The sequence below is a fragment of the Bactrocera dorsalis genome, chromosome 3 (assembly GCF_023373825.1).
Source record: "Bactrocera dorsalis isolate Fly_Bdor chromosome 3, ASM2337382v1, whole genome shotgun sequence".
NCBI lineage: Eukaryota > Metazoa > Arthropoda > Insecta > Diptera > Tephritidae > Bactrocera > Bactrocera dorsalis.
The window spans coordinates 52,000,190-52,072,278 of NC_064305.1; the positions used below are offsets into that span (position 1 = coordinate 52,000,190).

General features: G+C 35.6%; 2 protein-coding genes across 10 annotated transcripts; both read left to right on the plus strand.

The window, feature by feature from the left end:
• The first annotated feature begins 4,679 nt into the window (after positions 1-4,679).
• Positions 4,680-42,955, plus strand: LOC105225351 (rho GTPase-activating protein conundrum). Of its 8 annotated transcripts, none has more exons than XM_029549807.2 (11): positions 4,688-4,948; positions 8,543-8,694; positions 36,547-36,883; positions 36,941-37,008; positions 40,174-40,344; positions 40,406-40,494; positions 40,617-40,889; positions 40,949-41,183; positions 41,267-41,611; positions 41,671-42,189; positions 42,244-42,955. In XM_029549807.2, exons 3-11 carry the CDS (start codon positions 36,730-36,732, stop codon positions 42,466-42,468), a joined length of 2,079 nt encoding a protein of 692 aa, XP_029405667.1. In that variant the 5' UTR covers positions 4,688-4,948; positions 8,543-8,694; positions 36,547-36,729; the 3' UTR covers positions 42,469-42,955. The 8 variants fall into 8 exon arrangements, with proteins under 8 accessions (XP_049308834.1, XP_029405667.1, XP_049308830.1 ...); XM_049452873.1 differs by having other exon boundaries at positions 36,550-36,883; XM_049452877.1 differs by lacking the exon at positions 8,543-8,694 and having other exon boundaries at positions 4,680-4,948; positions 36,550-36,883.
• A 19,853-nt stretch (positions 42,956-62,808) lies between these two features.
• Positions 62,809-63,924, plus strand: LOC105225352 (dnaJ-like protein 60). Of its 2 annotated transcripts, none has more exons than XM_011203758.4 (5): positions 62,809-62,969; positions 63,034-63,145; positions 63,211-63,413; positions 63,467-63,613; positions 63,672-63,924. In XM_011203758.4, the coding sequence occupies exons 1-5, from the start codon at positions 62,917-62,919 to the stop codon at positions 63,838-63,840; spliced, it is 684 nt and encodes a 227-aa protein (XP_011202060.1). In that variant the 5' UTR covers positions 62,809-62,916; the 3' UTR covers positions 63,841-63,924. The 2 variants fall into 2 exon arrangements, with proteins under 2 accessions (XP_011202060.1, XP_011202061.1); XM_011203759.4 differs by having other exon boundaries at positions 63,690-63,924.
• Positions 63,925-72,089: the final 8,165 nt, after the last annotated feature.

Below are 72,089 nucleotides of genomic sequence, written 5' to 3' on the forward strand. Positions count from 1 at the left end.
GATTTTCTGTATAGTCATTGACCATTTTGTCTGTCCTCAATCCATAGGATAAATAGTTTCTACTTTTTTTCTATAATCCAGCTTCCTTGACGTATTAATTTCAAGGCATTTAAAGGCTCAGCAGATTGCGAACACTGCAGAGGGAATCACTGGTTCATATTCTTCAAAACTGATGCCAGCCATACTATTATAGACAACGGGGAACGCTATAGAGACGTGATTAATAACTTTTTCGTGCCTGAATTGGAGGATGTTGACGTGGACAACATATGTACATCCAACGGACGATTGACATACGGCCCCTGATTGCTGTAAAAAGTGGCCAATTGGAATTGGGCTGGAATTTATTCATCCCAGCCGCGGCGGTCGCTTGCCCGAAATAATTTTTAAACATAATGACAAACCCTTATATTTATAGTAAAGCGTTTTATTTCTTATTGAAAGCCACATGTCTGAAATAACACTCCTTAGTATAGCAAACGTTTATTAAAATATACTCGTATATGCAATTTCCTTCCATTTACTTGTACTAATTACTCAAATATATCTTTAAGATGTTCGTTTTCTTGGTGAGGTTACGTCACAACTCCTTCACTACCCAGCAAACAGTTTTTTTGCTTTTGTATGTACATAGGTATATTATTTCACACACTGTTGACTTTTCGGCCATCTGAGCATGTTTTCAGTTGCCTTTGGGTCGGAAGCGACCCTAACCTTCACGCTCTGCCGAATTTTTCCCATGACTAATTGCTTGAATTTTCACCATAGAATACGTTTACATTAGACTTAGGAATATTTGAACAAAGCAATATACCAATGTACATAACCCATGTGATTACTTCACGTACATATACATATATAGGTAGACAAGTTCTGACAAGACAATGACTATACGTATATATTGCTTCTTAGTGGATGGTGAATAAATGACCATCACCGGAAAAGCACTTCAAATACCACGCCAACAATTGATACAAGTACATTCAGAACTACAAGGTTCGCGAACTGACATTAGTAGAATTGACTTCACTGAGGATCGGTTTTGACAACTAAGAAGGCAAACAAAATAAATGAACTAACTAAACTATATTTTACAACGTATTACACAACCCCATGTACATATGTACCATATGTTACTACAAGTATTTATTTTTCTAATATGTTAAATGCATATATTCAATGAAGTCACATTCTTTAAACTAGCTTAGGGAAGTTGAGTTTCTTTTTTACCTGGCCAATCGGCTTGTTCATCCGTCCAATACCTGATCATACAGATAATAAATAAAATGTTGATCAGACTGGATCTAATTGGAAATTATTAACACTCAGTTTAATCAGCCTTTCTCTCAAAGGGAAACATTCGTCATATAGGAATTTGTCAAATACGATATCGTGTACTTTTGCCACATTATCCCCAGAGTACGAGACATTAAAAATAAACTTAGGGGCGGTAAAACTCATTTACCAATTGTTGTCGGTCGCCATTAAATAGGAAGGGTCACCGCATTCACCATCCAACCAACCAACCGGTTTCCATTCCAAATATAAGAAACTTTCGAAAAATCGATTTTTTTGTCTTATCTTATGGTTTAGCATTTCAAGAATATGTCCTTAAAATTTTAAGTCGATAAAAGTAATATTCTTAGAGTTATCGTCTTATTAGTCTCCTGGCCTTTAACGCTCTAACTCTAACAAGGGCGGTCGGGATAGAAGTGCAGCTGCTTTTTCAAAGTCCGTGTTCACTGTTATTTCAAAACTACTTGATCGATTCATTTAAAACTTTGAACACATTTTAATATATAACATACCGCCCCAACGTTTATTAAATACTTTTTTTTCACCCACAAAATGGCGGAATTTTTAGTGGAAAATAACAGTTTACACTTTAGATGGCCGCCAAAAATTTTGAATGCAAAAAAAATTATCAGAGAATGTTGGGAGGAAGATTTGATTATATTTAACTAATTTTTCTTGGTTTTTTATTTTTGGATAATTTCTAGCCGAGTTCTGGTGAACACCGCAAAGTGTGTTTTCCCAAGACGTTCTGGGGAAAGCACTGTTACCGGCTTATGCCTCAACATTTCTGCATGAAAATATTACCTTACATTGCCAAAAGTGTGCTCTATAATGTACAAAAGGTCCGAATAAAATTACTCAATCCAGATTTGAGAAATAAATTCACAAAAAAAGTATTTTTTTTTACCTTGAAAAACCCTACCCCACCCCCCTTAATCGAAAACCATTTCAGAAAAATTTTATTAATATTGAGATCTACATATATCTAAAGGGTGATTTTTTAAGAGCTTGATAACTTTAAAAAAAAAAAAAACGCATAAAATTTGCAAAATCTCATCGGTTCTTTATTTGAAACGTTAGATTGGTTCATGACATTTACTTTTTGAAGATAATTTCATTTAAATGTTGACCGCGGCTGCGTCTTAGGTGGTCCATTCGGAAAGTCCAATTTTGGGCAACTTTTTCGAGCATTTCGGCCGGAATAGCCCGAATTTCTTCGGAAATGTTGTCTTCCAAAGCTGGAATAGTTGCTGGCTTATTTCTGTAGACTTTAGACTTGACGTAGCCCCACAAAAATAAGTCTAAAGGCGTTAAATCGCATGATCTTGGTGGCCAACTTACGGGTCCATTTCTTGAGATGAATTGTTGTCCGAAGTTTTCCCTCAAAATGGCCATAGAATCGCGAGCTGTGTGGCATGTAGCGCCATCTTGTTGAAACCACATGTCAACCAAGTTCAGTTCTTCCATTTTTGGCAACAAAAAGTTTGTTAGCATCGAACGATAGCGATCGCCATTCACCGTAACGTTGCGTCCAACAGCATCTTTGAAAAAATACGGTCCAATGATTCCACCAGCGTACAAACCACACCAAACAGTGCATTTTTCGGGATGCATGGGCAGTTCTTGAACGGCTTCTGGTTGCTCTTCACCCCAAATGCGGCAATTTTGCTTATTTACGTAGCCATTCAACCAGAAATGAGCCTCATCGCTGAACAAAATTTGTCGATAAACACATTTCGAACCGAACACTGATTTTGGTAATAAAATTCAATGATTTGCAAGCGTTGCTCGTTAGTAAGTCTATTCATGATGAAATGTCAAAGCATACTGAGCATCTTTCTCTTTGACACCATGTCTGAAATCCCACGTGATCTGTCAAATACTAATGCATGAAAATCCTAACCTCAAAAAAATCACCCGTTATAAAGTACTACAGATTAAACATGTAACAGCAGTTCTATCTTCTAAGAAGTTCCTTCCTAGCAAAGCCTTGGTGCTCGCAACTCCTGAAACTAATCAATGTAGGCTTATATGATATACATACATAAGTATGTATACCATAATGATCACTAAGCGACAATCGAGGTAAAATGAAGATTTTTATACTTGGTTCACGGTTAATATTCGCTGCATTCAATATGTGCATATGTGCACAGTTTTAAACACAGTCAAACAATGATTCATAACTTCTCCTAGCTTGAAGAAACGAAGGAAGAGGATAATACTCCTCGAAAAAAGTCATTAGTGCAGTTTATAACCGTTTTTCTATAGGTTAGAAATCAAGATATCGCACGGAAACTAATTAGGCATATTAACTACAGTAACTATAACTAACCATCAGACATGTCGAAGTATTTTAATTGCATTTATGTGTTGTATGTTTAGTATTAAGATATGCCCGAACAGAGTTTTGCTTTAATTTGTTTCTTTTTTTACAGTTGCTACTCAAATGTTTTTTTTTTACCGTCCTCGTCTAATTCAATTGCCAAATAGGTAGACCGAAAGCGAAATATTATTATGTTTGGCAGCGGTGTCATTGATTATCTTCACTTGTGAGTCAGATTCGAGCATGGATCACAACGAAATACATAATACTCAATTCTTTCAGTAACTGCTATCCTTTTGCTATCTTTTCTACAGCTTTAAAGTAGTGACCTTGATCGTAACGTGCGGCCACATAGGGAGTCGGTGGGCAGAATTATATGTATGTAAGTACGAATTCCGAATTTTAAGTGCTTCTAATTCTTACATGACCGGATTTGGGTCTTGTTTTTTGCACGATATTTCATATACATACATATGTATATGTACAAGTTTAGTAAAAATATATTGAAACGGTGGTACAAGTGCTCGTATAAACACAACTATTAAATATAAACACATGGAACATTAGCGTGAAGAGAATCTGAGAGAGGAGCAATTGAACAAAGCGGCCAAACTTCTTTTTGCTGGCGCATGGCTGTGAGTATAAGTGCAGCGATCACTTCATCGAATGAACGTTTCGTTTTACTAGTTGGAAAGATAACCGAATAAATGAGCGAGCCGAGGCCAAGACGGGCGAAGTAAAGTCTCAAAACACCTGAGCGACTAGTCACTAGTGAAAACATATTGGTTTTACACTCATGCATTCGCTATTACTTATTCAATAAACGTATCACTTGCATGCCTTTCAAAATGTGGGAGTAACAAAACCATATTCCTAAGAGAAGAAACGAAGTATCTCATTCATGCTCTTAATTACCGAACGGGTTATTCCAAACGATCGAAGGAATTCCAGTTTGAGTACTCCAATCAACATAGAAACGCCTCTCTCCGAACACAAGCTCGAACTGCAGCACTCCACTAATCTCACATTAGCGCAGAGCGCTCCGTAGAGGCACTCATTTGGAAGCAAATCAGAGTTTAGTCATCTTGGAAGCGTCGATCGTTTTGGTTGTGTGCAATTTGTAGCGCGTTAAGTGTTTCTTTTGTAAATTTTATTTTATTTTGCGCCGCCGGGGGCACAGTCGACTACCTTTCTTCGGTAAATGGTATAACCAAAGGCAAATAACAACAACAACTTGATTTGCTTATTCGCTTTTTCAATGCAACAATAAACGAGTTGGAAATAAACGACGGAGAGCGATTGCAATTGCAACAAGTGCAAAGTGAGGTGCGTGTCAACTGGCAAAGCCAAAGTGTTAATGCACATACGTACATACAAATATTTCGGTGTTATAATTGTGTGTTGTATATGCATATGTGTGAATGCACACACACATACTAAGTAGCTGAACATGAGCGCATACGGGTTTTACTTCGAAGCAAAGAGTTGTGGAGCAAGTCTACGATTGCTTGCTAGAGATACATACAATTAAGCATGCCAACTCATACATACAAACATGTACAAACACATGCAGGGGCATTTGCGCGGTCGTGTGTTAATACTTGAGTGTGTTTGTGGCTATATTGAGTGTCTAAATTGCGATTTTGATATATCTTATATCGCTTTTGGTATTACTTGCGTTGGTTTTCTCCATTCTTTATCCCGTTCTTAGCGCTAAGAAATACTTAAAGACGAAGTGAATCAAACAATACTTATCAACAGATTTTTAAGTGATGCGCCTTAAATGGTTACGCTTAATTGCATAAAAAGTTGAGCAGCATACAATTCAATAAATGTATATTCATACATACATACATATATACATATGTATGTACTTTGTGTTGAAGTTGATCTATTCTTAGAGCATTTGAAAATTTTTGCTTTATCAAAATATAGTTAAAGTTTTACAAAGTGATAATAAACACATTTTCCGAAGCCAAACTCTATATACATATGTACATACATGTGTGTGTGCATATCCATATGTAAAGAAGTGTGTGCGCGGTGAATGCGTGTGTTTAAGAAATTATACATACATATGTACATATGTATGTATGTACCTCGAACTTGTGTTAATCTATTGTACGTGTTTCTTCTTTCCTCCGTTACGAGTATATCTCCGTCCGTCCGTCCGCCGTGAAGCCAGTCGTATGTACATACTTATGTATATAGTTTTGTGAAAGTGTTTTTGTAACAGTCGCTCGGTATTAAGGTGTAACTTTTGTTGTTAAAATTGACGTTGCAGCAAAAAGGGAAAACGTTAACTAAAAATTAAAATGCGTTGAAAATGAAGAACAACAACAAAAACACATCAGCACATACTTGTCAACTTACTGCTACTTAGCCAAAGTGTTTTCACTTTTCGTAGCAAGCCGTTTTGAAACATCAAACAATCAACAAAAACCAAAAGAAAATGAAAAACATTGAACGGTACAAATGAAAAATGAAAAAGCAAAATTAAAGCATTGTTGAAAACCTTGGCGTCGCTTTAAACTAGAAACTTGGCAAACAATGAAAATATTATTAGAGTTTTAATTACCTATGTACTAACAACCAGACATATTGTACATATATGTATGTACATATACATACATATGTATACTATAAACATGTATGTATGTGTAAATGTTCATTCTATAAATTGTGCTTATTAAACTTTATATGTATATGTACATACATACATATGTAAACATTTTCAGCAACAGAAATTAAACTGCACTAACTTCTTTATTACAATCAAAATAGCATATTATGAAATCATTTATCATAATGCGTTATTACGCAATAATACGCCATAAATTGAGTTCGATGAGGAGAAATAACGTTTTATGGTTACCCGCTGGTAGAACGTTTTAAAAAGCTATGTACATAAGCTTTGTAAATCAAATAAATGTTTCAAGCCATTTTGTCCGCCTTGATATTCCAAAAGCTTTTGTCCCCTTTCTTCCTTTAATATGTAGAACGATTATCGAGTTCGCGGGGTTATAAATTGACCATACAACTCACATAATCAAATAGAGTTAGAATAGAAATGAGGTTTTCGGTTTATACTTTTGTTATTGCTTTCATAAGAAAGCAAAGCTGCAATGGAGTGAACAGAGACCCAACTGTTATTTTGTAACAGTTAAACTATACAGTGCAATTTTTGACATTGCTATTTTTGACATCAATGAAGACTTGCGTTTTCTTGAGTTTAAACGTCCTTGAGTGTGAGAGCAATTCCGAAAACTCTTCAAATCTACATTTTTCAAATCACTTATTAAGTTGCTACTTTATGGTTGCAATTCTAGCGCGAGAAAATCCATTTCGCCATCTGTATATATACATACATACATATGCCTAACATATGTGTATATATGTATGTATAGTATTATAATAAAAATTGCAACTCGTTTTTGCTGAATGCATAAATTTGATCATTTTATTTATTTACCATACATAAGTATGCATATCCGATCATAATATGGTGACATACTATAGGTAGGCATAAAAGTTTGTATACTTGTATGTAAACATATTGCTTGGAACTGTACCAATGTGCCTCCAGTTGGCTGTTTGCTCAGCAATGCGGGGTCTTGACTTGGGCTAAGCTGTCACTTCATACTGAATATTGGCGACGACGCTGTCAAGCATGTGTTTTGAATATAAATATGAAATTGTTTACAGGACTTTGAAACTTGAAACTGCTATTTACATGTATGTATGTATATATGTATATACGTACGTATACTCGAATATGTGCATATAAAAGTGAAATATGAATACCAATCACATGCTTATTTACTTCTATTCCCTTAGCCATAATAGGCTCTAACTCAACTTCAGTATTTAATATAAATAGATAAATGTAAGATAGACTTGCCAATCAATCAGCGAGTTTTATCTAAATATGTACATATGTGTTCTCATTGCTTCATTTTTCAAAAACGAAATCAGATTTTTGAATCTATCTTGTGATGAACTTATAGCCGACCAATTATAAACTCATTTGCTGTTACATCAGACATGCAGTTGGCTATAGATATCATTCATTATTTTAAGTAAAAAGAACATTTTCACAATATCTCATTGGACTGTCTTTGTTGAGATCGATAATTTGGGCACGCGATATTTCAAACCAGCTTCGCGGCTACGGCGTCACGGCTGTTGGTTCCTATTAGAGTGGTTTATGACTAGTTGATTTCTGTACTCAAATATAAACACATCCATGTGTGTATGTATGTAATACGTATGTGCTTGTATGTATATGACTGAATATGTGTTCACATATACATATAAATGTACATATACATATTAGTATGTATGCATGTTTGCATTTACCTGTGCTATGTTTTCTATATTGTTTATTTTGTTTTCATTGTATTAAAGTGGAAACAATTTCATTCCTCGCAGTTCATTACTTCGCGTGATATGTGCATACTAATCCAAATACAAATGCAATCCCATTCAAATTCGCCATTATTTTAAGAACATAGAAAGCAAATAAGAAGCACTAACCAACTATAAGGGTGCCCACAGAGTGGTTACTCAAAATCGAGCCGAGCGAAAAGCTGATTTCGATAGGCGCTGGTTTTCGTGCGTATGTTTCTATTAAACTCTTACGTTCTTTTTAAATCTAGTTATATTTGCATCCAACTCTGTGCGATAAGTAAAACAAAACATCCATAAATACCAAACGAAATTATTTTGGCGAATTTCACCATTTCTATTAAGATTTAAGACACCATCCGCAATTTGTTTTTTAAATACAATATAAAATTTATAATATATTAGCCGTTTCAACGGGAGTCTCGTAAGATCAGGTTCGGCTCCGTCAGCTTTCACTCTGCGGGCACCCTAAGGCAAGTGCAAATAACAATCAACCGTGTCTTGTATTCTTAGCTGCAATTTCTTAGAAAGACGAATCGTGAACAAATCGATTACAAATCTACTACGGCGGAGTTTAAGCGACTTCTGTCGTAAGAGTTTTGTCTGCAGAATTCTTAAATTCCTGAACTGCTTGCTTTAGAATAGCAGAAAGAGCAGCGATATCGGTATGTTAATTCGATTTGATTATTTAAAAAAAAACGTATATAGTATATATTCATACACATGTACATATGTAGTCCAATAAACTTACTTGAATACCTGTGATATTGAAAATTTTATTTTTTAGTTTTTTAACGTTAGTACTATATTAAATTCATATTTTTTCCATTAAAAGAATATTCAGACTTTTTCTTTGAAACCCAAAACAATAAAATGAATTTATTTATTGAAAAAATTAAGTTAATAACGTAATGTCGACTAACAATTAAAAAAAGAGCTTAGACATAATAGTCTTATCTACTTAATTATAACAATGTTTATTCTGATTCTTAATTATAGCAATATATGTATAGTATAATTAGAGCGCAAAATTAAGTAATTTGAAGAAAAAAGAAATAACAATATATACGTACATATACTTATAAAGCTTACTAAGGTCATCAAACAGGTTCAATTTATATTGTGTTGATAAACCTTTGGAGTTATAATTTTCAGTTAGTTTATAAAGTCACTAGCTCTATATTAGCCAGAAGGTACAGCTTCACAGTAATATGGTGGCCATTGGATTCAGTATAATTTTGATTGTCATTTTCTTAAGTGACAATTTGCAATGTTGGCTCAGACTGGCGCTCCATAAAAAAATATAGGTTGAATAATATATTTAAAAATGATCGTTTTGTTAATTATATAAGAAACGTGTTGTGTGCAAATTAATTTTATATCAATAATAATGCGGAGATATTTTACTTTTTCATTCCAAGGAACAGTAATATAACAAAGCGCAACACAGCTCTAGAGCAAGTCACAAGTTTTACATGAATTTTCGATTTAGAAAAATAATTATACAAAACGTTAGGAGCCGATTATACTTCGGTCCCTATAACTACAGAAAGTTTCTCAGAATTATCATCTGTAAACATTATTTTAAAAAATAAAATATAAATTAAATAATTTGTAATCTCAAATATCTGTTATCCAAATACTGAATGATTTCATTTGAAACGAGGTTTGATTTAAAATTATTTGATTTGTAGAGTTAAAGCGAAAGAGGAAGCTGTTTTTCGAATTTACGACTTGACGAAAAGTATTTACATGAAATTTAATGGAATTATTACTGTCCTTAAAATAAATAAAAAAAATTTTTATACAAAAAATATTGTTCACTATCGAAAAGAGGTTCGCAATATAACGTACGGATATAGAAGTTGGCTGTTGTAGAGGTAGATTTTTTACATTTTAATTTTTCATATATTGATTAAATATAGTTTCCTCGAGTCACATCTTAAGGACCAATAGCAAATGTCGATGATATTTCATAAAATGCCTCGAAAGGGCTTTAAACATTAGTACTTCACCGATTTAATTCGGAGCGTGTTTGGTGAATCACCCTTTCTCTAGCTACGCCCGTGTAAAGAACTACAGATTTTTTAGTAAAAATTGATTTTTAATCATTGTGTTTGGTTTCTATACGAGTATGAATGCACACATAAGTACGCAAATATGTGCACATTGATATCTTTATGCTTATTATTACTATTCTATACTTATCTTACTTAAATTATACTCTTATCTCAGTGAAGTAACTTTTTAACTGTGAATGGACGTTGATAAACAATTGATAATTTTAAAGCAAATATTGGCATGTACCAAATGAGAATATTATTGCTATAATATCAAATGGAATACGTGAGTAATGTCAAGGGGCTAAACGAGCACATCTTGAAACATTTTATCATATGTACATATGTATGTGTACGTATATGTAAATACGTAAGCACATGCTGCGAAAAGTAGTGACTTGAACTCAAAAACAATATCTAAAACTATTGAATCGGTCTTTCTATTGTGGATGTTAAGAATATTGCGGTTAATATTTTGGGACACAGGAGAGTTTGCTGTAGCAAAACATAATTCCTTGCAATTCCGCATATTATTCTTAAAAATACCAAGTAATTTTGCTTTTTACTTGCTAGTAAGGAGTAATTCCTACAAGTTGGCCAGCATATTATTAGATATAAATATTATCTTTTTTTATAATTTGAATCTTTACACTTTAATATTTACCCACTTAGGAAAATGGCACAGATAACTGTCTGGACGCTCATTTCAGTGTGTTAAAAGGTTTTAATTGCCCCACATTCAGTGGAGAGCGATCACGTCGCTATTCCGTGCCGATTTTCACCGTAAATTGTGCTGATCGAGATTTCTTCTTATCGTAGTCCCACCAACGGTCGCCCTTTTTCATTTCAAAAAACTTCGAAACACTCTCCAATCAAATTAAGTTTTTTTCGTAAACACATGGGCGAGACGTGAGCGCATTTCGAAATTAGCGAAGTAAACAAATAATGAACAAATAAGGGGAGATTAGTTCCGATGTATCCGAACATTGTATACTCTCGCCATTTTAAGAATCAAAGCCGAGGAACACTTTTAGGTGTTGGCAAAATTTATATTGAATAAACATTTATTATTTGACGAAAAGATACCAATCATGTTTGGTATCTTAATATTTATATGGTTTTGTATTGTTTCTTCGTTGTTAGTTTTTTTATTTCTATGCTTTTCATTATGTTAAATGGTTTTTGAAAAATGTTAGTTATTTCTCTACGTATTTTGTAATTCTAGAAATTGAAAATCAATTTCCGTTTGTGAAGTATATTTCTAAATTAAGCCATCGTCTCTGTGTGACCCTCCGAAAAATCACTGATTTTCGCAATTTTTTTTTAATGTTGAAATTAACTAATCGGTCCGATTTTTGTTTATAAATAAAAACATTTATGACGAGTACAAAATGATTTTTTATGTTAATTTATCGGGTGTATAATAGTTAAATAAATTGTGGAAATGGCACTTAAAAAAGGGCCTGTACTATGTATTTCAAAAGATTATTAATTGAAAAGAAAAAACTTCTATAGCGCTCTCCCCACTCTGTTCCCTTCCGATAAAAAATCGATTTCTCGAAAATTTCACACTGAGACGATCCGTTAAAAAATGTATTTCGGTAGATATAACTGTTTGTCGATAAATTTCGAAATCTGAAAATCAAAAATGTATCAAAAGCGGTAATCAAACAAATTTTTTAATACCATCTCCACGAAGATGATCATCATATAGTATTCATCTACATACTATGTGTTATTTATTTGGCATTGATAATCTTTAATATTTATTCAAGGGATTCAATGGGAGCGAAGCCGCAAGAAAAGCTAGTAATAAATATAATTTACTGAAAATATGGCTGATCAATGTTCGGAAACGGGTCAATGAACGTTTCCGTTCTTATCAAAGTAAACAACGACGGCAGCTAGTTTGTTGCAAACAATGCGTGTTAATCGAGAATCATGCTACTTGCAATCAGCGATTTTTGTACACACTCATATTTCCATTGTGCAAAGGTTTCAGCACAATCTGTTTAGCTCGCTGAAGAGAGCTCAACGACAGCCAGATGTACATATTTCATTTACGAACAGCCAGCGAACCCAAGGCCCCATGCGATTAGCTATGCGTTGATGCCCACTTATCTGCATCTCAATGCCGCTGAAGAGACTGTTGCCGATGCCACATCCGCTGTACCGCCCACTGCACTAACCCTTCCAACGCCTTGCTTGTGAATCACGCATCCTGCCGTTGTCTGATAAATATGTCCATTGCCCAGAGGATTGAAAAGCTACAACATAATTATAATTACGCTCAATCGATAGTTACTTGAGAATTATGTACGTATGTATATATGTACATACTATATGTGAGTTAGTTGTCGGTAGCTACCAGGATTGCAGGAACTTGGCGAATATCGGAGGTAGTTGCCAGTAGTAGTTCGTCTTGGAGATGTCATGTCGATACATGAGACAGAGCCGACAGCGAAATAATCTTAAGAAAACACGTAGGAGCTTAAACGCTTGTTTAACATAGATTAAGTTAAGCGCTGATAGTGACATACATATACTAGTGCATAACTGGTTCGTATTTCGAGTCAAGCGGTTGTTGGTCAAGACTCTGTTAGCCAGTATGTACTCGATTGCAAAGCTTCAATTAATCCAACAGAATGTTGAACCGTGAAAATTATGATAACTAGTAATAAAACTCGTGTCAGTTGTCCAGTTGATTGTCCCATAATTGAAATGGCTTTTTAACATAGTTAAAGTTGAATATTAAAAGTAGGAATAAAAATATTAGTGCGATCAATGAATTGAACCTCATCGTATTCAGGTGGCTGAATGTAGGAATCTTTCGATATATAGAATGCCAATAGAATGGAAAAATTCTAAAATGTGACCAGAATATTGAAGGTGTAAGATTGCAACTCTCTGGACTCAACCGTTAGATTCTGTGCGACAACAAGATAAAATCGTATACTGAATTATGGCTTAATCAAACCTAGATTTTACAGAACTACATCCAGCTAAGGAAGGTTTTCCTACCATAACTAAACTAAAAAGGATTGTATCATTCGAAAATGATATCGAAAATTATTCGACAGATATTCAATCGTTTCCGTCTCAGAGTAAGAAGAATCAAGAGTTGGTGGATCCATCTGTTGGCTCTAGTTGTATACTAGGAAAAAATACCTTTATTGAACAAGCGCAGGAGTAGCAATTGATTCGAATTTAATAGAAATGCAATGCCAACAAATGCTTAAGTAGTAGCTATCTTTTGTGAAACAAGTGAAAACAAACAAAACCAATTAAAACTCAATTGTTACATACATACATACATTCATACTGTGAATGTGTACAAATAGCGAAAAACGTCAAGTCTGAACGGCGGCAAAACAGAAAATAGCAATAACAATTGAGATATTTCAGAAAGGACCTTGACAAGTACGGGAGACGGGTATTATTGTGGCTTGACGTTTATTTGATGTTTACTTTTAATGTTATAACAACACACGATTCGCAGTTGAACAAAATGTCAACGTAAATTAGAGTAAATATTGATTGTACATATGTACATACTTAAAGGTGTGTACACTTGCGGCAGTGAATATTTAATTGTCATGATTCCCGCTGTTGCCACTTTCGTGTTCCCGTGAGATCTTCTGATGGTTATAAAATGATCGGTGAACTGAGTTTAGTCCCACTTGTGTCCATTTTCAGTTATGTTTAATGCAATTTGAATGACATGCTGCTTTATAATTAATTAATTGTTACTTGGGGAGTGTTTGATTACAATTGTTTATTGATAGTAGTACATGGGCTTCTTAGGTTCTCGTCGTCTACGATTTCGATTCGCCCATTTTTTTCTTTCTTTACTTGAGCTCTACTCTCTTCTCGTGAAAAAGGTTTTTATAGTAAAAAAATAACTTGTGTTCTTAAATATGGATTGAGTAATTCTATTCGGACCTTTTGTGCATTATTGAGCATACTTTTGACAATGTGAGTAATTTTTTCGTTCCGAATATATGTATAAGCCGATAACATAGCTTCTCCCAGAATGTCTTGAGAAAAACACTTTGCGGTTTTCACCATAACTTGGCTGAAAATTATCCGAAAATAAAAAACCAAGAAAATTAGTCAATTTATAATCAAATCCTCTCCCAATAGTTCTCTGATATATTTTAAAAAGTTCCGTCATTTTCTGGGTGGAAAACACCCTTAATGAAAAAAATAATAAACGATGTGGGGAGGTATTTTATATGTCAAAAATATGTATAAAGTTTTAACTGAATCGGTCAAGTAGTTTTGAAAAGGCACTGAGTACGGTAGTAGTTTAGAGAAAAACGCGTCTAAAATTAATAAACTAAGAAAGTGACTAAAAAAATTACCTTATATTGTAAAAAGTGTGGATACATAGTATTTCTATAACATATTTATGTTCATATGTGTTAATATGCGTTACGAATTATTTTAGGGCTATGTTTAAGATATACAACTATCAATCCAATTCTTTACTTGAAACAATTCGAATACTCAGACACATATCATCAAGAGAGCTTTAGTTAAAGCATACATGAAAACATTTTTAAATATGAGAATTATTGCAAATACATATATTATTTGCGAACACTCCAAGATATCCGAATGTGGTAAATAAACAACGTGCGATTTTGCATCTGAAATACCGACACACTTTTCAATGCTAAACGAGTGATTTTTCTTGAATCCGCGAACTCTTAACGCAACATTTTAATTTAACGGTGTTATAAGAGCGTGTGTCGGTAAGTGCTTGTACATAATTCACTTTATCACTGTTGTCCAGAACCCTAAATTCCATAGTTGTTTATATCGTGAGCGAGAAGTTCAGTGTGCCGTTCAAACATTGGAAGAAGAATTTTAAGATAAGATAAAAAATATCGCACACATGAGGGAAGAACGAGTAAAGCCCGTAAATATAATTTGCATAGGTTTTGCGGTTTTCTGCAGAAAAAAGGCAACTCTCAGATTATTGTGCGGATGACAGTATTCAAAAGACCAGTATAAATATGTACATATGTATGTATGATCGCATGTGTGTTTTTAAACATATGACGCACCTTAAATTTTTGGAATAGCGGATAGAGTTGCTTGAAACGTGGGCCACGCAGATTGTGCGGTTTGGTCCGTAAATAATTTTGTAATTCGTTGAACGCCAATGACTGTTTGGCAGTCCACACATTATCGTGATATCATGATAACGTTTACGAGTGTAAAAGTAATTGATTCTTAAGTGCTTTATAGTCTTCAGTTATTAAAAGTAAAAAATGTTATGTATCTACAATTTAAAAATTTGTGAAAATATTTATATGCTTTACCATTAAAAGCTCATTCCTCACGAGCTCATGAAATTCGTATTAATAATTTTGGATCGCGAAGTCTTCGCGCCCGTAGCCGATCAGACCGCTTCGGCCTTTTCAAAATTCCATTATCAGCGGCTTTTGTAAAGAGTAAGAGAGAAATGTACATAAAATGGTAAAAATTTTAGTTATTATGTACATCTCAAAGAGAAACATTTGTCATGCGTTTAGTAAAAAAAAAAGATTTTCGAGACTTCATTTTTAACACTTTGTTTTAATCTTTTTTTTATCTCTGTACTAAATACACAACGTTTTACAACAACAACTAATCTAAAAAATCTAAGTCGTAAGTTTGAGCTAATAAGGCAGGTGATAAGAAACGACCTTCCCAATGACATTTATCAGGAAATAACGTGTATTTCATTTCTTATGCGCAGCTAGCTAATAAATATGGGTAAATAATTTTACAACTACACATCAGTATGAAAACCTATACAAACAAACTTTCTCAAGTGAATTATAAAAGGAGCATGCAAATCTACAAGAGAAATTTAGAGAAGAACAGTAAAAATAAAGACATACATACGTATGTACATATACGCACAAAAATGAAGTCACAATTAGAGTCTACGTGAGCGGATTCCCTAATACTTTAATGGTTTAGTTGACGTATATATATACATATGTATATGAGTATCGGAAACAAACAAGTTCTTTATTTGGGTGCAATTAGTTTCCGATTTTGTTTTTGTTAATTTCTCTATATTTCACATTTTTATGTGAACGTGGAGAAATTACGGCACTCACATTTTCGTAAGTCAATCTTAAAATTTTTAAGATTTTAATTAATTATTGTTTTACAAACAACTGTAAATATGTACATATATACAAATTAGTATTGCATTACAATTATTGTAATGTTTTGAAATATTTTTTATTAAACTTTGATAGTTGTCACTTGAATGGTTAAAAGTGAGATACTTTACCACAAACATACAAACAGATGTGGGGTTTATATGTACATATGTACGTGCATCTAAATTTAGCAAGTAACAGCGTGATGAACTTTTGACTAATTCGCGTCGTACTTTGAACAACCGAAGAAAGTCAAATCGCAATTCCCGTTCAGCTTAGATGCCAAAGCATGAGCATTCAAGTGATAATATCAACATGCGATTCCAATGACCATTTCTGAAGCGTTGTTGCTCCATATGAACACATTAACAGTGCTTTGCCGCTGGCTTTGGAAGGGTTTAATCAACTTTTATGAACGCAACGCATATATTAAACATAAAAACGAGTTTCTCTTTTAAAAATTTGAACTGTGCATTTCCCACCGGGCCATAAATTACATGACTTTTAATTCAAAACTGAAATAAAACAATGAAGGATCGACAAATAAATTATTTTTTTGTACAAAAAGCTCTTGCAGCTCCACTCCACGTTTACATATTATTTTACTGTATTCAGAATTGTGTATGAAACGAAATAATAGATTGTGCAATAAAATAAAATATTTAATAAAGTATGTGAAGCAATCAGAATGTATTAACACCGCTAACAACTGCTTCTTAGACGCTGATTTTGCTGTTATGAATACGAACTACTGGCTACTAGCATTACACATACACATGTGCTCAAAGTTCATATACATATGTACATATTAACGTGTGTGTGTCAGCAACATATTTAAAAAATATTGAAGAATTGCAAATCGCTAAAAATTCGAATGAGCTAAATCAGTACAAAGAGTCGAACAAATGCATACATATGTATGTATATTCAAACCAAACGAGTTTTGACCGTGGAGTTTACAACATATACATACATAAGTATGTACATACAAACACGCACGCATACTTAGGTATGTGTGTGTATACTTCCCGAAAACGACATTAATCGGCATATTTAATTAGTTTGTCGAAGCTTAAGTTTCACAGAGTTGGTATGCTTTGACTTGGCAGGGAGGAAGGCAGGTGCGGCAAACTAGTTTGGCAAAATACTTACAGATCGAATGACAGACAGCTAACGGCTGATACACGACTGATGGCTGCTGGCCAGTACTAACCGCTAAAATGAAAGAAGCAGACACGATGAATCATCTGCACTCGACGCTCTATTGTTTGATCGACCATAACCATACTCGTTTGACCACTGGTTAAGTTGGTTCAGTTAGTAAAATGCTAGCTCGTTTATAATTAATGCATTGGGCGATCTCTTATAAAGGGCGTGTGTAACATATTGGTAGTGCCAATTGATTCTCTCACTTAATGCATAGAACCTCAAATGCTACAGTTTAAGAAGAATACCACACAACGGAAAGGTAATTATTTCCTTACGACAATAAAAAGTGTTCAAGAATTTATTAATTATTGAACTTTTCGTCTTATTTGGTCGAATAAAAAATATGTATTCATATTATATTAAATTTGCCACTATGTTTTTAAAAGTAAACGTCGGAGACGCTATTTAGCAAAGTACGGTGTAACATATACATAGCTGCCATACAAACTGACGGATCCAATTTACATGGAAAACTTTTTAATTTGACGAGGAGTCTTCACCACAGATTATTACCCAAGGTTCTGCTACAATCTTTTAAGAAATTGTTCAGATCGGACAAATATACCGCATAGCTGTCAAACAAGCTGATCGATCGAACTGTGTATGGAAAACTTTTTATTTGACGAGGCTCGAAGCAAAACTTCTTTCGATAAAGTTTAAATTAAATAAGAAAGCCTGGTTTTTTGCTTTTATGATTTGCTTTTGGTCCTTATCAGTGAAACTTTGCAGATAATGCTAAAATTACTTTAAACTAGCAAATACTAAGTTGAGTCGAGGATAAAATCTAATACCATATATTCACATACAAAAAATGTATATGTGTTGTGTGTTTATATTTCTTTGCAAAAATGTCAGATAAATAATACTTATGTGTTCGGAAGCATTTTCCGCTAGAAAGCCAGTTATAATTAAAAGTGCATGCCACAATGTTATTTCCTTCATACATAAAAATAAGTTGGAGTGTCGAAAATTTTAATTCAGCTTAAAATACCGCAAGTTGCATGCCACATGCGCCAATAATTGTTCCAATTCAAAGCTGCACGCTGTCTGCGAACAGTTGGTCAAGAACGTGCGATTCAAAGTTAATTTGGCTAGATACGAGCACATTTACCGTTTATTCCGAATCCATGTTCATACGATATACTATACATACATATTTCGCATATTTTATAAGTGTGTTTGGTGTGTTTGTTTTATAATAGAGAATCGCTAAAATTAAACTGTTAGCCATTTTTTATTTGTTTCCGCAGATGAGTTTATGATGAGCCCACAGCAAACTAAGGCTTAGCGGTTTCGCATTTGGCGGCAAATGTCAGAAGTGGCCTAGGAGAATTTAGTATACAGATAGGCTGTTGATTTCCTTATTTTAGTTGCATTCATGTGTGGAGAGAAAACGGAATCACACAAAACTTTCCATTTGGTGTGTTTGTATGTTTTTATACCCTCGCAACATGTTGCTACAGAGTATAATAGTTCTGTTCAACTAAGGGTTGTTGTATCATCTGAAATTAATCGACATAGATACTGAGTTATATGTACATACATATGTATGTATGTGCTATATGAATGATCAGGTTGACGAGATTAGTTAGTGAGTGACTGTTGTCCGTCTGTCTGTGTAAAGGATAACTTCAATAAAAATTGAAATATCTTAAAAAAACTTAGTATACATGTTCCTCGGCATCGTAAAATGGTTAATATTGCAGATGAGTGCAATCAGACCACTAACATGTTCACACAACGCCATTAAACGAAAACTAATTACGTAAATAAGATAGATAAAGGTAATTTGGTACAGGGGATCGGAGTAACGAGGGAACCCGTCCCCTACCTCTTCATATACTGTAAAAATTGTTTAATTAGATAATAACCCCATCCACTCCTCTTACAAGTACAAGGTGCGTTCCAAAGTAAACAGGACTTAAAAAGAAACAGAACAAATGGTTTTTCGCCAAAATCAATTTATTTTATTCAAAATCTTCTGCTTCAATACAGCTTTTTCCACGGTCCAAAAGCATGTCGATCGAGTGTTTTTGCTCGGTGGCCGGTATGGCCGCCAGTCTGCCGGTGCAAGACTTTTGAATGGCCTCTACGTCTCCATAACGCTTTCCTTTTATGTGCAAATGCATTTTTCCTAGGGATCAATCTGAACAACTTTGACTAAAAGAATAAAGATCTTAAACTGATATCGGATTATAAAAATTTCTTCTTTTTGAGTTATCTAAATAAAATTTGAAACAAACGAGGTTTTTGAGATTCCGTAGAAAATTCTAACGCTATAATGTATGTGTATATATAGTATTGTTATAATCATGGGTGCATTTTTGGCGGAGAGCCTGTTTGAACCGAATTTGACTGTAAAGTAAATGTGATTTTTATTAATTGGCTTTAATACTGGCTAATATTAGCTTCTATCTTTTTATTTTAGTTATTTTTAGGTAACGTGTAGCCTAGGTATTTAATGGCAAAAATTTACTTTACAGATAGTTTTTCTACTGTTTGCCTCATTATCTATTCTGAGCAGATCGCGCGATGGATAGTCACATAGCCAAAAGCAATCAATATGGAGAAATGGAAAGTGCTGAAATTCGTAAATAACTCACTTGCCACTGCTTTCCCGAATTGAATGTGCATATTTATGTTAAAGTACATAAATTATTCTTGATAAATGCGAAGTATGGCACAAAAAATTATCAAGAGTTGTACTAATTCCAAGACAAAAAAGTACTTCTTGTCGAACAAAAAGTTTAAAAGTGTAGCTTTTATCTAAAGATAGAACTCTCTGATTTCAAACCAAGCTTAGATAAGACCACTTTCAAAATTTTATCACTCTAATATCATAAAAAACAAAAATGCTTAGAATTTGAAAAATAAAATTCGTTCAATATTCGATTAATTCGTCGTTTGTCAAAGAAATGATCATCTTATTAATAACTGGATTTATACAATAATAAAAACTAAAAAAATTTTAGAAGTTTACGTTGATCAACGAAAAGAACAATCTTAAATGTGTGATAGCAATCGGATAGTTCATACCATTCTTAGGCATTTTAAGCCATTGCACAAGGAGCTTTTTGCAATAAGTGTCACTCTGAGACTACACCTAACAGTATCGAACAAGCAGAAATTAAGTGAATACTCAATGCACAAAAAGATAAGTAATGTAAAGAGTTTCAAGCATTATACACACATAAAGATAAATACATACATATATAATATGGATTCTACCCATTAAAGGTTTGGCGGAGGAACTAAAGCTGGAAGAAATGGGAAGGGCATTAGTGATAAAAGTAGAATTGGAGAAAACAAGTGCAAATATATAAAGATATGAAAATTTTAGCCTCTCTCATTGTGCGTTCTTCTTGTCTTCCCTTTTCATTTTACCTTCTTGCACAACAAGATAGTCTCAGTAAGAGAAGGCAAATAAAAGCCTCGTAAAAACTTTGGGCTTAAATTTTATTGTTGCACGAATACAAGCTTGACTTTAAGTGCGAAGACGAGCTTGAATGGTGCGGCGGCGTTAAGTACTTTCTGGGTGACTAGGCCAATAGCCAACTTACTGTGGCACTAAGACCACCGATGCATGGCCATTACAAACCGAGCTGAAAAAAGTCCAATAAATGCGAAAACGTGTCTGCAGGCATTAGCCACACCAACAGACGTGCTTACATACATACATACTTACAAGTTAGTTAATCTTATACAACGGTGCGTCCGTATGGGTTGGTTTTGAAGCGGTAAACGGCTGTTAGTAGAAGGGATTGTGTGTGTGTGTCAGATTCGATTTAGAATCGGTGAGGGTTAATGAATTTTGATTTACGATGTTTATTGTTAAATTACTAAATTCAAGAAACAAAAACATATATACATATGTATATACCATGTATCTATATTTGTGCTAAAATAAACAAGTATTTATTAAACATATCTCAGAAAAATTAAAATTGAAATAAATTCATCTTTATGTACATTGAACAAACAATTTCACATGTACCTACATAATAATGGCGGAGTCAACTATTAACTTTATACATACATACATATGTATGTATGTATGTTATGTACAATATAAATACTGAGATTGCTAATAATCGTGTATGGGCGGGTATATGTACATATGTACATAAATAGGTGTCTACATACACATACATACATATGTGCAAATAAGCAGTATGAATTAGCATTGCTTGCGCACAAATGCTTCGCTACGAATCGGTGCTAATTACCGCCAGTTTTTCTTAACCCTGAAATATTGTGCTGTGCTAAGAAGCCAATAAATATCAACCCCGCGACAATTACATACATAGAAGTGTCTATGAACACTTTTACAGGCGAATAGAGAATAATGCAAGCTTATAAAGATAAAATCTAAAGAACCACAAGGTTATAAAATATGCACATACACATACATGCATAAATTCAATATGTATATGAATACCTACATATGTACCTATCAATAAACTTAATGTTTCCTCAATAGCAACATTTATAAGTGTGGGTATTGTTAAATTCCTTGCATGTGGTGAGCCCAGTTGCGGAGGAAGATGCCAAATCTGGCTGTGGAGGTCGTCAGAATCTACATATTCATATGTAAATGTTTATATGTAGATTCGTTGGTTATTAATACAACATTAATAACGTTTAGTTTTCTAATAGATGTGTGTTTCCAATCTCGTTGGAATTATTGGCGTTCACTCCAAGTTAAGAAAAAATATATTTTACCTTCTCTAAAGAGGCTTCTGTTCTGCTTTCTAGTTTCAAAAATATTGATTTTTAACATGTTTATGTTATCTATGTTATTTCTGTTGTATTTATTCGTTTTTTATGATGACATAATATTCGGAAAACAAATCCGGGATCAAGATATTTCTTATTGTGCAACGAATTGTTTGAAAGATATCTCAAGTAACCAATAACGAGCATACTTGCGATTATCAAATTATTTTGAAATTTAAAGCGTCAAAAGGAATAACGTTATTTAAAATTTATTCCAATTCAAATACAATATCGAGATTATTTTGCTCTTCTCAAACTCTTGAACGGTGTAAGTGTATTTCTTGTTGGGATGCCCCTAATGTATTACAATAACATACAGTGTTCAAATAGCTATAATCTCGATAGGTATTTGAAAGATAGGTGGCGCTAACGCACAGAAAAATGTTTCGATTATAATGGATAACAGGATGGTGCTGGTACTGATTGTGCTTATATCCGTTCTCGATTTATGATAAACTAAGTACGTAATCCTTTGTTTATATGCAAAATTTTATTTTACAAAAGTGTTCGTAATTAAGTAATAATGTGTGTATCTTAATCCCGGACTAAATCTTTGATCTGAAGTGATAATGATTTCTTGACTTATTCAGATAACTAAGACCCATATTTCATATCTAAATTTGTATTAACGTTTACGAGAATTTAAAATAGGAGTAGTGAAACGTTTTGGATGGGTTTGGGAAAACTTATATTATTTCTGTTCTTATAAATAGCAAGCGCACATTATTCTTGAGAATGCCGACATTCTTAGATCGATTTGAATATTTGGCATTTTAAACAATCTTTGCAAGTAAAACCATTCTCTATTTTGTCTTGAACCGCAATGTTTTCTGGTTTCTTTGTCAAAAATGTTTAGCCAATAATTCGGTTCACATACTACGGCACAATGCGATTGCATGTTGCCAATTAGTCAGCGAATTAAATAACATACGAAGTCAGTCAGACAAGCGGTGGAGAAAATTGTGTTAATGTTTAGCACAGTAGTCAATAACTTTGTTAAAAGAAGCAAATATTTAAAGATATATCCCAACTTGTATCAGTTTAGTGATAATAATATTTCGTACAAATACATATTATTGTAGTATTTCGCAGACTTTAAGTTATGAAATTTAGGGTAATTTTGAAATTACACTAACTGCCATATTCATAAGTACACATGTTTGTGCATCCCCGTGAGTGCTGCAGATTGGTTCGATAAGTTTCTCCACCATGTAGACATGCAGCAGACGGTGGCAAACGAATAAAATGCATTTGTACGAGCAATAGTCGGTTGGTTTATGCGACGGTGCACAGCTATATTTTGGTGCCAACGTTAGCAATTGCAACTACTCACTATGCGCAACGCTTGACTTGCGCAAGCCTAAATTTTCTAGATTTGTTGTTGCTTTGTTGCTGTATAAAATTAACAAATATGAACATACATACATATGTATATACATATTTTAAATTTTTTACTTGAACAGGCATTCTTTAAAATTTTCTTTGAACTGAATCAAATTATATTCAATTATAGAAGTTTGTGTCGATACGGAGCGTGCTTCCTCTTATGAAAAAGTGTTTGTATCCATAATGTCAAAATTAGTTATTATTTGTTTTCCTCATACCTTTTCTCTTTACATTTTGATGACTTTGTGTTATTTACTATTTATTCGTCTTTAGTTCTCCTCAAAAAACGCTTTTTCATTGGTTGAAATCTTTAAAAAAATTTATTCTTGAAACAGTACAAAAGAAAACGGTAGATTTTGACATTATGGATCCTATTACTTTAGACAAGTTGTTGTTTTTGGGCTACCGACACAACCTTCTATAATGGAATCATGAACCGAATCCCGGAGAAACTTTGATAGAAAGTAAAGGTTAATGAAAAATTTTCAAATTACGCAAAGTTAAAAACAGATGCTCATGAATTTGTATTATATTTGGTTCCGATTAAATAAAGTATCCCCTTTTCAAGAAGACTAATTATTAATACGCGTTTTAACACACTGTGTGTGATCTTAAGCCCGGGTTTCCAATTTGAAAAATACTCCATAATTATATGATATTTTTGGACCCACATTTACAGATTCTGCCACTAAACTATATGAAAGCATTAGCTTTATATGAAAAGCTGGGGCATTTCATTTGCGTGTAATTAGGTTAATTTGAAATTTATGACTCGACCTATTTGTATCATTTAATGGCAGCAATATGTAAAAATTAATATATGCAACTCTAAAGAAATTTGCACTTAATTAAGATGCAGAAGAAAAAGCTGAAGTCAAGTTTTCATACATAGTTATGAGTATACCATAGAAATGTCAACAAATTCAATATTTATTTTACATCGCATATACATATATCTTTGTCCTTAACGGGACTTAGCCGCCTAAATAATAGTAAAATTCACTAAGCTTGAGCTTTCGTATATGACAATAGTGTTGAAATTTCTTATTCACAATTTTAAACGGAAAAACGAAACAAAGATATTCTTCAAGTGAAAGAAAGAAGCATTCACCTTCAAACTGACAATGAGTGAATAATGGCTCACAGTTAAGTTTAAATAATTTTCGGCGACGGAATGAATACTTTCGCGTCAAAGCGTTGGAAGAGTAAGTATCGCTTGGGTGAGTCTAAATTCATTATCTTTGTGTGAAATGTTGTAAGCCACTACAATGGTTCTCCTTTATATATTATTTTACGGCTCTAGAACATACTTACATATATGTACATATGTAATAGTCAATGTTAAATCTCAGAATGCAATGCAAAAAAGTGTAGGAGTGGAATATTGGGCACATTTAAATGGGCTAGGAATCGCATTCGCGCTACCATAATACCAGCGCTCGTGAAATTGAAGAATTAATCATAGAAAATGCATAATATCACTTCCGGTGCCGAATTTATAGTAGCAGGTTGGATAAAGAAAGTGTTTAGGTGTGCCTAATTTGGCAAGACTCTTAAATACAACGATCGATAACTGACCACATTGCGTGGCTAGGTTAGCTTATGTCTGGACATTTTTGGGCAGGTTAAAGTTTAACCGCTCTTAAGTTGAGCAATAATACTCAAAACCTCCCAAATCTTTCATAAGAAACATGGGTGAGAGGAATAACAAAGTTATCAAATCTAAGACGGTATCTCTTTTAATCGTTCTAAGCGCTTTCCATCTAATAATACCCTACGATTACCCTCCTCCCGTCCAACCGACGCGAGGGGCGCAATCCGCGAACGAGCGGAATTAGCCGAGTCATAAAAGGCAAGAGAGTTTTAAGCGTTGCGATCTTAAGCTGCTCAGCTACAGAAACAATATTTTCAACAGCCAAAATTCAGAATTAAATTAAAGTTTATAATATTTAAATGTTACTTGTTAAGAGTGGATAAAATAATTTTTTTAATGGTAAAGAGTGAGTCTGTTAGATCAAATGTGCTGGAATGAGAATTGAAATCATGACATATACGGCGGAATGGTTCGTTTAACTCAAAATTTGTTCTAGAAAATTTTAAAAGTAAGGGTCTAAACTGCCTGGTAGAGCGAGCGGGAACGTTAAAATTAATATCAGATAACAGAGATGGGCTACAGACTGACCCATTTATGAGTTTTACAAGAAATATTATACCAAGCATCTCCCTACGACTAGCGAGTGTTGGGAGATTTATAAGTTTTAAACGGTTAGTGTAAGGGAGAAGATTTAAACTGGAATCCCAATGCAAATGAGTTAAGGCAAAAAGTAAAAATTGTTTTTGAACGGACTCTAACTTATCCGAATGGACTTAGTAACTAGGGTTCCAAACCACAGATGCATACTCTAATATAGGCCTCACCAGAGATGTAAAAAGAATTTTTGTGGTAAGCGGATTCTTTAGACCAACGTTTAACATAACTAAGAACGCCTTTAGCTTTAAAAACCGTGGAAGCTGCGTGAAGATTAAAATTGAGTTTGGGGTCCATAGTTACTCCCAGATCAACGAGACTGCTTACGTGCTCCAACCTAAAGTTTTGTATTGCGTATAAAGTAGGGTCTACAGATCTACGTGAAAAGCACATCGTTTTACATTTTTTAAGGTTCAATGGCATGTAATTTCTATCACACCAAGAAACTAGGTTGTTTAAGTCTGTTTGCAACTGACATCTTTCGCTGTTTGAAGTATACGTTTTAAAAAGTTTTACATCGTCAGCATATAATAAAACTTTTGAAAACTTAACAACAGTTGATATGTCATTAATAAATAACAAGAACAGAATTGGAACAAGATGGCTACCTTGAGGAACGCCTGAAGGAACATTGATTATGTCAGAAAAAGTATCGTTAAATATGACTTGTTGACTTCTATTACTAAGATAAGAAGCAACCCATTTTATAAATATTGGTTGAAAACCAAGAAGATCAAGTTTATTCAGAAGAATTGAATGGGATACTTTATCAAAAGCTTTACTAAAATCTGTGTATATAACATCAGTATTCTTATTCTCCCTAAAGCCCGTTGATACATGTGATACAAATTCAAGCAAATTAGTTATTGTAGATTTCCCTTTAAAAAAACCGTGCTGAGAACAAGAAATTAGTGGAGAGATCTGGAAGGTTATGTCATCTGTTATAATTGCTTCAAAAAGTTTAGGTAGTGCAGACAACTTTGCTATTCCCTTATAGTTTTCAATAGATGACCTAAATCCACTCTTATGTAGAGGAATTATAAATGACTTTTTTCATATGGATGGAAATAAGCCTTGCATAAGTGATGCGTTAAATAGTTTTGTTATCATATCTGGGCCATAATTGTATGATTGTTCTAACATATTTAACTGATATAAGACGTCTGCTTCGGAAATGGTAGGTGCATTAATGACAGAAATCGGACATAACTTGTGCTGATGCGGAACATTTTTTGGAGATTTTGGAGAGTAGTTGGATTTGAAGAATTCAGCGAACATATTAGAAATGGTATGATTGTCACTAGACATACTAGACTTGTATTTCATAGCGGATGGAAAATTAGAAATCCTGCGTTTGCAATTTGAATGCGTTCTGTACCATATAATTGTGAAAGAATGGTTTCAGGGTGCATATATTCACCGATCAAATTTGACTCCGAATAAAACTTTCACGTATTTTAATACAAAATAGGCTCTCGAACCAACACAAGGATGCCAATGAATAATCCAATTTAGCATACACTTGTTTAAGCCTCTGCTGAGCTGTCGGTTATGGTTCATTTTATGAGCGCCATTGGCTAGGTAGGCAGGGTCCCAATCTATGTCTCCAATCATCTTGAGTCTAGCACCGACACACTTCATACCCAAGCATTAACCAAAATCTGTTGAGTCGATGCATTAGAGATCTTGAGATCCTCTGACCGTCTATCTGATGCCAACAGTATAATTTGCAAGCAAGTTGTCAGCAACTTTTTCAATGTTATATTTTTGGATGAAGGCGGATGAACGACTCGAATGGGGTAGGTTTTTGATGAATTTACACTGAATGCATCCTAGGAAAAATCTTTCTTCGACTCAGTTTGCGCGCAGTTTAAATCAAGCAGTTCGGGTTAAATTTGATCAGATGCTCGCCATGTAAATGCGAATTTGTTGGTAGTTTAATATTATTTCTTTATCCTCCGGTTAATATCGATTTACAAAAGTTGGCGTTCTGCATATATCGATCCATCCATACACACACACGTATATCGGTGTTGCGGTATATAAGTATATATACATACATACATATGTATATATGTACATATATACAAGTATAACTTTTAGAAAGTTCTACTTATCCAAAAATCTGTTTTCATTCAATTGGATGACTTGTTAAAATTGAACAACTACATGAAATGAAAATCGGTTTTTAAAGCGATTTGGGTTTATTGCTCATATTTGTATACATACATATGTATGTATGTATTATAAATGTGAAGGCATGTAGAATATGCCATGCACTTATCAAAGCACGTTGCTTAAGTATAAGATAATGGAAGCTTCAATCTTCTTGCTCTGGCCGTCTTGTCTGGAATGCCGACACATATATCATGGAATACAAACATACGTACATACTTATTAACCTCCATAAAGCTCCCCGCCCGTGTCTTCCTATACTTATTTTAACAAATTCGAGAATGTCCATGTGATTAAATGTATACATACATATGTATCTACAAAACTTTGGGGTCACTAAAATTTCACTTGATTAAATTTATTTGTAATTTCATAATCGGTTAACATGAAAGCGGCATTAGCATATGTAGCGCCCTGAAATGAAATGAATAATGTACAGCTACGAAAACATGCCAGCAGAGTGAATATAATGGTAAAACAACTGGAAAATATTTAAAACAGTAGAAAGGTAAAAAGCGGATAAAATAGCGTCTACAAACACGTTCACAAATATACATCTATACACATACATACATATGTGTATTAATTTCTTGTGCGTAAGCGTATGAGCTGGTATTTTGCCATAAACACCGAATATCTACCCGAATATGTTCGGGTATGTATTTGTACTCATTGGTTCATTAACAAAATCCGTAGACACTAACATACTTTGCATACACGCACACACATACCCAAGTGCGTATGTATGCAGACAGGTGTGTAGATGTGAAATGTCGAACCTATTGATCAAGGCAATGTTCGGAGTGTTCGATAAAGACCGAGCATATGCATATCACTGTGGCAGTTAGCTTGGCCAAAACTTAAGTAGCCAACTAGGCGAGTCGGTGTGAGCATGTACACATGCATATGTGTGTGTGCCTATCTGCCTGGCTGGCAGGTCGATTGGCCTCAACTTGCCAAGTGCACGCGTGTGGCTTGGCGTTTTCGTTTGTGGGTAATTAAGTCAACGCTCATGTGGCGCTGTCGTATGACAAACTGATCCGCGTCGTGAGATTTTTCTCAACATTTTAATGCATTCTTGCATCACATATGATTTCAACTTTCAAAAATATTCCGTGTAATTTGGTATTGTATATACATATGTGTATTAGGGTGGGCCAGGAATAACAGTTTAAAATGTGTCCTTAGATATCGTTAAAACATCGTCTGAAAGGTCGAAAAAATTCTTGTTAAACTTGAACTGTTAATAGTAACATTAACACGTGGAGCGTTATGATTTCTGATTTTCCATATACATACATATGTACATATGTATATATGTAAATAACTCAGGAACATTTTCTTATTTGTTTGGATGTTTAAAACATTTCAATAAATAATTGTATGGTGAAAAGGGAAACTTCTTTATATTACATATTTTCATATTGCTATTTAACAAAAGAACAAGTAGACACAGTGTTATATACATACATATTTACATAACGGATGTTAAATAATATTAACCTTTAACTTTCCCATATCCATGCTTTTCTTTGGTTTTTGCGACTAACTGTGCGTAACTTGGCGTATTTAGCCTTGATAAGCTTTTGGGCCCGGGAGTATTGGCCGATTGCGGTCGTCCTCCAAATTTTATTAGTAACTACTTATTTTTGATGAAACACGTTGTAATACGGAAATTTGCTAATGCAGTTCAATTATAACTATTAAACCAATGAAGTTCCATCAATCCGTAAAATCGAAAATTTAAATATTTCCTAACTCTCCACTAATATCATTTTTTAAAATAAAAGATTTCTAAGATTGAACTAGCATTTGTACGTATGGGTATGGGTAGCATACTATAAATGCCGTTAAATTCTGATATATGGGCTTCGCGGGAGCTAGCAAAGTTAACAAGCAGCAATTGTGTGGCTGCGAGGAAAGAGGTCCACTGATCTTTTTGCTTTTAGCATTGTCCACCTTCGGTCAGACTCTGGTTCAACAATTTTTTGATATCCCGAAAGTAACTCACGGGTAATAGAATATCTCATCTCTCTTTCAAATGTAAATATTGGAATGTATGAAATCTATCAGTTCCGGCTATTGAATAAAACATTAAAATGCGGCAGCTAAATTACAAATTTATCAGCGATTTATTTACACATACATACAGACAGGCGATATATATCCACTCAGCTCATCCGTTATACAATTTCTGTATTCATGGACCCTTTTCTTCTCACTCTCATTCGCATACCTAAAATCAAGAGTCCAAAGCTATTAAAGCATTTTATATTCTTACAAGAATAAAGGCTAGTCTTCGCTGTTCGAAACACACTCATCTCTTAAGTATACGTAATAATGCGTAAAATAATCTGGAAATTTTATTTAACATACCACATTGTCCCCTAAAATATTTTCCACTTATGCGGTCATCGCGACATTTCGATTATTCATTGTGCCGCAAGTCGAACCAGTAAAAGTAGCTGGGTGGCAAAGGCAACCGAGCACAAGCACACCTCCCTATATCACATTGAAGACCCAAGTACAAGTATGCGTGTGTGTGAATATTGAGGCATGTATTCGAAGTATTCCGGCGCATTAAGATAGTTGAGATTTACTTTTATTGACTTTTCTGAGGGCTTCGGCGCCAATAAGGCAATAAAAACAAATATAAAATGTAAAAGCTTACTTTCAAAAGATTCTAAGACATTTTTTTTTGCGATAACCAGAGGCTAAAAAAGTCTTTTGCCTTTGTTTTTGTTGTTAACATTGTTGGCTTCATTTTGTTTGCATTTGAATGGGTGAATACTGATGCATTTTTAGTTGGCAACAAAGCGAAATCGATGAAAGAATTTGAGAACCCCCATAACACGAGAAATAATGATAATAATGATGATTAGAGTATCGCAAAGAACAGTAGAGTATTGAAATGAGCTAGCCTGCAAATAGAACCTTATATGCCATATTATAGACGTGGAAGAGCATAAGACATATTGATAAAAAATTATGATTCGGAACACTTTATTTTCCAGTGTTCTTAAAAATCATTTAAAATGTTCTCTTAAAAATACTTATGTATGTACTTGTGAATGGAGGCAAATGGAGAATTTCAATTCTTATTCGGCCACTTCACCATAAAGACAAAATTTTTATTAGGGAACGTAATTATAACGATGAGTGCGCGTCAAATGAAAGCAAAATTTTAGTTTTGATTAATTTCTTTCAAGGTAAAACTGTAGTACACATTCAATAAATTTGAAAAAATGCGGAAAACTGAAGAAACTGTAGAAGATAGGAAGAGGGGTGAAACGTATCAAAAATTATCTGAAAAATATTCCATTTCGATCAGAGAGGTAAAACAGATTTTTGAAACTTCAAGAAAAGGAAGTCATGCAAGACTCAATACGTAACGGTCCAAAGCCCAAAATTTATATACACGCTGAGCGACTTTTATAAGTTGCTGAATACCCTGAAATTTCATCGAGGGAGTTGATCGAAAGTTTTGGGGTGGATGTTTCCTTTAGTACAATGCAAAGGAAATTACGAATATTTGGTTTGAAAAACTATGCAAAAAAACTGCTTATGATTTCCATTGCGAATAGGAAAAAACACTAGAGTTTGCAAAACATTATCTAACTTTTGGGATAAAGTTATTTGGTCCGGTGAATCCGAATTCGATGTAAGGAGTTCAAAAAGCACGTAAGCGTGTGTGTTGTGTAAACCTTTTGATCGCTTAAAACCACAATGCATATAATCATCAGTGAAGCATGAAGGAAGTTCTCTCATAGTTTGGTGCAGGTAGTTTAATTAAAATCGACGGATGAATAATGGGTGCTTCATATGTTGACCTTAGCGAAAGTGAACTGACAAATAGTGCGGAAAAATGAATTTGGAGTCGTTTGTCTTCCAGTTAGTAATACAAATCTCGCCTGGCTACTCGCTTTTTTTTTTAGAAAAACTGAACTTGCCGGCTTAGTTACTGGATCTTAATACAATTGAGTATTTGTGGTCAATTTTTGATTCCAAAATACCAAACAGCGGCCAAAAAATTGCCATCATTTTTCTTAGAGATGAAGCGTCTAGGGACAATATTCCAATGAAAATTTTAAAAAATTTGGTTCGAGTAATGCCAACACATCTTCGTGCAGTAAATCAGAACAAGGATGGAATACTAATTACTTAACTTACTTTTAAACCAAACTTTTTTTTTTTTCAAAGTTTATATGTACATACTTTCATTTGACCACATTTCTATCTTTCTATCCCTAGAAAAAGATACTTGTTATATATTTACATATGTACATATATAAGTATGTAAGTATAATATATTAATTTATAATATTTAAAATCTGCATTGAAACTTCCATTTGATGCCTACATACATAAGTATACATATGTATACATACATATTATGCTATATATTATGTACCATATATGTGTGTACATTTGTACATATGTATGTAATGCTCTTGTACAAATGTATTGCGAACAAGCAATTCAACATTCGACAACGGCGAACAATGCAGCGCACCGCAATTCATGCAATCTGTCCAAGTACATACTTACATACATATGTATGTACATATATGCATGTAAGTACGTACAGCAAGCATGTAACATAATTTCGTAACCTTTTATTTACCCATAAAATAAATATTTTAATTGATTTTTTAAATTAAATCTGATTACTCAGTAAAAAAGTGACAATTGCATAGAGCGAAGCATATGATCTGAAATTAGCGCCACATTAAAATCAAAATCGAAACAAATTGCAGCTTTTGGGATTTTTTCCTTTTTTTATTTGAGCTACCACATCTTTGCCTTGGCTAATTTTGAAAGTTTTACGAATGCGATGAGGTTTCCATGGCCAAATCAACAAAGTTTGTTGTAATAGTTACATTTGTGTTATAATTCATCAATGTTCGTTTAATTATTTCGACAACATTTATTGCTTGCTTTAGCTAGCAAACGTGTTTACATAAATATTCATACATACATACATACATACACAATTCATATGCACATTTATCTCTGCATAACTGGACATACTATGACCCAACAATGCCTATGCCATGCATTTTATCCATTCTCAATGCGAACAACTTATAAAATGGCTATTACTTAGGATAAAATTGTTCAATGAATAGATTTCCTATCGGAATTTCATACAGGACTTTTCAGTATACATATGTATATAATATATACCTACACAAATACTCCGTATAATTGTATCTGTTATGTATGTATGTAAAGGGTGATTTTTTAAGAGCTTGATAACTTTTTTTTAAAAAAAAACGCATAAAATTTGCAAAATCTCATCGGTTCTTTATTTGAAACGTTAGATTGGTTCATGACATTTACTTTTTGAAGATAATTTCATTTAAATGTTGACCGCGGCTGCGTCTTAGGTGGTCCATTCGGAAAGTCCAATTTTGGGCAACTTTTTCGAGCATTTTGGCCGGAATAGCCCGAATTTCTTCGGAAATGTTGTCTTCCAAAGCTGGAATAGTTGCTGGCTTATTTCTGTAGACTTTAGACTTGACGTAGCCCCACAAAAATAGTCTAAAGGCGTTAAATCGCATGATCTTGGTGGCCAACTTACGGGTCCATTTCTTGAGATGAATTGTTGTCCGAAGTTTTCCCTCAAAATGGCCATAGAATCGCGAGCTGTGTGGCATGTAGCGCCATCTTGTTGAAACCACATGTCAACCAAGTTCAGTTCTTCCATTTTTGGCAACAAAAAGTTGTTAGCATCGAACGATAGCGATCGCCATTCACCGTAACGTTGCGTCCAACAGTATCTTTGAAAAAATACGGTCCAATGATTCCACCAGCGTACAAACCACACCAAACAGTGCATTTTTCGGGATGCATGGGCAGTTCTTGAACGGCTTCTGGTTGCTCTTCACCCCAAATGCGGCAATTTTGCTTATTTACGTAGCCATTCAACCAGAAATGAGCCTCATCGCTGAACAAAACACGCGCGCGAAACACATTTCGAACCGAACACTGATTTTGGTAATAAAATTCAATGATTTGCAAGCGTTGCTCGTTAGTAAGTCTATTCATGATGAAATGTCAAAGCATACTGAGCATCTTTCTCTTTGACACCATGTCTGAAATCCCACGTGATCTGTCAAATACTAATGCATGAAAATCCTAACCTCAAAAAAATCACCCGTTATGTATATATATATTCTTAGTATAGGAGAACGCTAATTAACCATTACGACGGTGCAATTGCGCATTAGTACGCGTCCACTACGTCGGTACATGCATATGTACATTAGAGCGGGTCGATTTTTTTCTATAAAATCGTGTATGCGAAAAATTTGCAACGGATTATTCTGACCAACTTCGCCTAAGAGAACATGGTTCTAAAACCGGTTTTAGGCCTATTTTTGGATAAAATTTCATCCGGATATCTCAGAAACTGACGAACATTTTTTTGATAATTTTTATGATCCCTAAACCACTTCGCCTTAAACATCGCTGCCTCAAAACCGGTTTTAGACTCATAGTATCTTAGGCAAAGTTCAGAATGATCCGTAGAACATATCCACCAAACGCGGTTTTTCAGGTTTGTAAATCAACCCGTTATAATTCCTTATACATATGTATGTATGTAGTATAGTCACTTCATAATTTACTAATTTTGTGTCTATACACATATATGTATGTATATGTACATGTGTATATATTTTTTTTTGTCGGAGGGGGAATCTTCTAAAGATACTGCCAGGGTGAGGCTGGTAGCATGCACGATTCATATTGCTCGCTAGAGTACACCTCTTTCGGGACCACGCCCAGACATTGTTAAATCACTATGCTGGACTTGCGAAACAGTATGCCTACGTACTAAACCCTTAACTCCGGCTGCTGTAGCTTGTATTCGGACCTGCGGGACCGCCGTTAGGCACTACTTCGCAGGACCAAGCTGGGCGATAAATGCCTCTTCACGACCTACCTCCAGAGTTATTCATACGGTCTTATGCTTCTGCGCTGCCTTTCTTTCGTTCTGAGTTCTCGGAGCGCTATTGCAGTCCACTCTTTCATTTTAACCCACACCAGCTGTGATCGCAGCATGTGACTAACTATGTACATATGTTGTCGGGCGTCATCCTTTCATTTGTTAATTTCTTAATGGCCTCTCTCTCCACTGCATACCTCGTGCAGGAGAAAAATTTGTGCTCTGCGTTTTCTGAAAGATCAGTCTGTTTCGTCATCATGGCCAAATCTGTGTAGGTATTCCCTGAAACAGCCATGGCCCGATAAGAACTGCGTTAAGTAGAAATCTGTCTATATGTCCATGTCCATGTCTATATGTCCATCTTCCTTTGTCTGCAGCATCCCATTGCTTTTGCCACTCCTCGAGACTTGTCTTCCTCTCCTTGTTGCGCTCGTCGGCCGTTAGGCGCCTATGTATGGCTTTTGTTTTTTGAGTTAAGTAGACTCAGAGGCCATTATATCCGGTGGCATAAGACCAGATATGATAGCACTCGCCTCGTGCGACACCGGTCTAAACGCACAGGCAACTCTAAGGGCGCATAACCTGGACACAGATTTGGCCATATTGACACAGGTTTTTTGACGAAGGGCTGTCCCCCATATCGGAGCTGCGTACATAAGCATTGATTGACTAACTTTAGCCAGCAGAGCTCTCCTACTTTGACTTGGGCCACCAATGTTTGCCATGATTCTCGACAGGACGGCAGTCACTTTAGCTGCCTTACCACAGGCCTTTTAAATGTGCGCCTTGATATACATATACATATGTACATATGTATGTATGAATATGTATGTATGTACATACGTAAATCAGTGTTTGAAAAGTCTGTCACCCTAGTGTAAAGTTAAGTCACCAAGAAAAACATTTTAGGTTAGAAGTACTATCTTTCGACTAGTCCTAAAAAGACAGATTAACACTAAACACAAATTCAAATAATAAAACGATTTTGTAATGAGTTATTTATAATTATTATTAATTAGTTGTAATAATAATTTTGAGTCGCACTTATAAATATATGTATGTATGTACACACAGTCATACGAGTACATATGTATATGGGTACATACATACATATGTATGCATGTAAGATATTTCTAGCCGCAAACGGAAATGTAACCTATAGACACACTTTGCGCTCCACAAAGATTTTTTTCGTCGAGTAGCTTTAGTTGACAGCAAATGTGCATAATTGAAAGCATACATACGCATGCAACATGTTGGTTTCCGATTGGTATTGAAAAAGTATTACTGTTGTTGTTGTGGCATACGTTCATAACTACATATGTATGTATGTATGTATAACTTTGCATTATTAAAAATGTTCAGCATTTAAACGCTATTATATCAGAAACACCTTGCTGCACTTGTTTATATGCATATAGTACATATGTATAAATGTATTTACTAAATAGTTACATATGTATATAGTATGTACATATACTTATAGTGCTTAAAACATTGTTTGATTGTTTTGATTAAATGAAGATTTTACTCTTTTCTTTTAGCAGCAGCTTACTCATTCGTCAAACGGCAGCCAAATCGAACACAGCATTGTCAATATGGAGTAGACTGTACGTGTCTTGCACTGTAAATAGAAATAAAAAGGCACAGGAATATTGATAGGCCTAACACTGTGCAATAATTTTCTAAACTTCTTATTTCTTCGCTAAAGTGATCAAAGCAACAATATGCCATATTTTCCAAATATAAATAAAAGTCAACATGTTAAAATGACAAGTAGCAACACATCTTTAGACAACACATCAGATCAAGATTACAGCGAATTTCTTAATGAGTATCAGACGAATTCGCCACATAATGAACCTGAGGCGCATTACGAAGGTGAGTTATGTTTTTTAAACTTAATACAAAAATTAATTAATTTACTATTATTTATAGAGGGTGAATTGGAAGCTGAATGGCTGGTAGCCGCTGGTTTTCCACAGCTCATTAAACCATTTGAGCAGGTAAAAACTCCATTTAAATAAATTCTCCAAATAAGTTAATTTGCATTGAAAATGTAAAAAAAAACAAGAACACTTCAACAATATGTGTATACATATATAAAATATTACATATAACGTTGTTTGTCCACGATGGACTCCTGAAAATTTAGCACCTTGTGTTCAGTTCGAACCAACTTAGAAGATAGACTAGTAAAAACAATTCATAAATAAAAAATACAATGAAAGCTCTATTAAGTGGACAACTCCATTTGTTGATGTTTATTAGGTACAAGCTATTTAGCGGACAACTCTATTAAGTGGACAGAAACACTGGTAACCAGACATTGACATGCAGCCTTAAATTCGATATTTTTTCCAAGAAATTTATTTGTATGAACATATTCAAAATTAAACTTCAAGTACAATCCTTAGGATTCTTATGTCGACAAAAACGTTTTCGTCTTTATTCGTAAATAAAAATTTCACTGTATCGAATAGTTTCTTATGAATAGTAGTGTAAAATGTATACCACAGCAAAGGCTGACCGGATTCACTAGTGTTTATATATAAAAATAGCCCCAGGAAACTTATACGTTTTAAGGCCCGTTTTCTCAATGTCTGGTTAAGCGCTCAACCATAACTTTATCGGCGACATGTTGTTTTTTTTAACAACACCTCGTTAGCAACCATCTGTCAATTAAGTTCTGGTAAACTTTACCGCCAGAAGGAGTCTTGGTTAGGCAGTGTGCCGAACGGTAGAAAATAAAATTTCTCTGGGATGAAAGTGATATATTGATGTTATTCGGGGTGAATCCGAACAGGGCTCCAGAGCCCTGTAAAATTTTGAATAATCATACCTAAATGGAAGTATGCGTAAATTCTAGAAAATCTGTGCGTATGAAGAATTTTTGACTGTAATTGACCGCTGCAGCTTTTATTTAGGGCAGTTAGTATCTAACCAGAACATGAAATAACAGCTCTCAGTTGTAAAATCTATGCGCATAGCCAGAGTTCAGCAGAGACTATTATTTAATTTCTGACTTATATCTTACCGTGCGATTCTGTACTGTGATACAGTCACAAGACTCTAACCGTGCGATTCTGTACTATAACACAGTCTCAAGTCTCTAAATTTGAGATTTTGAATTAGAGACAATTTTTGAGACTTGAGATACAGATATTTCGATAACAAATGTAAAATTTTCTATAACATAATCAAAAACACGATTGCCAACAAAGATAAAAAATATATGTTGATGTTGTTTCATAATATTTACGAAATTTATGTAATTTTTTTTTTATTTTTAAACTTTTCTTGTTTGAGTTGCTTACAAAATATAAAAAAATACAATCGATTAATATCTTTTTAGTTGTGTGACTTGCTAATTATCAGGACACAAATTTGAGACAATATTGTGAGACTAACGCTAAAGACTGTTTAGTGAATGAATTTACCTAACGGGCCGTCTCGACAGGATAAAATCTATGTCTTACTAACTGGTTTTCCCTGCCTATTGCCTGTGGAGACTCCATATTGCTTATTTCTTACAATATATGGCAAACTAATTAGTTTACCATATATTGTAAGCAATAAGCTGTCACTTCAGCAGTTTGACAGCGCAGTTTTCATTCCTATGAAAATTTCGAAGAGAACATATCCCATTTACACATATGCCGACGGCATTTTCATTTCGGTAATATGAAATTTAGAAGAGCGAATATTAAGACGATTGTGTTGTGTTATATTATAAAAATAAAATAAAGTACATTTTCAAAATAACATTTTTCAAAAAAATTAATATTTAGTTTAATATTGTTAATTTACAGAATAATTCTGCAAATTGGGTTAGGAATGAGCAAAGTCTTAAATTTAATAAACTTATATAAGCATAAATCAAAATATCATTTCTCATTTTAAATTTATTATTTTAATTGGTATTTAAAATTTATGCCACAATTATTATATAGTAGTCCAAAAATATGAATTCTTATTTTCCCAGAAATACATTTGTAAACAAAAGGATCGTAATCCTTTTTTTATTTTCCTCATAAAAGATTTAAACAGTTCAAGAGGTCAAAACATGCGCTACATCAGCTACCTACCCGACGGCATTTCGCAATATGATAAGATAAGTTTTTCAAGAGCTCAAAGCATACGCTACATCACCTCGAACCTACCTACCCTACGCCTTTTCGCAAATGATTATGTTATGATAACTAATGCCCACATACAGATTTGGCAATGGCAATTGCAATAGATTTGACAGTTAGTAAGACAGAGATTTTATCCTGTCGAGATGCCCCGTTACACTATGTTCAGACCGACACTTAATCACACGATTTCGGCTGTTAAATGGATTATCCCACTAATCTTAAAAATTTATCAAGATTTCGCCATACAAAAATGACAGTTCCAAATCACTTCATTGAAATGATTTGAAACTGATCCACGCTAAATCTGTCCGTGCGACTCTGATTTTGCGCAATCTACTTGTCAGCACTGGAAAAATACTAGTCAGCACTGGAAAACTGTTACATTATCACAGCTGATTTAGACACTACAAAGGGAAAAAAATGTAAACAAACAGATTTTTTTTAAAGCAATGAATCTAATTTCACCTGAAAATCGGCCAAGCAAATGAAAAAATGCATCCATTCTTTCTATTATATGGAAAATATTAAAAAAAGACGGCTTTTATTTCAAAATACTATATGACAATCTTTTCTTTTGATAAATATTAAGCGATGTGAATTCTTGAATGACAATAACAGCTGTTTTTTGATCTTTCTAACGGCAGTGAGAACACTGTTGGGTTATGAAATGCTTAAATGTAATCTAATCTTTGAAATTTTCGGTCTGAACATAGTATTAGCTTATTACTGCAGGTTTCTTTTTTGTACGGGATTACAACTCTGTTTGCAACTTGCTCAAACATATTTTATCGACTTTCGTTCATACCATCCATATGTCAGTTATGGTCAATTGATTGAATTAAATTTGTTTACGAAATATTGCGTCCAATTTAAAACATTTGTACAGAAATTATTTTATATTGTCTTCTACTATTTTTTGATGGTTGCGGGAAATATTTATGTGAGGAAGCTTATAATTATATAGTAGTATATGTATACGTATTTGGTGAAAAAGTTCCCTAACGCAACGAATGTTTTATATTTAATATATAGGGTCTCGAGTTACGAACTTCAGAATTGGAACCGATATTAGCTTCACTCTCTATGCCTCACGCCGAAGCAATAAAACAACGCGTTCGGGCGCTGAATCACACAGTAAGAGGTCGGACGAAAAATCGCCAAAAACGCAAACCTGATATTAGGGATGTCTTTCGAGATTTTGATGTAAGCAAAATACATGTTACAATTGTATGTTTCTTTGCTAAAATAATAATATAAATTTTAGGAATCCAGCACAGGAACACGATCTCGCAGTGCTACTCCTGACTCCTTAGACTCTATCCACGGAGACGAAGTTTGGGGAAACACATCCATGTAAGTAATTTATATATGAATAAAAAATACATGCCTTGAATGTCGAAATTAATCAAATAAATGAAATACATATTTAAAAAATTTAATTATAAAATGTTGTCATCTTTAATTTCTTTATGCAGACCAAGCTTTGTGAGCATTTTCGATCATGGATCGGTTGCAGACTCAGGAAATGGCCATCAGACATTACAATTGAGCAAAAATCAAAAACAGCGACTCCGTCGAACGCCAAGTGCTCCACTTAAAGGTTCGCAGGACATTTTTCGAGGTTCACACGTTCGCTGTGATATTCCAATGTTTGCTGCAGAGGGCATTGAGTTGTTAGGTTTTTCTCGTATTGGTACCATCCATATCCCACGAAATCGTTCTGGTTCGGATCCATCCTGCTCAGTGGGGTTTGTATATTTCGAAGCTTTCTATTCACCAATTAAAAATCGAAATTTTTCCACTATAGTCATGTACACGGTCAACTTATACAATATTCAAACAGTGATACCAACGCTTCAGGAGAATCGAGTGACGAATGTCTATCTAATACTGCGCGCCTGTCGAGCTCTTCTTCTTCGGAGAGCACTCCGCAAAAAATACACTTGGAGACCCCACCACAAAGTGTACAGAACTCGCCATCTTCTAGGGACGGTATTAGTTTTGAAAATATGTTTCGTGAGACTTCTAGTCAAGATGGAGTGGTAAGTAGTTGAACTAGATAAATGTTATTTAATTTAGGAAAAGCGAATAATTTGATTTTCTCTAATATTTATTTTTTATTTAGGATGTTGTGGATAATAGTGACGCTTCATTGGAGTTTTGTACAGATATAGATACCATTAACGAAACAGATTTGAAACGTCTTCAAGCTGTTTTCTGGTTAGAATTAGCGGCATTATTCGATCGAAATCATGTTTCGCTTGATAAGCGGAAACCATTTAAAAGACGTCGAAAAGAAGAGGGTCACCTCTTTGGCGTTTCTTTAAATGCTCTTATACGGCGTGATCAGCAAATAACAGGTAGAGACTCCACGTTGGTGCCATTGTTTTTAGAAGGTCTTCTAGAAGAACTAAATAAGCGGGGTGCTAAAGAGGAAGGAATTCTGCGCGTTGCCGGGCACAAGCAAAAGGTAACTTTCTTTTCCCGATGAATATTATATGCAATTTGATTAAATAATTTTAAATTTAGACTGAAATACTTTACAATGAGCTAGAGTCGACTTTCTATCAGAAGCCGAAAAAGTTCACGCAACTATTGAGTTCAACTAGTGTACATGATCTAAGTGCCCTACTCAAGCGTTGGCTACGGGAGCTTCCTCAACCACTGCTCACGAATGAACTAATTCAACTTTTCTACCAATGCCATGCTTTGCCACTAGCAGATCAAGCAAAAGCTCTGGCTATTGTCGTTCAGATGCTACCACATGAAAATCGAAACACATTGCGGACTCTGATACGTTTTCTGAACAACATTATTGAACAAAAAGATTACAATAAAATGAATATGCACAATGTTGCAACAATAATTGCACCATCCTTTTTCCCGCCACGTTACATACACCCAACGGACAAAAATAGTATTGAGGAACAAGTGAAAATGGCTGCACAGTGCTGCCGTCTTACCAATATGCTGATAACGCGTGGAGAAGCGTTATTTCAAGTGCCAAATAGTCTAATAGAAGAATCCAAATCAAACAAAACACGACAGGTAGACTCTTGTATTCTGATCTAACTAGCTGTATACTAATTTAGTTTTTATTAGGGTAAACGAATTTTACATAGACGAGTCAAAGCCACAACGTCACTGCTTCATCCAAGTAGTAGTAACACCAGTACTGTTGGGGACATTAGCCACCATCATACCCATTTGCAATCGAATCACCAGTCCAGTAGTCATGTTGTTAACGTGGTGACAGTGGATGGCAATACCACGGTAAAACGTCAACAGTCAATAAACCCAAGTCATGTACATCGTCTAATCATTTGATTCTTATGGTAAAGGAGTATAATAGTTGATCTAGCTGTATTACATCATAAGGGGAATAGTTTAAGTTAAATTACACGAAAAATTTTCAGTTTTTTAATCGGAATAAATGTTGAAAACTAGCTTTAAAGATATGAAAAGAAATCAATTTTTGCCACATTTTACTTTCCACATTTTTAGAAATTATATATTTTAATTATCGGTATTCGACATCGAGATTAAAAATTGTGCAATACAAAGCAAAAATTGTATGTGTATATAAACATTTGAACCTTTTACACAATATATCCATCTGTTTGCATGTAATTCAACATATTGTCACAACTAAAATATTCATCGGCGCATGTTGTGCTGTGAATATTTAAAATTCATAATTTGTGCTCTAATGTATACATATATAAAAGCTATAAATTATACATATGTATATGCAAATATAAATTAATACGAACATACACAGTACGCGTAAAATAAAAAAGGGTAAATATTTAAAGTGCCGTTAATTTTGTTATTGTCTAAATAATTTGTTTGCTTGTGATCCTAGTGTTAGATAGATAGATAGACAGATAGTATTATGAGGTAATGCACCGCGACCTAGGGTCTATTGTGCCCTCTCCTGTATCACATGTCTTCCCAGAGCCCCAGCAGAATGAATAGTTCCAGGAGTTTGCCGGGCGCTACTCAGGTGATGTGATCCCTGCGGATATAAATGGAATCCAGGGCCTGAAGCCTTTTCCCACAGATTGCTGTGCAATCCAGGATTAGGTGTGCTGGTGTTTCCTGTACCAGGTCGCAGAATCGGCAGTTAGCACAGGAGACTATGCCCATGTTGGACAGGTGTTTCCTGAACCTGCAGTGCCCTGTGTAGACCGTTCTCTCTCCACTCTCTCTTCCGTGCGGAGCAGCTCCTTAAAAGTGTGGGATCCTACCGCTATATATGGTTCTGGTCCCATCACCTTGGACGCTGGCGCAGCGCGGGCCAGTTCGTCGGCCTTCCCGTTTCCTTCTGTTCCCTTGTGCCCTGGCACCCAAATTAGGTGCACCCGGTTGCACAAGGACAGGCGGTTCCTCGACTAAAAGCGATTTGGTCTCATATGATGAGATCGCCTTTAGTGCCGCTTGACTATCGCTCAGAAAAGCTATGCGCTGGTTGCAATAGTTGCGGCCGAGGTTGACTTCAGCGCACTGACATATGGCAAAAACTTCAGCCTGGAAGATACTTGGGAAGTGTTCCATTTGTATGGACAGCTTAGTACGCAGTCCCGCAATACCTACCCCAATACCCTCCGGTGTTTTTACCACTGGATGGTACTGTCTTCCAGCAGCCTTTCCAACGTGGAATCGCACCACTCCGTCTTGCTGCCTAGAGTAACTTTGAAATTCTTTTTGAGGTTTATTTTCTTCATGGTCCCGTCCTTTGGGAGGAGGGCTAGCGGTGTGCTTTCCGCTAGTACGTCCATCTGTCTAGAGGACATTATCTTCCCTCTTCCGCAGCCTTCTGCTGACATATGCAGCATGGTGTGTTTTGCTGCTTGTTTTATCACCTGATGCAGCGGTGTGAGCTCCAATATGACTTCCGGTGCCACCGTGGGGCATGTGCACATTGAGAGACACAGGCAAGTCTTTGCAGCTTTGACAGTCTCCGGATCACCGAAAACTGCGCTGCTTTGGTGTCCCAGGCAACCGCTCCATAGGTTACAATAGGCCTTACTATCATGGTATACAGCCATCTAATGATACTTGGATTGCATCCCCATGAACTGCCGGCCAGGCGTCTGCATACCATAAGTGCTCTAGTTGCTTTGGACACGTTAAGTCCAAATGCCTACTCTACCGTAATGATGAGTCCAAAGTGAGGCCAAGGAATTTGACCTCCTTCGACATTTCCAACCCTGTGCCTCCTATTGTTAGGGCCCTCAGGCCCGGAAGAGATCTCCGTTTAGTGAATGGGATCACGGTGGTTTTTGCTGGGTTGATATTTAGCCCTACCGTGTTGCACCATCCTTTCGCCCAGGTTTAACCCCCTTTGGACGATGTCGCAGAGAGTATTCTCAAATCTGCCTCCCGCCATTATGACAATATCGTCCGCGTACCCTTGACAGCGGATTTCATTGCTGGTGAGCAACTCGAGGAGTTCATCTACTAGCAAGCTCCATAGCAGAGGGGATAGTACTCCACCCTGTGGGCAGCCCCTTGTGGTACCAAGACGAATCTTGCTATCTCCCACCGTTGTTTCCGCTACCCTAGTGCGCAGAAGGGCTTCTATCCATCTTTCTCTCAAGTGCCTTGATCACGCAAGTGTGAGATGAATTATCAAAGGCACCCTCAATGTCTAGGAAGGCGAGATCGCAACCTTGCCATTATCCAGCGAATCTTGCAGCTCAGACGTGAGTTGGTACAGAGCAATGTTTGTTGATCCACCCGCTCTGTACGCGTGTTGTCTGGCATGTAGGGGTGCGATCTTCAGCGCTTCCGATCTAATGTGGTTATCTATTACTTTCTCCATCCCCCTTAGCATGAAAGATGTGAGACTTATAGGCCTAGTGTTTTTTCTAATAATAATTGTGCCGACAAAATAAAATCTACAAATAATTTAGAAGAACCCGAATCCAAATGGAAATAATCGGTTCTGTTTTGCTTTGGAACCAACTTTTAACTGTCAGGGACTCGAATGAGTCTAAATTCTGATTCGAATAAGGGAACCATTCAACTTCAATTCAACCCAACTCTTTTTTTCGCATTATGATTTTCAATTAAAATTTGCTTGTAAAAGTTAAAGTTTGACAAATAATTAATAAGCTGAAGATTTTTAAAATAATATGAAAGTATTTTAAATTAGGTTATTGCTCACAAAAGGGTGAATAATTATAAAAAAAAAGTAATAAGTTTTGATATACAGTCGAAACTCCCTATAACGAATTCCAAGGGACTGGATATTTACTTCGCTATAAAGAAAATTCGCTACATAGAAAAAAAATCAAACTTGTTCTTTTTAACATTTTGTATTGGTCAGTTGTTTTGGTTTGAAGTACATTTTCTATCACATTTAGAGAAGTAGACACAGTATTTGTTACATTGGTTTCCATTTCCAAATAAGTACGAAAACCTTCAACTGATGAAGGAAGTTGTCCATATACTCGTACATACATATGTATGAGTCACAATACATATCTTCGTCTATCGTAGACAAGCTACCGGAAGGAATTCCAAATTGCTTAGCAATGTTTTTTTTTGAAGCTTTTTCAAAAGCTTTTTTCCTCAGCAATACTTACGAGCATGTGCATAAAGCGCATTGAAATTTTATGGTGACAGACGGCAGACTTGTGCAATTCGATTGTGTGCCATAGCTGATTGTGAAATTTGTTTAATTAAAACAAAAAAAGTGAAATAAAAATGAATTTGAGAAATTATTAATAGAAATTTTGGTATTTTTGGAAAATCAATATAAATTTAGCGAAAAAATTCGTTTATTATTAAATACATTCAAAGACAATAGAGCGAAATTAAAAGCAATAATTGATTGTAATGCGGAAAAAGTGTGCGAAAAAATTCAGAATATTGGAAAAATGGATAGCAAACTATGCGTTGTTTATTTTCTGTCATTTAAAAATTTTAAATTTGTTTTTGTTAAATACTTGTACATAATTTAATTAGCAATATAAAACTGCTTACCTCTGATGCTGTAAACGCTTGTTCATTACAAATTTGCATTAACCTGGGTGAAATGCGCAAGTAAATGTAAATTAAGCAAGCTAATGCAAATTAGCGCTGTCGTCTGTCAGGGCTATTATGCGCCTAGTCATTTCACAATTTAGAAGAAATGAAGATGGTAATGATTCCAGTTGTCACTTCCATAGTTCGGTGGTTCCCCAAAATACACTTTCATTTTTATGGTAAATAAACGATCCAAATCATTAGTCTCTGCTTGTGCATTGTGAAAGCAAAAAGTACATATAGAGCAACAATACAACACATAACAAAGCGATGTCGATTTCTTTTTTGTGTGCCTGCGTTCGGTTTTGCCTACTACTGATATACTTATGTAAATAACAGCGAAAAATAATTTTAATAAATTCGTTATATGGAGATTGAAAATGCTTCAATCTTGAAGTTACGGTCGAAAAAAATGCTTCGTTATAAGGAAATATTCGCTATAGAGAAACTCGTTATATGGAGATTATAATTCACTCAAAGTAGACTCAAAACACAGTGTTCTTATAATTTCTGCGCAATACGGCGAAGTCTCCGGGCCTTTCCAACCTCGCCAATAAAAACGATAATGGCTGAATCTGGTTTACCAACTATTCAAAATAAAATTATAGATTCTTCGCTCCAAATTCTTGCGAAAACGGCTGAGAACACCAACCCATTACTAAATACAACTATGGGTGGGTATGGCGAAAAAAAGAAAAATTCCAAGAATACAATCGGCTTTTTCGAGATGCTTAAGTTTCGCCGCAGAAAATAATATTTTACGTAACGCAACATGCAAATTCACCACACGACATCCTCCCTGTCTGATCAATGATAAAATCCTACAGAATAAGCTTATGTTTTTGTCCAAGCAAAACACACCAAACGAAGTCTTTCAACAAACCTTTGCTGAACTGGAATCTAATTATACAAATAATGGATGAAAGTTATTGTTTACGGATGGCTCCAAGTCCATCGATTCCACTTCGTTAGCAGTTGTCACTGCCACAGGAGAAATTATTTGCAATTGGCTTCTCCCCTCAACGAGCTCTGTATTTACCGCTGAAGGATCTGCTATCCTTCATGCAGTTAATCACGCAAAAAAGACTAAAGGAAAGTTCCTCATCTGTACAGACAGCAAATGTCTGTGTATGTCTGCAATAACGTCTCCTTCCAATCGCAATCCCATAATAGAAGTTATCAGGTACGCGGTCATTGGTGCCCCTCAGAAAATCCAAGTAATGTGGATCCATGGCCATGCTGGTATTTCAGGCAACTACTTTGAAGACTTCGCTGCGAAAAATGTAGCCAGGACTCCTGCATTTACATACTATGCCTCATCCAAGCAAAACATTTCTAACCAAAGCAAGCGAATGGAAAACATTTAAACATCACTACGCGGACATAAACCCTGTCCGAAATCGAATAATCTACTCGTCAACAGTTCCAACTAGCGCACAGTGGTTCCATTTGTATGGAGGATAGCGACAAAAATAGTTAGAATAAAGATACTGACCTGCAATATACACAGCATATTTCTGTTCATGCAAGTACGATATTCTGAAAAAATCGCAATTGTATAACGCCCACTTTTCATATTCTACATACATATATAATTCTAACGTTAAAATACCTGAGCATGTGATAAATTTTGTTCCAATTCCCGGATTTATTATTAATAAATAGAAAGGAAAACAGATGTGGCATTTAATTTTATAAAATTAAACAATTTATTTTTTACAGTTCAAATAAAATTTTTATTAATTTGGAAGAAAAATAAGGACGTTGTAAACCTCAATAAAAAATTCCTTTACGTAATTAGTCTTCCAACAATTCTATTGTAGATTTTAATAATGCGCTTTTCTTTTTGCATGGCAATTTTCGTTGACCTGTAATAAATGGATCTGAGCTCAACAATAACATATTAAGTATATCCGTATTTGTTGCAATTCGAGAAGTTTTCCTCGTATGTTGAAGCCTATACCTCTTATTATCCTTGTTTTTGGCTTCCGCAGCTTCCTCTGATAGTTCTCCAATGGATATTATTGCACTTTCGACGACTTCGGAACCATGCACTAGGATCTTGTGAACTGAAGGTGGAAGATAGAACCAAGGGTACTTCTCTACAAGCCCAGCAGTTTCAAGTGCGAATTGCTTAAATTTGTCCGCGTTTATTTTAATCTCAGAGAGAGATAGTGAGACAACAACAACTAATTCTACATTTGTTTATTGACATTATTTGCAAAAACCAATGCTATAACACGTACATTTGATGTACAAAATACACTTTGAAACTAAAAAGTTAGGTTAATTTATTGAACTTTATTTAGAAACCTGCAAATCCCTGCACATGAACTTAATATTATTTTAAACTATATACTTTTATCAACATTTACACACTAATCCGGTCACTGCATTCGGTTGACAAAGTTACTAAATCTCCAAATACATTTAACAAAGAACAACAAAACTGAATCAAAAAGACGCTTCATTAAAATTTGCTATTCTAAAAACAACAGCACAATTTAAAAACTTGTTATTACTGAAAAATAATACTATTACCATCTACTTTAATCTCCATTTTCAGTATTTTTATTTAGACACTTTTTTTAACTAAACTTTTGCAGTTGAATGTACACGTTGCTTTCGCTTTTATTTTTGTCAACTATTTACTTCTGTGCAAGGCCGTACATATGTTGCTTTCACTCAAGAAGTTCCGTTAGAAATAATCAAAACAAACTCAAAATACATAAATTTGATGGCATATGCAACTATTTATTTAGCTACAAGCCCAATATATAAACATAGACTTTTTTATTTTTGTCGTATGGGAGGAACCACCGTGTAGCGCAATGAAGACATATACTCGATTAAGGATTGGACACACTATCATAACACACGCCCACTTACTATCGGGTAAAAGCCCATCCATTTGCCCGCTTTGCGATGACACCGCTTCTATCAAACACTTACTCACACTCTGTCCGATGCTTCACTCAACAGCCCACAACTCTGCCAACATTGATCTCATAAAACTACTAAGTAAACCTTCAGAAAAAAACGTTATGATTGTATATAGATTCTTAAAAACCAACGATTTGTTAAAACATATTCAAGCAACTTACATCTTTATTAACCCTTAGCAAATAGAACTTTTTACCTAGTTATAATTACAAGGCGGCTGAAGGCCTCGTAGCCAGTGCTGCGTTTATGTATTTATATAATAAAACTCTTTTTGATATATGTATTATTATAAATAAATAAAAAAACAAATAAAGAAAACTTCTTTGTATAGGAGTTCGCTATAGAGTTTCGATTGTATATGTATATTATGATGAAAAAAAATGGTGGGGCCAAAACTAATACACGCGTGTTAGAAAAAACAGCCGTGATCACTCAAAACTGCTTTTAAATATCATGAACACAATATTTGTGCATGTGGATAAAAACCAATGATTTAAAATTTGAATTATACTCAAAAACTATATTTCTAGGAGAAGTAAATTGTATCGACCTTTTATGTTTGAAACAGTTGCCAAGGTCTTTTAATTTTGTTTCAACGTTTCCAAATGGTAGTTTGTTTCTTCCAGTTTTGGGATTTTACTAAATGAGCTCGACAAATTTTTCACTAATATCTGAAGACACTTTTTACGAGGCTATAGTCGAGTTTAAAACAGCGCGCCAGTCGTTTCTTTTTTTTGCAGTGTGAAGCCAATTGGAGACTCCGATCAAAACTAGGTCATTCTCCACCTGTCTTTCCAATGGAGTGGAGGTCTTCCGGGGCGGGGGCTGCTGTCATAGATGCGCTCCAAGCGCTCATAGAAGGCATCTTTAGTCACATCGTCCTTTTCTGTCGTCGGGTTGTGCGCTCAAATCAGTGATGAGTCAAAGAACTTCGGATTCGGCGACAGAATCTCTCTCCCACCACGAATCCCACAACGAATTTGCGCTCGTTTATATGGTCACTGTAGTAAATACCACAAAGATCTACTCCTCTCAGTACTTGTCCCGTCCATTGCGCTCATGGACGGCGATGATGTCAGCTTTTATTTTTACGAGGACATCAACCAGTTGAGCAGTGGCATCTTCCCAATTAAAGGACTGATTTCAGGTGCATGCCCTTAAATCCTAGTCCTTATTAGGAGGGATTGTTCGCATTCTCACTTTAGCTTGCCTTCAAACGGATGTTCTTTGGCTACCCAGAGAATACTTGCTTTAAGACCGAAAGTCGTGAGGTGCTTGAGCCATATGTAAAAGAATCGTTTCTGGCCACTCCCAAGTGAATGGCAATCAGAGCCGCTGCCTCTTAATTCGTTCAACTATATCTCCTACAGCTCATCATTCACCGTTGCCAATGCACAAAATGCAATAAATCTTCTGCAGAACCTTTTACTCGAAAACTCTTAACTTCGACTTCTCAGATGTTGTCATAGTCCATGCGTCTACACCATATAGCAGGACGGGAATTATGAGTGACTTATAGAGTTTGGTTTTTGTTCGTCGAGAGAGGACTTTGCTTCTCAAGTAGGACCTGGGCCCTATTCCACAAAACAACTTACTTTTTCGTCAATTTGCAAAGCTTTCTGTTCCACAGAACTATGAAATTTGATAAGTGATAAGTTGAAATTGATAAGTGTAATTTGCAAAGTCTTTGCAATTTTTATGTTCTCTTTGCAATTTCTGTTCCACGTACGTTCTCTTGTGCAAAGTGCAAAGCTTATATTGAAAAGTGTAATTCGCAAAGACTTTGCATATAATTATGCTGTTCCGTTCCACAATAACTGTAAACTCTATTTTTGCAAAGCAAAATTTGATAAGTTTGTCAAAAATTTGCAAGGTAAATGATCGCTTTGCAAATTCATATTATCATAACTAGTCAAGCTTTCAAAATGTTAAGACGTGAGTTTTTGTTCGACAATAGTGAAGACGAGGTTAAAGCTAGAAATTATAGAGACCGAATTAATTTTTCGGGACTACAAAATTTCAATTTTAAAGAGTGCTTCCGTTTAAATCCGATCCAGGTAGATTTTCTTTTAAATAATGTTGGACAAAAATTAGAGCACAATACACAGCGCAGTCATGCTTTGTCGGCTGAAAATCAACTGCTACTGTGCCTGCATTGGCTCGGAAATGGTTGCCAGTACCATGGAGTTGCAGCTTTGCATGGTGTTGCAAAATCCACAGTTTGCAGAACCATCCATAGATTTGTCGACATTATAATAGACGTTTTATTTCAAAAAACAGTGCGATGGCCCGATGATGTCAGTGGTATTGCTGAAAAGTTTTTTCTGATGGGTGGATTCCCTTCTGTGTGTGGTTGCGTTGATGGCACAATCATTAAAATTGATGCGCCTCCATTACACGAGGAAGGATATGTTGACCGGCATGGAAACCACTCATTGAATGTGATGATGATATGTGGGCCAGACTACACATTTTACAGTGTAACTGCAAGTTGGCCGGGCAGCGTTCATGACTCAAGGGTGCTACGGAATTCGGCTGTAAGTCAAAGATTTGACAATGGATGGAGACCATTTCCGGATGCTGTTGTTTTGGGTGATAGTGGTTATGTATTGAAAAACTGGTTGATACCACCATTACGCCGAAATCCCAATAATCCTGCTGAAGAAGTTTTCAATCGTTGCCACAAAAAAACACGCCGCATAATTGAAAATAGTTTTGGCATTCTTAAAGAAAGATTCCCGTGTCTAAATTATTTGCGACTGAGGCCTGAGTTTGCAAGAAAGACAGTCATAGTTTGTGCCATCTTACACAATATTGCCTGTAGCATCGGAAGGAGTAGTGAAAATATGCAACCCACTGAATACACTGACAATGAAAGCGAGGAATTGGATGAAAATGCTGAAGAAGAAAGTGATGCCCTTAATAATATAGATCAAGAGAGTGGAATGGAAAGGGTTACTTCCCTGCTACAATACTTTACCTAATGCCAACTATTATAGTATTGTTTTAAAATAAAAGTGGTGTTTTGGCCATGACTTTTTTCCACTGCAAAAGCGTTGTATCTTATTGGGTTTGAGATTAAGGTCTCAGGGAATAAATAAAAAAGGAAGTATTTTTGTATTTATTTACATCATTTTATTAATTTCAGAGCTTTTTTGTTTTTATCACAAATTATTTCAAAATAAAATAAAATGGTTAGAAATCAAATATACACAAATGAAAAATTGGCCTTTGGTAATCAAACCTCCTCAAATAACAGACGCGATACATTTTCTGTTTCTGCCGTTGCAATTCCCTGTGTGATAGCAGAGGGTGGAAGTAGGAGCTCCCTCTCCAGTTTTAGGCATTGAAGTTTCCGGTAGTAAACCTCAACCTCAAGGAGCTCCATCCGGCATTTTTTCTCTCTATCCAAAGTTTCACTTGGAAACTTGGTAGAGCGCTTCCTTTTTCTTGGGTTTAGAGGTGGATTGGCGATTGTTTCTTCTGAAATAGATATTCTGGAATCATTCTCAGCTGACGGTAGATTTTCTGAGTTGCCATAACTTTCTGGCAAATTCAAACCATCTACCACAGCTGAGTCTGATTCCAGAATATCGAGTATGGCGAAGTCAGCTTCATCCATTACCTTCTCCTTCCCACCTCCGGATCCAGTATTTCGGGCGTTATCCCTTTTACTCTGAAAATTAATAAAATTAAATTCGCAAAAATACAAAAAGTTTCTCGTCAAAAACCGGAAGCTCGATTTTGATTTTAAAGCCATGGTTTCTTGGGCAAATTTTCTTTGATCTCATCGTAGCTTACGATTTTGATAACCGCTTCGTCGAAAAAAAAATAGATCCACTCTAGTACACATAGCAATTAGTAATATTTTGGTTAAACCGGTTGTTATCAGCAAGAGTTGTTGTACAGTGTACTCAACTGTTAACTCACAACAACAATGTCTATGATGACGTTTTGTTTTGTTGTTGTCAACAACATGCTTGTTAGTTATTAGCAATGCACAATAAAATAATTCCAACAACAACAAATGATGCAAATATAATTATTTGATATGTGTAGGCATAAAATTGTTGTACTTACCATTGTCCGGCTCTTCCAGAGCCCAAACAAACTGTCCCTTGCATAGGTCCATGTTTTTTGTGCTGACGCCAGTTGTAGGGATTGGGCTTTTTTTAACACATCCTCCCATGCTGCCTGTTTATCTAATTTCTTAACCTTCACAAAGAAATGTATACTTAAATATGCTTGAAATTTACAATTATTTATTTAAAAAATACTTACTCTGTTGTTTTTAAAACTAGCAAATAAAATGCTTTTTTTCTTTTATCACATTTAAAACAGCAAGTTTTTTTTCAATTTGTATTTTGCGGCTCATTTTAACAACACATATAAAGCAATGCGAAGTGAAAAGTGATGAGACAGAAATGCAAAGTTGATAAAACGCTTTGTGGAACACTTTGCACACTCACTTTGCAAGAGAGTGCAAAGACTTTGCCAATAAAGCGCAAAGACTTTGCACTGAGCGGAAAGAGCGTAAAGTCTTTGCCAAAATATGCTCAATGCAAAGTGAGATTCGCAAAGAATATTGTGGAACAGAAACGCTTTTCACTTTGCAGTACAATATCAATTGATAAGTGCAAAGTGAAAAGTTGATAAGTTGTTTTGTGGAATAGGGCCCTGTTGGCAAGAGTTATCCTGCGTTGGATTTCCAGGCCGTTCGACCATATTTTACAAAGAAGCTGATGCATGCTCCTTATCAGTTCTTCGCCACCGTGTTTGAATAGCTCGGCCGGCAATCCATCGGTCCGCGCCGCTTTGTTGTTCTTCAGGCGGGTAATTGCTATTCGAACTTCTTTATGGTCGGGCAATGGAACGTCTGCTCCATCGTCATCGATTGGGGAATCGGGTTCGCCTTCCTCCATAGTTTAAGTATGCTCTGGGCATCGGTGACTAGGTCACCTTTGGGGGTTCTATGAGCATTATCCTTGTCGGCTAGCTTATCAAGCTCTTCGTACTCACGCATTTCGGCGTCTTTCTTTTCCTGTCTGCAAATGCGTCTCGCTTCTCTCTTCAACCCTCGGTATCTATCCCATCCCGCACGTGTTGTGGTCGATCGTAACTTTGCAAGGTAGGCAGCTTGTTTTCTCTCCGCTGTGACACGGCACTCCTCGTCGTACCAGCTGTTCTTTTGCACTTTCCGAAAACCAATGGTTTCGGTGGCAGCTGTACGTAAGGAGTTTGAAATGCCGTCCCACATTTCCTTTTACCGAGTTGTTTACGAGTGCTTTCAGAGAGCAGGAGTGCAAGCCAAGTAGAAAATCGTTCGGCTGTCTGTTGTGATTGCAGCTTCTCGACGTCGAACCTTCCTTGTCTTTGTTGACGTGCGCTTTTTGCTGCACAGAGGCGGGTGCGAATCTTGGCTACAACAAAATAGTAGTCTGAGTCGATGTTAGGAGCATACGCACGTCTAGAACAGTGGAGACGTGTCTTCCGAGTATCACAACATGATCGATCTGGTTGGTGGCTTTTCGATCCAGAGACAGCCAGCTTGATGTATTTTCTTATGCTGGAATCTAATACTATAGATAACCATATTTCGGGCCCGGCGAAGTCGATCACCTTCAACCCATTTGGGGATGTTTCGTCGATTTTACTCTGGTGTTAAAGTCGCCAAGCACGATTTTGACATCGTGGCGGGGGCAGCTCTCATAGGCGCTCCAAGCGCTCATAGAAGACCTATTTGGTCACATCGTCCTTCTCTTCCGTCGGGTCGTGGGCGCAAATCAGCGATATGTTGAAGAACCTCGCTTTGATGCGGATTGTGGCTAGACATTCATTCACCGGAGTGAATGACAGTACTCGGCGACGGAGTCTCTCTCCCACCACGAATCCCACACCAAACTTGCGCTCCTTTATATGACCACTGTAGTAAATGCCACAAGGACCTACTTGTTTCAGTTCTTGTGGCGGTGATGACAGCCTTTACTTTCGTGAGGACATCAACCAGCTGGGCAGCGGGACCTTCCCAATTAAGGGACCGGACATTCCAGATGCATGCCCTTCGTAGTCCTTATTTCGTTTGCCATGGTCGTTATCTCATCCGAGGCTGATTGCTATATACCAGGGGATGTTTCGCCTTCTCGCTTTAGCTCGCCTTCGAACGGATGTTTTTAGGCTACCCAGAGGATACTTGGTCAAAGACCGGAAGTCGTGAGCTGCTTGAGTCATATATAAAAGAATCGTTTCTGATTACTCCCAAGTGAATGGCGATCAGAGAACTTTCCTCACTTGCGTGAGCTTCTAGACATGACTCCATCCTCCTATATATTAAGATGCTTCAAAAAATTTTTTTGGAATTTTTTTTTCAACATTTACCTCCTCAAATGTTAGTAATTGACAAACAAAACATCCCCCCTCAAGCCTGGCGCTGTAGCTTAACTCTAAGGGGTCGCCACTTTTTTTAGGTTCCCATACATTTAACTTCAGAATTTTCGTTTTTTCATTCAAACTAAAATTTCACCAACTAGTTTTCGTTTCTCAAAAATAACCATCACATATTCATAAAGTTGGCTTTTCAAACTTAAAATATTCCCGCGACAAAATTATTATTCTCAGAAATCTTTTTTTATTTTTATTGAGAAAATTCCAAATTTCAAATCACTACGTTTAATCGTCTAATTGAGATAATCAAACTTTGTCGCAGAAATTTTCAAAGTTTGAAAAGTGAACTTTTTATAGCACCCTAATATATATATGTATATATATGTACATATGCATATGTGAACTAGGACTCTTAAAATTATACGAATATCTTGAAAACCGATGATTCGAATATCCGGTTTGTAACCGTTCGTAGAAATATTAACCGATCATTAGTATTCGAAGAGTTGCTCTGCAGTGATTATTTGAATAAATTAAAATTGTTTGAGATTCAAACAGCCTTTGATTTTTGCTTGTTTTAAATTTGTAAAAAGCCATCAGTTCTTCAAAGTTTTTGTGAAAGAAAAAACTATTTTTTTGAAAGAACAATTTTATAAAACTTTTTTATTGAATGTTTCACTTAGCTCTAGTATGTATAATACATATTAATATTTTTTTGCTAGAATTAAACCACATAAGAAACAAGTCTAAAATTTATGAATTTACTGTTAAATTTTTTTTATAGATCATATCACAAAGAATTTGTAAAACAAAACTATTTCCTAATTCAAAACCATGATTCAATTATATAAGGCTGTGTCGATTGCTCAAAAATAAAAATTTGTCAAAAGAAATTGAATCCATAACGTCAAAATCAACTGGTTTGCTTTTTTTTATTGAAAAATTTATTTCAAAGGTTACAACCAATGAAAAGGATTCCAGACCCATCATCCTCTCCTCTTTTTTGCTTAAAACTTTGGAGAGACTGATGGACTGGTATTTAAGGAGGCGCATTCCGAGAGACTACCTATCAGGAGCGCAACATGATATCGTAAAGGCAGGTCGGTGGACACTGCCCTGCACACTATCGTGTCGTGGCTGGAGGAAGCCAACGAGGCTAAAGATTTCGCTGTTGGGACCTTTCAATAATGTCTTGCCGGAGGCAGTCATAACTGCTCTAGATGGTCTTGGGGTTGAGTCGAACCTCAAGCACCTCATCTTCAGTCTTCTGTGTGACAGAGTGGTCGAAACAGGGCAGCGCGCGCGCGGCGCAATGTGAGCAGGGGAACCCCTCAGGGCGGGGTTCTTTTCTATGGATCCTAGTCGTTAACGACCTTCTTAAGAAACTAAAGGATCTGGTCTTCCGGGTGATTGCCTATGCAGACGATGTAGCACTTATGGTCAAAGTAAAGTTCCTTAGCACCGTATACGAGCTGACGCAGAGATACAGGGTAGGCCATTTAAAGTTGACCCATTTGTTTCTAAAAAAAAAGAACAAAAGAAAACAATGTTTTTTGTTCATTTCAAAAATAATTTATTTTGGTCCAAGGGGATTTGTTTCAGCTAATATTTAAAAATTAGATCGCGTAAATGGGCACCTTTAGCTTTGACAGCTAAATGCACTCTTTTTTCGACATTTTCCATGACTTTGGCCAATGTTTCGGATGATATGGCGGCTGTTTCACGTCGAATGTTGGCTTTCAGTTGAGCTAAGTTCTTTGGCTTATTAGCGTATACCTTGGATTTCAAATAACCCCACAAATAAAAGTCTGGTGGCGTCAAATCTGGTGGTCTCGGTGGCCAGTCAACATCACCATTTTTCGATATCAATCGCCCGGGGAAAAATGGTCGCAATAAATTGATTGTTGGTCGAGCTGTATGGCATGTAGCCCCGTCCTGTTGAAACCAGAAGTTATCCATGTCATTTTTTTTGGTGCGAGAGATGTCTAATTCCTGAGAGCGGCGATAACTCGATGTCGATGGAGTCTCCTCAATACTGGCTCGTACAGCTTCGATATTTTCATCAGAACGTCTTGTGCGTTGTCTGGATGCATGACTGGCATTACTGAGATTACCGGTGTTCACAAATTTTGCGTATAAAGACTTAATTGTGTTCTTAGCTGGAGCACTTTTCACTTTATTTTTTTTGCGAAACGCACGTTGAGTTAACACAATTGAAAAGTTATTTTGAATATAAAGCTGAACAATTTCAGCGCGTTCTTTTGGAGTGTACTGTTCCATGGTATAAATTGTCTTCGAATGACGCTTCTAACGCGGTATGACATTAGCCGATTTGTCAGCGCTGTTAAAAGTTACAGCGTTGCCAGATGGGTCAACTTTAAATGGCCTACCCTGTATATCGGTAACAAAATGGGCGGTTGGAAGTGGACTCGCCATCAACCCGAATAAAACAGAAATGGTTTTATTTAGTAGAAGATATAAGATCCCAGTGGCACCGTTGCCGCAAATGGGAGGTATTCGCCTGCAACCGGCGGATACAGTGAAGTATCTAGGGCTCATCCTGGATAAGAAGCTTTCATGGAAGCCGACTATCGAGGAGAGAGCCAAAGAGGCATCGATTACCCTTTACTGCTGTAGAGGAGCTATCGGCAAAACGTGGGGCCTCTCACAGAAAGTGGTCCTCTGGCTCTTTGACACCATAGTAAAGCCTATAATGTTATATGGAGTCTTTATGTGGTGGAGGGCTTTACAGAAGACCACACTTGCTAAGAAACTCGAAAGCAATCAACGGGCTGCAATTATCAGCATGTGTGGTGCATTAAGATCCACCCCAACCCTGGCACTTAATGAAATTCTGAAGATAACGGCCGTGGACATTGCCGGAAGGTGTATGGCCGCAAAAGTGGCTATTAGGCTCAGGGAATCAGGGTTCCTAAAGAAGCGTGTTTCTGAACACTCAGATATCCTTACAAGCTTTGACTGCATACCGGATCATCTGGATCATGGAGTCGCCATATCAAACTCCCGCGGTTTCTTCTCTACCCATATACCGAAGAGGGAGTTATGGGTGGGAAGAAGCCGTTGGAGGAGAGGGACAGTAAGCTTCTTTACGGATGGGTCAAAGCTTGGGGGGAAGGTTGGTGCAGGGGTTTACTGTCGGGAGCTCTCTATCAGCTCTAGTTTCAGACTTCCCGACTTCTGCAGCAGATCTGCTACTCCGGAGGGTGTCCACCTTTAGGGAAGTGACCATTCACTCAGATAGTAGAGCAGCCATACTAGCCCTGAATTCATTCACAGTGAGTTCAGGGTGGTTGAGGAGTATCTGGCGGCACTGTCCTTGGTGGCGAGGGTTGCATGGGCGCCGGGCCACAGCGGAAAAGCGGGTAATTGCAAAGCTGATGAGCTAGCAAGGAAGGGCACCCTAGAGTCACTATCGGTAGAATGGTGCTCAGGTGTCCTCTTGTGTCCTACTACTGGAAAACTGGGCCTCGTGGATGCTTGGTCAACGCTGGGCCAGCACTGGTACTTGTGCGGTCGCAAAAGCATTCTGGCCCAAGATAGATCACAGAAGATCTAAAGATCTCTTCGTCCTCAGTAAGGCTAGCCGCTCTTTAGTAGTGGGGCTCTTGACAGGCCATTGCCTTATTGGCACACATGCTGTAAAACTAGGAATCTTACCGGATGATGTTTGCAAAAGCTGCTTAGAAGAAGATGCGGCAGCACTTCCTTCTTGACTGTCCCGCATTCGGGAGGTTAAGACTTAGACAATTGGGGGCACATACCTTCAGACATCCTACCGAACTGGTGGGTGTCGATATCAAGCGCCCTTGCAAATTTGGATCGGCTACCAAGCGTTTTGCCGATCTGTAAGTCCGAACACGGAAGTTCTATTTTCTATGGCATCACAAAGGACTACGTATAGTCCGCGTGCGATCTTTGATTAGCCATCTAACCTAACCTAACCAATGAATGTGGTTTTCGAGTGTTAATACGAAGAGATTGTAAATAACACAAAATCATCAAAATCTAAAAAAAGAAAATTTATGAGAGAAACAAAAAACTGATTTTAACTTTAGGAATACAAAGTTTTTTCGTAAGAGGAAGCACGCTCCGTATCGACACAACCTTCAAAAATTAAATCATGTTCAAAACTTTGTGATAGCCTGCATATTCCTTATAATTGCCTATTATTTTCTGATTCATCCATCTCTTTCCATGTTCAGCACTTTATAGACAGTTGAAAAACACCGTTGAATTTCTTTAAGACTAATTTTTAAAACTCACTTCAATAGTTTATTCTGAAACAAAACTTTCCAGTAAATTAGAACTTAAATTTTGATGATTTTTACAAACTATCGTTTTCAGTTATCATCCATACAGTTAAAATCAATTCTTTGAAAAAAAAAATAGTTTCAGTACGCAAATGATTTCATTATTATATTTTTTCCATATATTTATTATCAAAAAGTTTATGTAGTTCAATGAATGTTATGTATCATAAGTGATGACGTGACTCCTAAATAACTACACATTTATATTTAAAATAACGAATATAATATTTCATTCGTGCCCCGCAAATTTCAAGGTCGAAAGAAGCTCTGCAAAATAACGAGATATGTATTGAATTATTGTATTTCTTTATGAAAAATTTATTAATGTCAAACAAGTTTTGCGGTATTCAATTCTAATACACACATGTTTGCCCCCATTGTTGCTGTGAGAGGATAATCCGAGTAGCGTTAGACTAGTCAAGACACTAGTTACTGGAATGTATTGAATATTAATAGATCGTTGATCGTTCGTCAATCATTGCAAGGTGAAATCCCTCCCTACTTCTGATCAACTTATACAATTCGAAATTTCTCCAACCCGTATAGGAAATTTCCTTTACCTCTTTAACAAAGTGTTTGAAGGCTTATTGTGACCTTTCTCGCTTACTCACTATAAGGGTACCCGCAGAGTGGATGTTCCAAACCGAGAAGAATGTAAATGCGTGTGTTACATAAATGGGGAAAATGCGTTCGGCTCGTCGATTGTCGATGATTTCGACGGTTACTTATAAGATATTCAGACAGCCGGTTATAAATAACGCAGCAAGATACAGTGCAGATTTAACGGAACACAGCACATCGGACAATTACAGAATGTTTTTGATGACTCCAACTCCTTTCAGGCAGTTTCTGCTGGAATGCTTTTGCAAAAATTATATTTGCAGTCATCTTTTTGGTTCGGAACCGCCTTCTAGGATCATTAAGAAAACCTTCCTGTAATACGTTGACGATATACAGCCATTAACCAACGTAATTACAGACGAAAAAAACTTCAGACAAGCACTGAGCGCGGAGTTGAAACATCACCACCGTAGGCCCGATTTGCCGGAAGAAACTTGACTGCCCCTACTACTACTATCTGCTGTTTGATGAAAGTTTATTACGTTTTTTCGGCTTAGACCAAAAATGGTCTAAGATCTCGGTTTAACAAAAACATTCTAAATTATTACAATGGGGCAGATTAATAGATTATTTCTCGTTAAAAAGTGTGATGTACAAATCAGGTTACGACAACTTTGACGTCATTGAACCAACAAAAAATTATTGTTATTGATTTTATATTATTATTTTAACGTTTTTTGTTCGATGTTGATATGCCTATAATATCTAAAAAACATGCGTTTAATTTTTTCGCTGCGTTCTTGGCAATTAGCTTCTTCCAACGTACTGAATTTAGGTAAACGTAATGGCTGTTCATAAATAATTTGTGGATGTTCTTCGTACTGGAATGATGGAGATGAAAGTTAGCCTAATCGGAGAAGATGATTCTAATGCAAAAATATAGAAATCATATCATCCCTATTGGAAAACCCGGTATATGAACCTAATATATGTATGTATCCGCAAATGTAAAGCAAAATAAATAGGGGTATTCTCTTGCTCTTGCAAAACCCGGTGCACGGTGCAAGCATTGCAGATTTACAACGGCACAACAACAAACACACGCAGAAAAATATTTGCAAGGGCTGTGAAATATGTCAGACCAAAACCCATGTATATTAGCGTGCAATGTCACGCAAAAATAAAATTGCAACCCTGTTGTAGTTGCCATTTTACATAAAGACATATTACGTCGTTAAATTGTTGAGAAAGGTAAATTTTAATTATATTTTATAATTTCTATATAAATTATAAAGTTTTGTTACAGTTTTTTTTGTTAAAAATGTATGCAGAAGGTGTGCCAATTCACAATAGCCATGCACAATAGTCATTTACAATAAATTGACTGAATCAGTCGCTCATATATCACTAGATTCTGCAATGGGTGCTCTCGTGCCCTTGTATATTTCGGTGTAGTATTTTTGCAATCTGCAATCTTGCAAGAGCAAGAGAATACCCCTAATGATTAAGCTTTCAGGCAGAATTGTACTAATAGCCCTGACAGACGACAGTGCTAATATGCATTAGCGGGCTTAATTTACATTTATTTGCGCATTTGACCCATGTTAATGCAAGTTTGTAATGCACAAGAATTCCGTGCATTTGGTTGAATTTACTAAATTTGAGTAGGCAATACTGCTCAAAAATGGCCGATTTTTGCTATTTATTGACAGATGTCGCACTTTTGCTATCCATTTTTCCAATATTCTTAACTTTTTTGCACACTTTTTCCGCATTACAATCAATTATTGCTATTAATTTCACTCTATTATCTTTTAACGTAGATAAAAAGAAACGAATTTTTTCGTTAAATTTATATATGATTTTCAATATTACCAAAATTTCTTTTAATAATTTTTCTTATTCATTTTTATTTCACTTTTTTTTTTAATAAAGAAACAAATTTCACTATCAACTGTCCAAATGCACAAGCCTGCCGTCTGTCACCATAAAATTTCAATTCGCGCATACGCAGCAGAAAAATTCCTCCGGGCCCGGGTTGGACTCAATGCCAGCACGGGTCAGGAGGATACGGAGCAACCCTGCTGCAAGGCGTTGCTCTAAGGACGACACACACAGATTAACACTCACCGATCTAAACGGGGTTAGATCGCCGAAAGAACAGCCGTTGGTCGGATAAAATCCGAGTTAATTCCGGTGCGTAGAACCGGCTGTCGTGGGATTTGTAAAATTTCAATTCGCATTAGCGTTGCTTAAGGCGCATTAGTTTTGCTCATCTGTCTGGACTATAACTATGTCAATTCAAGATAATAGGACCAATTGATATAAGAATACTTTATGTTTAAGCATTGCTGAAACTTTGTGTTTCTGGCATCACTGCATATACTGTTTACATTTTTTGCAAAGCAGGCTGTTTGATGTAACAGCTGATTGCTATTTTATTTTTAATTTTGTATTTTGTTACGGATGTGTTATTTTTGAATTTCTTTAAAATTTCAAGTAGTTTGAAATTATTCATTATAAAATGCAAAATATTATCTGTAATAAAAGCCCGTATTGGAGCCGTATACAAACTGCGTAAGATGAATTAAATATACTTAGTACTTCTGCAACAGATTCAAATTATTTTTCTTACACATAGAATTCGGCACAGTAGTGTGCAAAATGGGGAAACTTATTATGACATACTTAAAGTGCAAAAAAATTGTAGTAACCAAGAAATAAGAAATGCTTTTGTACAACTTTCAAAAAAGGTATGTCTAAAATATACAATATATCTCTAAAATAATAATAATGTACGTATGTAAACATCTTCCAGTTTCACCCCGATGTCAAAGGAATCACCCCAGATCCTAAACAAACAGCGCAATTTGTAAAGATTTCGGAAGCTTATCAAATCCTCAGCAAACCCAAATCACGTTCAGCATATGACCAACGATTATGGGACGCAGGTGTGCTACGGCCTGGTCAAAGATCGAGGTCCGGAGCTGTAAAAAATATGCACTCCACTGAAATACATAGGTATTTATACATATCCAAATTGTGCATCTCTAGAAGCAGTGAATTCGTTTTAGGCCATGGGAAATAAAACCAAACTTCGATCCAAATCCCGGGCCTTACTACGGGGTGAAAGGTTTAGAGCGTGTTTCTAATTTGAAAGTAGCCATTGCTCTTGCAGTTTTAGGAATTGCTGGGGCAATATTTGGATTTGTTTCCGTAAAGTAAGAACATATGTAGATCCATCATTGAAGATAAATCCACCAATTATATATAACATAGCACTTATTATCTCTTCAGTCACTCCTTCACTTTTAATCGCCAAAAATTAGATGCTAAATCGGCGGAAGCGGGGATTTATCATGCGGCTATTCGTGCGGACGCTGAAAAATATGGCAATGAAGAACAACTACGGCGAATGCTGAATCGAATGTCAAAGGACGAAAGATGAGTTTCACGACCTATGGAATTTATTCTGCACATATTTTAATATAATTGTTTATATAAAACCACTAATAAAAAAAAATACACGTGATATTGTAATCAAAATTTCTTCTACAAAATTCTGGTTCAATAAGCTAAAATCAAGGACGTCAACATTTTGTACTTTACAATTTTTTATAATATGCTGTCGCGACACTATTTGTTGATAATTACTTATGTATATAGGGTCTGCAAATGTGTAGTACATTATTTTGTTCTAGAATCAATAGCTTTCGATTTAAGAAAGTTTTTTGATCATTTCTTCACACCCAGTTTTACATTATTAGAATTTTAGTATGGATTAAATATAATTTTTAAATATTTATTCAAACTTCAAAAAATTGTGTTTTTCAAACTTCAAAAAAGGTACGTTTTTCTTGGTCCTTAGAATAAACGCACATAAGCTTTTGAATTTTTTATAAGAAAATAAATTTTTTTAACTTAAATTTTTAGTTCGTATAACTATTTGATTTATTACAAATAAAAAAATAATAATTTCAGTAATGAGTATTTCCTCCTTTGTTATAATAATTTCATATATCTGGTCATTCATAGAATGATACAGGAAATCTATGTAGCTCAAGGAAATCTCCCTCCAAGCATGTTTAATAGCTGCAGTTAATGTTTCCTTATCTCCGTATCGCTTTCCTCCTTAGTATATCTTCCGTGTTAGCGAGCCTTAAACATTTTCAATTATGTTAAGATCTGGAGAATATGGTGGCCAAGTCATGACATTAACGTTTTGACTCGAAATAAACGACTTTCCTACTTGGGCGTTATGAAGGGGAGCATTGTCTTGTCCAAGGAAATACGGACTCCAGTAATGTTTTGGAGCGAGCGCCTTTCTTCTTCTGATCAACACCACACCATGACTCCACCTTCTCGGCTGTGGTGGCGACTTAAATATAACTCATCTTTCCACAAATCGTGATAATAGTATTGAAAGCCATCAGGGCCATCTAAATTAAAACGTTTTTCATCAGTAAAGACAATTTATTAAAAAAAAAACGTTGGTGCGTCTAACCTAAGACCAGCAGTGTATATCTAATTTACTTATATTTCTACATTAGATATAAAGTGATAGTACCAGATGTACTTTAGAATTGTGAAAGTAGGCTTGCTTGTCAGATTTCACTCATTTCCACAATGTGACGTACTAGTATAGTCAGAATAATGTTATGCACTGAATTTGGTGGGAGCTCGTACTTTGGTTCATAGGATATGGGGTTTCCCCTATACATAGATCAATTTTGATATTGGCTCGGCAGGTGAGGTGTAAAACTAAATGTGTTTGACCTTTTTAACTAGTTCTTAAGTCTTTTTTATTCGAAAAAATAACGTTAAGTGAAGAATGGGCTGGGCTATCTCCCGATATCACTTATTTTCGAAAGTATTTGTCCGGTGTAAATTTCATTGATTTACCATGAGTGGTTTGAGAGATAACACAGAGGGCTGAAGCCCCCCCCGAAATAAGGAAATTTTTTAAATAAATCGCAAATAAAAAAGATTTATCACTGACTGAATCTTTTGAAACTCTTATACACAACTCAGCTCAAACCTATAACAGTCGTACGCAACTACACTAGACGGTGACTGAAAACTTATCAAAAGTCATACTTAAGGGGTTATATACAGTTAGGATTTTCAAAAAATCGATTTTTTTGTTTTTACGTTTTCTTAATATATACCTACCTACCTATACACATACAAAATTTTAAGTCGATCCGACGAATATTTTCGAAGTTATAGACACATTAGTGAAGGCGCGCCGACTACAAGTAAAGTGCTTTCAAAACTTTAAACTCGTTTTTCTCGAAACGGTGTTTTCAAAGTCGGTGAGCAAGATTTCTCAGAAACGGCTGAACCGATCGGTCTGAAATTTTTACATAAGCTTCTTAACTATATTTTTTAGTACTTAATCGAAGGATTTCCCCATCCGATGAAAATTTCTTATTTTTAGAAACAATTAAAGACACGAATTTTGGTCGAAAATCGAACCTTTTGCTTTGAGTAGACGCCATTTTTTCAAAAAATTTTTTTTTTGCTAATTCCTTCGATCAATCACTAGATTATTTCTTATATTATTGAAATTTATCTGGTTTTTGCTTTTTAGATGATCCAGTCCAGAGATATCGTGCTCACCGCAAGAGGCCTTTTTTTTGCGGACCTCTGCAAAATTGGCAATATCAACGTTCCCGATAATTATTTTTGGCAAAAAAAAAACATGTGAATATAGTTTAAGGTTGTCATAATATACCTGCCAAGTTTCAAATCAATAAACCAAATAGTTTGCTTAGAAAAAAATCTTGAAAAATGCCTTTTTTTCGACCTCCTAACTGTATATGACCCCTTAAGCGTTGTACAGATCTCCATCTTGATATGGCGAAGTTGGTTGGCCAGGGATATGACGGAGCAGCAAACATATCAGGGCATTTAAGTGGAGTGCAAACCAGGATAAGACAACTGTATCCAAAAGCACGATATTTTCATTGCGCTAGTCACCGATTGAACCTTGCGCTTTCTAATACTATGTCATTACCTTCAATACGGAACTGCCTTGGTATTGTCAGTGAAATAGCAAATTTATTTAGAAACCATTCAAATGCAAACACAACTTTCCAGGACGTTATACAGAAGCACGCACCAGAAAGCAAAAAAAGACGACTTGTTCGCCTTTGTGAAACAAGGTTTATAGAAAGGCATGAAAGCATTATAAGCTTTGTGGAGCTTTTCAAATTCATTGTACTAAGTTTGGAAATAATTTCGAGCGGTAGAGAAAAGCGATTTTTTGCTTAGTCTATTCGCCTGTGAGCAATTGTTCAGCTTAACGCTGCCACTGTCTGTGTAACTCCAAGAAAAATCTATGGATTTTGTATCAGCAATGAACCGAGCCAAAGAATTAATAAGAACTCTGCACCAGATAAGAGAAACAGCGGATGGTTTTTTCAACGATATTTTCCAAACAGCATCACAAATGTCTAAAGATCTTTATGACATAGATCTTGTAGTGCCTAGAGTGACTTCGCGTCAAACTACTAGTGCTAATCCACCTTGCACAACCCCTGAAAGCCACTTCAGAGTTACAATATTTATTCGATGCGTTGATGCTCTGATTCAAAACATGACAGAACGTTTATTAGTGAATGAGGATATACTCTCGTCATTTCAAATTCTACTCCCAGGTTTTGCTGCAATTGATAATGCCGAAGAATTAAAAAATTTAACTATTTACTTCGAGGAGCAAATATCAATGACAGCATTAAAATCAGAGTATCGATTGTGGTGTGCCAGCTTATCAACAATAGATCCAACCATAGAAGTGTTGAAATTACTGCAACATTGCGATGCAACGTATTTTAAAAATATTCACTACCTGCTTACAATTTTACCAACTCTTCCAGTGAGGACCGCTTCCTTCGAAAGAACTTCTTCAACCTTAAAAAGAATAAAAACTTTACCACGCAGTGTGATGGGCAATGAGCGGCTGAGTGCACTTGCTGTTATTGCAGTGCACTGGGATATTAAAATAGATCCAGATGAAGTAATTAATGATATGGCAAGCAAGAAGAAAAGAAAAATATTACTTATTTAAGTTACAACTACCAAATAATTTAAGTAATACGTATATGAATTTATATTGTTTTTTTTTAATAAACAGAAAATTCAAAGTTTATATATGTTTTTACTTCAGCCCCCTCCGAAATGAAAAGCTGGCTACGGGCCTGGGTGGCGACGGGTCTTTTCTACGAAGATTTATTACCTAAAATTTATTTTTGGACTTAATATACTCATTATTTCTTTACTAATTGTCGAGTGGGGGACTATACTCAAGTCTTTTTCCGAATCTATTGACTTACGATATTGTGTTTGAAAAAATAAAGGAGGTATGGAAGACAGTCGATATTATTTCAGATGAGTTTTTAGATAGACATCATATTTATGCATACCACTTTGTCACAATTAACAAAGATCAACATCATCTCGAATTGAGTGTAACATGTTTTTTGTCAATCCGTATTTAGTCGACATACTAAGATGTATCAATGTGCCAGTTTCCAAAATCGCCAGACATGGCTTCGTGTGACTTTTTACTGTTTTAGAAACAAAAAAGAACTTCAAAGGAACCTAGTTCTAGATAAAAGCATATTAGGCGTTCCAGCGTCTCCCTGATGCCTACTTCTCTGAGGCTAAGTGTTATGTGATTAATTGATTGCTACTTTTAAATTACTGTTATTTTATATTGCCATTGCAATTGCAACTAAAAGAACGAAAATACGAATGATATGTACTCTAAATTTAATTTTTAAATTCATCTCATATTTCCACGTTTTACTGTGTCTATTACATAGATAGTACTACTAATACCATCTATATGATTTCTATTATATAGATTAAGAATAATAGTTACGGAGATATAGCATTTTTGGTGAACATGTGTTAGTTTACAAAAAAAATAATCAAAAAGCATTTCGTGCGTTAATAACGCATTGGTTTTTGGGAGAAAATCCTGTTGAATTTGGGCTGTGAAATCAACCGAGTCCACTCGATAGTCAGCCAGTGGGCTGCATATTATGAAATCAAGCGTGGAAAGACAAAAAACCGGCTAGCAGGATTATGGCATCAGTCTTTTGGGATGCACGTGGTACATATATTATTCATCGAAGGATTACTGAGTCAGTTTTAATTTATTGCATTGTGTATTTGATTGCAGCTCTATTCTACTATTCTTAATATCTAGCAATTTTATTATTTTTTAGGAAGGATCAGTTTGAAGTTGTACGCATATACTTCATCGTTCCCGTTTAAATATTACTCTGCTCTGTGCAATGCTTCGAAAATATTTCTGTATATCTCAAACTATAATATCAACACTCCAGTTATTCCGCTATATTTTTATGTTAGATATCGCGTTTGGTTTGTTATGACTGCATTTGCGTCCTTCGCCCATAATCTAGCAAAGTATCCGCAATGCCTTGACGACGAAAATGTCAATGCCATTTTTTCTTGTGATATTAATCTTCGTTCTAAACAAAAACTGCCTGGTTCAGGAACAAACTCAGCAAAACTCATATTATAAGCATGTATGGATATGCAAATTTCTACTTATTTCTTTTCATTTTTGAATTACTAAAATTCTCAAAAGATTCTTACATAAATTTCGAACACATGCTTATGATTTAAAATTTAATTTTTGTATTTATAAAAAAGTATCCTATGTCCTTACCCTGGTTCTAAGCTACCTCTCCACCAATTTTCAACCAAATCGGTTCAGCCGTTCTTCAGTTATAAATGGTGTAACTAACATAAACTTTCTTTTGTATACTATGTATAGATTTGGTTTTAACAATAAATAAAATTAAAAATATAAGCAGTTACAACTTATGAATACTTCTTAAAACGACTAAACTTATATAACTAAGACATATTTTTAACATTTGCATTTAAAAATATTAGCGTTTTGGCCTTTTCATCGTCCAAGCGACCGTAGAAAATATTGGTCGTGGTAGTAGGATGCCTATTTTGGACATGTTTTTTTAAATGTTAACAAAACAATATGCAATTTTTGATTTAAAACTTCACTTATTTTCGTTTATAAATATCCTGACGAAAAATCGCACATACGTATTTACCATACATGCTACTTTTCTGTTACAAGTATGATTACAAGTAACCCTATTAAACTGTTCTCTTAAAAAATCGCATTTTTCAATCACTGTGGAAAAATCACCGGTATTGAAATATCGCTCATCCTTTCCATGCAGACTTTAGCATCTTCTTTTCTTTATTGGCGTGGACACTGCTTACGGGGTTGAAGCGGATTTTACAACAGCGCGCCTGTTGTTCTTCCCTTACGCTTTTGGCGCCAATTTGATATTCCAAGTGTAGCCAGGTCTTTCCAACGGAGTGGAGGTCTGCCTCTTACTCTGCTTTTTCCGGCGGGTACTGCTTCGAATATTCTTAAAGCTAGAGTGTTAATTTTATGAACTAGTCAATATCGTCCTATATCTCATACAGCTCATTGTTTCATCGACTGCGGTGTTCGCCGTTGCCAATGCCCAAAGGACCAGAAATCTTACGCATCTATCTACAAAGAAGCTGATGGATGCTTCTTATCAGTTTTTTGCACTCGTATTTGAATAACTCGGCCGGCAATCCATCGGTCCCACTGCTTTGTTAATCTTCAGACGGGTAATTGCTATTAGAACTCCATACTCATCGATTGTGTAATCGGGTTCACCATCTCCTGGTGTTCTCTTTTCACTGCCATTCAGTAGGCTGGAGATCACCTCTAGAGGTTCTACAAGAGTAGCATCTTCTTACATGCCTGTTTTTCAACCCCGTTAAGCTTTGGGGGTTTTTCATTCGCCATCTTGTCCAATTTGAATAGTTCCTTAGCATTATGCCTGCGTGTTCTGAGCTTCTTGATCCGCCACCTTTGCATGTACTTAAGGGCGCGAGTTACAATTCGTTTTGAGAAGGTTAGTGAGTGTAACAGACCGCTCCTCTAGTTCAGAGATTGCGTCAAAATTCTCGAGTCTAATTACATTCCCTATTACAATTTTCCTGTATAGAACCCAGTTAGTATTCTTAAGATTTCTGAAGGTTGCACTTTTGTTATGGATAAATACATGATTCATATGTAAATTTGGGGATCTGTTTCAAAGTCTTAAAAAATTGTGTAAAATGAAAAAATTCAAATATTTTCTTAAAAAATCCCTTTAATAGAATTCAAATTTAGTTTACAGTTTAAATTCAATCTATAAGTACAAAAACAATTAAAACAAGAAAGGAAAGGCTAAGTTCGGGTGCAACCAAACATTTTATACTCTTGCAACTTGCAAGAATCAAAGCCATGGAAATACTTTAAGACGTAAAAGCAATGATGTAAAGTAAAGTCAGATGGATGTCTGACCTGATATTAGTTATATAGAGGCTAGGCCAAGTCGCTCAAATTTATCTATTTTAGACACAAAGATACACTGTTATGAATAAAACACGCTCTCTTGATCTAATTGGGGATAAAGGAAAGTAATAATTGATTCAACCCATTTTTGACATACAGACATACCAATATAAGAAAAGGATTATCCCTTAATTCTATATATCACACACTGACCGACAAAAGTTAACTATAAGTACCGGGATCTAATTATTCGGTACTTAGGGGCCTGAACTAAAGCCATATCGTGGCCGATCCTCTTTAAGTTGAGGATGAGTTCAACAGAGTGGACCTTCCGTTATGCAAGTTTATTTGAAGAGTCTTCACTGTTAAGTTTGAGTTTCTTCTGGGAGTCGGGTTGCATTTCCGGCTCTTCATTACCTGTGTCTTGGAGCTTCAGTGTGGAATCTAGTATCTCTACTGGATCTTTCTTCACCTATCACTCCACTAACGTATTTTTATTGTTTTCGGTCGAGTCGCGATTCTTGAGACGAACGTACACGCAACCTACGTCCCACGCCACTTTCACAAACATTTCGTAAAATAAACGAGTATCTTCGGCGGACTTATTTATATGGAAGATATAGTTTTGGCTATCAAATATCGCGTGGGCATATTAAGGGGACTCTTGCTCTTGCTTAATTTTTGCACATTGCTGCAATAAAACCTATGTATGTTGATTTTCATGCAGTTAGTCGTAGCAAAATAATTGAAACGCTTTGCCAGCATATTACACGTATGCGTATGTTACATTTCAGTTTCTGAGGACTTTTGTATTTCGTGCAGTCGTGTAAAACAATAAGTACAACCTCGCTTGTCTACCGCATTACGAGCACTAATTCGAAAGCATTGATGAGTCCAAAGTAAACGCAAAAAAAAATTATAAAATTACATTTATTCAGATTTGTAACTTTAGTCAATCTATAAACAATAAAAATGCTGATTTAAATATCATTCCTACAAATTACATTGTTAGGCGAACAATTACTTATACAACGCCGGTTAATCGTGTTAGATCATTTGATACTAATTAAATGGAAATTCAAGTTGCTGGACCTAATGATCCCATAGTACTAGATGTGAGAAAATAATCACGTCAATAATTTTTTCTTAATCTATTTATCGATTTATTTTACTCAATTGTTATGTTATGTATTTTTTAAAATAATCCTATAGTAGTACCGATCTTTGTTGAGTTTGAATTAAATACAAAGAAATTTATGAGGGAATGACGAAATGAAACATAATGGTTTTTTTTTTTAAGAATGAATGTCATC

Bases quoted from the DNA above. Each gene is read 5' to 3' on its own strand.
- LOC105225352 (XM_011203758.4), top strand. From the start codon at position 62,917: ATGCAAAATATTATCTGTAATAAAAGCCCGTATTGGAGCCGTATACAA. The intron at 62,970-63,033 runs GTAAGATGAATT...TCTTACACATAG, and splicing joins TGGAGCCGTATACAAACTGC to AATTCGGCACAGTAGTGTGC. The intron at 63,414-63,466 runs GTATTTATACAT...AATTCGTTTTAG, and splicing joins CACTCCACTGAAATACATAG to GCCATGGGAAATAAAACCAA.
- LOC105225351 (XM_049452877.1), top strand. From the start codon at position 36,730: ATGCCATATTTTCCAAATATAAATAAAAGTCAACATGTTAAAATGACA. The intron at 40,890-40,948 runs GTTTGTATATTT...TTTCCACTATAG, and splicing joins GATCCATCCTGCTCAGTGGG to TCATGTACACGGTCAACTTA. The intron at 42,190-42,243 runs GTAGACTCTTGT...AGTTTTTATTAG, and splicing joins AATCAAACAAAACACGACAG to GGTAAACGAATTTTACATAG.